This window comes from Arachis hypogaea, chromosome 12, assembly GCF_003086295.3.
Source record: "Arachis hypogaea cultivar Tifrunner chromosome 12, arahy.Tifrunner.gnm2.J5K5, whole genome shotgun sequence".
In the NCBI taxonomy this organism is placed as follows: domain Eukaryota; kingdom Viridiplantae; phylum Streptophyta; class Magnoliopsida; order Fabales; family Fabaceae; genus Arachis; species Arachis hypogaea.
The window spans coordinates 69354809-69426897 of record NC_092047.1 but is presented as its reverse complement, the minus strand read 5'-3'; the positions used below and the strand labels follow the sequence as shown (position 1 = coordinate 69426897).

Here is a 72089-nt window from a genome sequence, read left to right as displayed (position 1 = left end):
GGTCGGCTTTTCCCTTTTCACAATATACTCAAAGTGTGGCAATTTGGAGGAGTCTTATAAGGTTTTTCTGCAAGTTCCGGTAAAAGACAATGTCTCGTGGACCTCCATGATTGCTGGTTTGGCAGAGCATGGATATGCAGAGCAAGCTCTTCAGCTGTTTAGAGATATGATATATCAAAAAATTCTCCCCGATCATATGGTCTTAATACCAACTCTATCTGCTTGTTCCACGCTTCAGTCCTTGCAGATGGGTAAAGAAATTCATGGCTATGCTTTTCGTTTAGGAATAGGAAAAAACTCAGCCTTTTGCGGAGCATTGGTAAATATGTATTCAAAGTGTGGAAGCTTGAATTTGGCAAGGACAGTGTTTGATATGCTACCCGAAAAGGATGCATTTGCATGCTCTTCGATGGTTGCAGGATATGCCCAAAGGGGCCTAATTGAAAAGGCATTTTTGTTATTCCGTGAGATGCTCTTCGCTGATGTATCAGTGGACTCTTCCGTAATTTCATCCATTCTCGGAGCTGCTGCAATTTCGTATCAATCAGAAATCGGAACTCAATTGCATGCCTACGTCCAAAAATTGGGTTTACAAGCAGATGTTTATATTGGAAGTTCGCTAATGACAATGTATTCAAAATGTGGAAGTATTTTAGAATCCAAAAGGCGTTTGATGATGCTGAGAAGCCAGATGTAATAGGTTGGACATCCATGATTGTGAGCTATGCTTATCATGGTAAAGGCGTAGAGGCCTTAGAAGCTTATGAACTAATGAGAAAAGATGGAGTAAAACCTGATGCAGTAACATTTGTTGGGATTTTATCAGCTTGTAGCCATAGTGGGCTGGTTGAGGAAGCCTTCTTCTATCTTAATTCAATGCTCATAGACTACGGCATTACACCTGATCATCGACATTACGCTTGTATTGTCGATGTGCGAGGCCGATCCGGCAGAGTCCGAGAGGCTGAAAGTTTCATAAATGAGATGCCTATTGAAGCTGATGCTTTAATATGGGAAACTCTGCTTGCTGCTTGCAAAGTCCATGGTGATTTCGAGCTTGGAAAGGTAGCAGCCAAAAAGTTTATGGAGTTCATATCAAGTGATGCTGGAGCTTATGTTTGTCTCTCTAATATTTGCGCAGATGTAGGACAGTGGGAAGAAGTGGCCAAGATTAGGAGCTCGTTGAATTGGACTGGGATGAAGAAAGAGCCTGTTTGGAGCCTCATGTGAAGTGTAATAGTGACATAATTTTGTTCCAGTATCTCTAGAAAAGGATAAAGAAGTCATTGACTTTTTGTCCCGTAAATATTTTCGTCCTGATGATTTAAAAATACTTTTAAATCCCTGATCTCTTTAAAAGTTGAACATATGAGTCCCTCCGTTCATGAGTCCGTCAGACCCAACAAAAAAATCTGATGTGGCTCCCGTTGTGCTGACCTAGCCGTTACGGATGCACACGTAAAGAGAACCTTTTCAAAACGGGACAAATAAGTCCACCTTGGTAGCTTTGCAACTCACTTCAAACTTCTTATGTTTGTTGTCACCTATCAACTATGCACACCACTCGCAATATTTTCTTTACTGAAAGAACTAAAATAGCAAATGAGAAAGAAAAAAATGAGCAAATTGATACAAAATTATAAATGAGCTTTTCAACTTAGACAAAATCAACAGAACTCAATTTTTTGATATCATTTTATTTAGATTCAAAAGTAGTTTTCTTTTTTTTTTTATATCAAACCATCTGTGGACAAAATAATTATATAACGTGTCTTCCAAGTATCTCTTAGAGTTTGATTCTTACGAATCAAGTGTTGTTCATACCATACTGATCTTAAAAAATGCTTTATTTTTTCTTTCATCACTTTTGTAGCTTGCATTATTTGTGTGTCATGTTCTTGATGCTTATATCGTGAAGATCTACGTAATATTTTGTTATTAATGTTATTTTATCTTTGCAAGGAAGACTCTGGATTCGTTCCCTATTAGTGTATGGGTTATTTGGTTCTTCTCGACAGCTTGCGATTGGTCTAGTCGCATTGGTTTCTCTCTTACGTTCCAACGTGCTAAATAGCATAGCTGATCCATCCAGTAAATTATACACAGCTGGCAATACTATTGGCTCTTATGGTTAGGATAATGGAGTGCATAATGAGAATCTTGAGGTATTTTTTTTATTCTCATTTTGTGAATATAGGTTTAGTATTTTATCAAGGCTCTGAATGCATGTATGGGCATTCCCTCCACGGATGCATCAGTAACGGCTAAGTCAGCACAACAGAAGTCACATCAGATGTTAGTGTTGGGTCTGACAAACCCATATGCCATATTAATAGAGCGACTCATATGTCCAACTTTTAAAGAGATTAAGAATTTAAAAGTATTTTCAAATCGTAAAAACAAAAATATCCGCAGAACAAAAAATTAGGAACTTATTTATCTTTTTCTTTTTTGTTTATTAGATTCCTTGCACAAAGTATTTACAATTCATTGTATAGAACCAACATCTAATCAATAATTTAAGATTTATTTTAAAGTTTTTTAAATTTTAAAAATTATCTAAAAAAATTTTTTTTGGTTAATGAAATACGAGGCATTTTTCAGCCACATACCTAAAAGGTACTCACACCAGTACTTGTATGATTGTAATTCTCAAAAAAATGATTCCCAATAATCATTTCTGCAATCCTAAACAACAAAAGTAAACTACCATTTACAAATCTATCTAAAAAAATAAAAGAATTTGTACCTATAAAAAATATGCTTCAATCAATAAAATTACTCAAGTCTAGAATTATCTAAATTTATTAAATTAATACTCCTAACCAAAATTCTAAAAATCAAGCTAATAAAATTAAAGATTCAATGATTTAATCAAGGTTTAACTAGAATTGAATCGAATATAATAAAATATGGGCCTACTACACATCCATGTAACAATTTAACCAAGTTGGCTCAAACCCAAAACAATTAACGCGCTTCCAATCTCATTAAAAAAACGTGACTTCCACACGCCCCATACAAACGAAACGACTACTTCATTCGCGCTTCATTATGAAAAAACGTTCATTCTTCTTCAACACACACGAAACCACTTCGTTTTTTCGAATCTCTCTCAACATCACTCAAATTTCAATCACATTCACTGCGAAAATCACTACTAGTAAGGAAACGGAAGAAGATTTCGCAAGCAACAACCAGAAACGAACAAAAACAGCAACAAAGACTACAAAAGGTATGAGAAAACTACTGTTCATTTGAAATCAAGCAATGTCACGTTTCTCCTAGTTGCATTTTAGTTTTACTGGATTGATTTGTTTCGTTTAGTAGATGGAACTATTGTGCATGCATTTTTACAGTATAACTAGGGCTTGGAATGAAATTTGTTGTTATTTTCGTTCAATTCAGTGAATAGTGTAACTAGGGTTTTAAGATATACGTGCTTGTTCTTACTGGTGTGGATAGTTTAACTAGAGTTTTGAAATTGATTGTTACTATCTTCAGTACTTCTTTTGCATGGAGGAATACTATTCTTGTTGATTAAAAGTTGATCATTCTTACTGGTTCTGTGCATGAATGAGTTTCGGTTCAGTGACCTTTGTGATTTTGGTTATGTGCATGAATGAGTTTCGGTTCGGTGGCTTGTGGTATTTTAATTGACTTGATTAAGATATACATGTTTGTGCTTATTGGCGTATTAAGTGAAGTATTGACCAAACTTTTTTCTTACAGCAAAACAGAACAAGACAATGGCAACAATGAAGGAGAAGTCGCACTATAACGTAAGCACATTAAATATATTTATCCGCTTTCATTCGAATAATATCTATTTTCTATTATAAATATATCCTCACATTCAGTTTCATAACTTGTAGAAAACTCATTATTGCATGTGCCAAACAAAGGCAATGGCAACAGTGTACATGGATATGACTCAAGAAAAAAAAGATATAGTGGAAGAAATGGGATTTGGTGCCCTGGCACATGTCCCAGAAATGAATGTCTCTCATGCCCTGTTGAGAGAATTGATTGATCACTTTGATGAAGAGAAAGGATGTCTGAAAACTCTCTAGGGCAGAATATACATAACTCCTCGGAAAGTAGCAGTTGCCCTCGGCATAACTAATGGAGGTAATACACTTTTCACTTACTGCTTATTTTCAGTTCATTGGTTTACAAAAAATTAAACTGAGCCTTTTTTACTGATTTGTGCTACTAAAATATTGAAGGGAATTATTTTGATGATAAGGTTGATTACAACAATCTGAATCCAGAAGACAAGGAAATATTTGACAGTCTCAAAAATATTTCCTTGGCGACTTTGACAAGGAATGTGCTGGATATGAGCGTAGAAGGGGAGGAGAACCGGAAAAAATTCAAGAGGACTTTTGTTGTCTTCATCCAAAAGTGCTTCTTGCTTCCCACAACGGTAAGTGTGGCCTCCCCAATCCATAAGCCACCGATCTTTCATGTCGACAACATTTGGAAATGGGATTGGGCAAAGCATGTGCTCAACTTCTTGATGAAAGGAGTTGAAAAAAGAGAAAGGGGAGGAAACAGTCTGTTGATGGCTGTGTTTTTGTGTTGATATTGATATACTTTCACGAAACCAAGTTCCTTCGCCCGTTCGCACCTGATGCTCCCCCAGCACCTTGAGTGGCTCATTGGACAAAGCAAATGATGCTTGAACGGATTTCTAAAGAAGCAACAGAACCATTGGTAAACACTCTACTAAAATTTCCCTTACAATTTGTTTTCAAATGCTTTTAAAATACTCTACTAACTAAATAAACTTCTGTTTTAGGTTATAACTAATTTATTTGTCATACTGGTAATTGTTCACCATATGAACCTTTTTCGGTTCGGTGAGCTCGCATTTTGCTTTAGCTGATTGTTACTGTATTCAATTGAGTCCTTGTGCATGCAAAAATGTTTCTTTGATCATTAAATAATTATCATGTTTTATGGATTTTTATTCATCACATTAGTATCATTCGGTAAACTGGGTTACTCATGTTGATTAAATAGTTGTTATTGTATTTCTCATTAAATAATTGAGTCCTTGTTTCTGTTTTAGGAACTTCTGTACAAAAAAAAAGAATGAAAAAACAGAAACAAGGAAGTTGGATAAAAAAGAAAAAAGAAAGAAAATAAAAAAGAAAATTGTCGATCTGGATTCTTCTTCGAAAGAAGAAAGATTTTCCGAATCTGAATCTCAATCTGAATCCGACAAACGACCACCGGCAAAGAGAGCAAGACAAAAGAAGGTGCTTGTTGAGAAGGATTCACAATCAACAAGTGAAACTGAAAGCATTTCCATGGATTCAAAAAGCAAAAGTGAATCCAAAAACCAGTAAGTTTAATGTTCATATTGATTTCATTTAACTTGTATCTTAAATTTGTTCTTATACACTTGTTCTTATGTATTGCAGAGAAGACGAAAAAACTAGAACAAAGAAAAGAAAACAACCACCGAAGGTGGTTAAAAAGCAAACCAAAAAAAGGAAGCCTGTGCCAACAGATTCAGAGAGCACAAGCAAATCTGAAGGCCAGTAAGTATTGTTCAGCAAATGAATTCCTTTCGGTTCGGTGGTCTTCTAATTTTCGATTCTTCCTTTTAATTGTTTTCGGTTCGGTGATGTCTGTTAATTTGGTTGAATTGATTGTTATTTTCTTGTTCTTGCTTATATTTTTCTCAGTTATAAATTCGATGTATTTGTCTGTCTTACAGAGAAAAAGAAATTGAGAAAACACCCATAATAAAAAGAAAACAACCTCAAAGGGTGGCTGGTGCGCAGAAATTGTGATTACACTTTGATTATGTAAAATTCATTGCTCTTTCTTTCCCTGGCAATGGCACCAAAAACGCGATGCCAATACCATGGTTCACAACTTCGCACAACTAACCAGCAAGTGCACTGGGTCGTCCATGTAATACCTTACGTGAGTAAGGGTCGAATCCCACGGAGATTGTTGGTATGAAGCAAGCTATGGTCACCTTGTAAATCTCAGTCAGGCGGATATAAAATAGTAATGGGGTTTTCGAAAATAATTAATAAAATAGGGATAGAAATACTTATGTAAATCATTGGTGAGAATTTCAGATAAGCGAATAGAGATGCTTTCGTTCCTCTGAACCTCTGCTTTCCTGCTATCTTCATCCAATCAGTCTTACTCCTTTCCATGGCTGGCTTTATGTAATGCATCACCATTGTCAATGGCTACTTTCGGTCTTCTCTCGGGAAAATGATCCAAATGCCCTGTCACGGCACGGCTAATCGTTTGGAGGCATCACCCTTGTCAATGGTTACATCCTATCCTCTCAGTGAAAATGGTCAACGCACCCTGTCACGGCACGGCTATTCATCTGTCGGTTCTCGATCATGCTGGAATAGGATTTACTATCCTTTTGCGTCTGTCACTACGCCCAGCAATCGCGAGTTTGAAGCTCGTCACAGTCATTCAATCATTGAATCCTACTCGAAATACCACAAACAAGGTTTAGACTTTCCGGATTCTCTTGAATGCCGCCATCATTCTAGCTTACACCACGAAGATTCCGATTAAGAGATCTAAGAGATACTCATTCAATCTAATGTAGAACGGAAGTGGTTGTCAGGCACGCGTTCGTAGGGAATAATGATGATTGTCACGTTCATCACATTCAGATTGAAGTGCAAATGAATATCTTGGAAGCGAAATAAGATGAATTGAATAGAAAACAGTAGTACTTTGCATTAATTTTTGAGGAACAGCAGAGCTCCACACCTTAATCTATGGAGTGCAGAAACTCTACCGTTGAAAATACATAAGTGAAAGGTCCAGGCATGGCCGAATGGCCAGCCCCTCTGATCTAACAACCAGGCGTCCAAAGATGATTCCAAAGATTCTAAGATGTCTAGTACAATAGTAAAAAGTCCTATTTATAATAAACTAGCTACTAGGGTTTACAGAAGTAAGTAATTGATGCATAAATCCACTTCCGGGGCCCACTTGGTGTGTGCTTGGGCTGAGCTTGAGTGTTACACGTGTAGAGGTCATTCCCGGAGTTGAACGCCAGTTTTGGTGCCATTTTGGGCGTTGAACTCCACTTTGCAACTTGTTTCTGGCGCTGGACGCCAGAATTGGGCAGAGAGCTGGCGTTGAACGCCAGTTTGCGTCATCTAAACTTGGGCAAAGTATGAACTTTTATACATTGCTGGAAAGCCCTGGATATCTACTTTCCAACGCAATTGGAAGCGCGCCATTTCGAGTTCTGTAGCTCCAGAAAATCCACTTTGAGTGCAGGGAGGTCAGAATCCAACAGCATCAGTAGTCCTTCTTCAACCTCTGAATCTGATTTTTGCTCAAGTCCCTCAATTTCAGCCAAAAAATACCTGAAATCACAGAAAAATACACAAACTCATAGTAAAGTCCAGAAATATGAATTTAACATAAAAACTAATGAAAACATCCCTAAAAGTAACTAGATCCTACTAAAAACATACTAAAAACAATGTCAAAAAGCGTATAAATTATCCGCTCATCAGTGGCAAAAAAACGAACCCAATCTGACAAGGAGTAAGTTTCTCGAATCAGATTTTCTTTTATTGATACTTTCATTTTAGGTGTATTGATACTTATTTTATGAACTTTCAGAACAGAACAAGCAAAAGACAACACTGTAGAAAGAAGAAGGCAAGCGTTGGAGACGATAAGAGAAAAGAGATAAAAAAAAAAAAAGAAATGATGGAGCTCAGTCAACACACATTGCTCCGGATCAGTTTGCCTCAATAGAGGCACGAAATGAATCCTCTGAGACGTAAGATTCAATTTTTTATACCAAGTTCTTTTCCTTTCTTTGCTTACTTTTGCTAGAACCTTTTGTAATTCCTCTTGATTCAATTAATAATAATTTATTTATCTTGGTTAGACTGCCAACTATAAATCTAGGAAGTGAACCACTCTTGCAGACTCAGGGAAGCTGCGCACCATCTGTAAATGCCCAAGACAATACCAGGTTTGTTGCACTCTTTACTTTCGGTTCGGTGCTTTCCAAAAATGAATTTTATGTGTTTCTAGACCTCTGCTTTTAATCTTAGTTTCTAATTTTAATTTGTATCTTTTTTTTAGGAAAAATACCCCAGAATCCACGGTAAAATATTTTAGAAAAAAGAAAATCCATCCAAGAAAGGTTTTTAAAAGTCCACCAGTGTAAGTTAAAAAATATTTATGTTACTCTATCAGATTTAGGTAATTAAATTTTGTTTAATTAATCTCACAGAAAATTTATTTAAACGTCAATAGCGCTATACCCAATTCTGATCTACAAATCATTCAGGTTCAACAAGAAACTCATTCTGAACCTTTGAAGATGTGAGCTTTTCAATGTCCAGATTCCCGTTTTTTAGAACAAATTCTAATTATTCAATATTAACTTCTTCCTTGTTTACATTCCTTAGAAATCCTCTTGCATTATCTCTTCCAAGTTCTCTTCAGGAAGAGTTGATCAATGATGACTTTATCTGTGTCCCTTCAGAGAGTCAAACACAACAAACCTCTGATAAAGAGTAAGTTTATAAATATTTGTTTAGCACATAAATCTTGTTCAGTTCTGTGGGTGATGAGAGAAGAATCGTTTTTGGTCTAGATTTTCTTCCTAAAGAAAGGGATTACTTCGTTGCAAGCATAGCTCCAAACCAACAAACAACTCTCCCATCAAATTAAAATATCGGTTTTGTCACAAGTACAAACCCCAAATGAAAATTTACCGAAGTATTTGGACTCCGGGTCGTCTCCCTAGGAAACAATGGAATGCTCAATTACTGGCTATAAAGGGGTAAGGGGGTTTTTTTAGCTTATAAGAGGGCAAGAAAAGTAAATTCGGCAAGTGATTAAAGAAAACAAGTTAAAGGACTCTTGGCTAAGACTTAGGCAATTGAGATCATCATCCTTGTCAACAAATCGAATATTGATAATCATGAGAGGCCAACCTATTAAGTCTACTTCCCAAAAGCTTTAAGTACGTCAAATAGGTTTTATCACATCAACCCGTAAGTCCCAACCTACCTACTAATTAACTTAGTAGTGGGTTAGCGTCAATGGGTGTCAAATTGATCACCAAGGGTTCTCAAATCACCAAATCCATTATACCCAATGACTCAAATTTACCCAATTTCCTTAGCTTAGACCAAGAGTTGACAAAACTACTCAAAAACTAAGGAGAATATTTCATCAAACACATAGAGTGCAATAGAAATAAACATCATAAATTGCAAGAATAATAAAGTCTACCAACTACTAGTTGCAAGAAATGTAATATCACAACTCAATTCATCAATGAAAGAAACATCAACATCAAATTACATTAAATGTAAACCAAATCCAACATGAGTTCATCATCACAAAAGAGACATAAAAGAGAAATTAACGTTACAACTAAGAGAATCAAGGTGTAGAAATGAGAAATTATAAAGGAAACAAGATGAGATCAAGAAATTAAACATGGATATAAAATAATCTAACCTAATTCTAGAGAGAAGAGGGAGCTTCTCTCTCTAGAAAACTAACTAAATGCTCATGTTGGCTAAACTAATTGCTCTCCCTTTTCTTGGACTTCAATTCTGCATGAAATACACTCAGAAACAAGTTGGATTTGGGCCTGGGCAGCTCAGAAATCGCCCCCAGTATTTTGCCTTTAAGTGGGCCATGTGAGAGTATCAGCGCGTGCGCGCCATGTGTGCGTGCGCGTCGATTGGCAAAATCGTCACCCGTGCGGACGCGGCATGTACGCGTGCGCGTATCTATGTAAGACCACTTTTGCGCGTGCGCGCTTTGTACACGTGCGCGTTGATTGATGCATTCACAATCTTTGTTTCTTCATGCATTCTCCTCTTTGCATGCTTTTCTCCTCATTCTTTCCATCCAATACTTGCCTTATGGACCTGAAATCACTCAACAAACATATCAAGGCATCGAATGGAATTAAAGTGAATCAAAATCACCAATTTAAGGGCCTAAAAATCATGTTTTTACACTTAATCATAATTCAAGGGAGAATTACAAAACCATGCTATTTCATTGAATAAATGTGGGAAAAGGCGGTAAAATCCCCTAAAATAAGCACAAGATAAATCACGAAATCGGGGTTTATCAAATCTCCCCACACTTAAACTAAGCATGTCCTCATGCTAAAATCAAGAAAGAAGCAAATGGTATTAACATTTATTCAATGCAACTAACTAAATGCAATCTATTTACATGATGCAATAGCTTAGTCAAAATAAATCAATCTCCAAGAATACACATACAAGCACAAGGGCTAAGGTATTAGCAATCAAAGCAAACCACAATTGGGTTGAATCATTGAAAAAGTGCACAAACTTGCAAGAAAAAAATGATCATGGGTGGAAACATGTAATTGAGCGATCGAACCCTCGCCGGATGTGTATCCGCTCTATGCACTCAAGTGTATGGGGTTGATTCACTCAATTATCCCCTAATCATGCTTTTCAAGATTTATTTTTCATCTAATAATCAACAATTATTTTATGCATGCATACAAATATCATGAGGACTTCCCATAGGTTGTAATGGAGCTAGGGTCAAGGTAGGGTGCATATGGTCAAGTGAGCTTTAAATTCGAATCTTTGATTAACTTAAACTTCCCACCTAACCTATGACAAGCTAAACAATTCTAAACAATCCTAGCTATCCAATCTTCACTTTTTTACACACTCGTGTATTTTCTTTTTATATTCTCACACATATGCATTGAATTTATGAAACCTTAAATTTTGGGACATTTTGTTCCCTTTTTGTTGAAAAAAAAAATTTTTAGATAAAGCATATATACAAGAGCATCAATGCATATGGTTTGCACATGATTAATACATGAGTATGTACCCAATTCTTGAAAATTTCTCAACAAAAACACAAATACACTTTTATCTCTACCTAATGTACCCAACTTTTCCAAAATCAAATGATAAACACTCTCACTAGCCTAAGCTAATCAAAGATCCAAACAAGGGATATTTATTGTTTTTCACTTAAGCTTGTAATGTGCTACAATTATGAACAAATGGGTTAAGCATAGGCTCAAGATTGGTTAACAATGGGAGATAAAAGGTTGGTTATTTGGGTAAGTGAGCTATTTGAACAATGGCCTCAATCATATAAATGCATGTATATACAAAATAATAGACATAAAGAATCAAACAAATCAAAGATTACACTCATAGGAAGAGAATAATGCACGCAAGAATGAAAGTAAGTGGTCATGTATGATGTAACCACACAATTAGACTCAAATCTCACATGCTTGTGTTCTTTGCTCAAACATGATCCACAAGTGTATAATTTCAAGCAAGTTCTAAAAAAAATTTTCAACCAATTGGGGTGGTGCCCTAAAAATGAATTTCTTAAAAATTTTCATCATATTGACTAGGCTTATTCTAATGCAATGTTGTGATTTAGAAAATTTTAAAAATTTTTCCTTTTTCAATCAAAACACAATTCTTATATAAAAAGGGTTAACTAGATTTTTTTAACAATCCAAAACATTTTCCTAATCACAATCAAAAACTAAGATGCAATATATATATATATATATATATATATATATATATAATAAAAGTGTGCAAATACCAAAATAAGGGTATCCACAATAGCAAATATGTACAGTAATTCCAAAATGATCTAAAACATAAAATGCAAAATAAAATAGAGTAGCAGAAAATAGAAATAGATGTCTGAAAGTTCACCACATAAATGTAAACACCGGTCACGAACGGTGACCTCCCCACACTTTAGAATCAAGCATCGTCCTCGATGCTACGGTTGAAGCTCGGGATGGGGGTCAACAATTGTACCAGGTTGTGGCTCAGGCTCAGGCTGTGGGACTGGGATCGGCTGTGGCTCTGGCTGTGGCTATGGAGTGTCCTGCTGAACTTCAGGAGGGTGCTGAACCTCAGTGGTGACCTGTGTCTCTGGAGGTGCATCCTGATGAGTCGGCTCCTCAGCCAGCTCCTCCTCATAATCCTGCTCGTCGGAAGCGGGAGAGTCTGGGAGCGGCGGTAGCTCGATGCCCTGTGATACAAACACCTGCTCGATGCGGTCGAGGCGTCGCATGACACGACGCTCGAGGCACTCCATGAAGCGAAGCAGGTGCTGCACCAACAGATAAGTCGGCTCAGGTGCTGGTGGTGATGGTAAAGATGCTGCGGCTGCTGAAGTAGAGGGGGGTCCTGCTGCTGCTGCTGATGACGAGGGCTGAGCTGCCTCCTTACTGCTCTAGCTCGGGAATGGCGTTTGGGTGGGGGCTTCTCGTGTACCCACCCACCCCATGGAATGGTAACCTCTTTCTCGTCGTCATCTAGGGGTGGTGGTGTCACGTCATCATCCTCCCACGGAACATCAGCCATCTCGATCATGCTGGTGACCAGTGTAGGAAAGGGCAATAGGCCGCGGATATGCGTGCGCCACATACTCTGTCTGATCAGTCGGGGAAAGTTTACCTCCTTCCCCTCCATCACACACCCAAACAGAACCATCATATCCATCGGAATCTCTGAGAAGTGAGTGGTGGGAAAGACATAGTGGGCGAAGATATGCTGCCAGGTCCTAGCCTCCCTCGATAGATAAGTAAAACACATCCCCTTGGGCTTCTTGTTCCCAGAATCCATCACCCAGGGAGCGTCAGGTGTAGCAATCACGCGCTTAAGTGCCTCATAATCAAATGTCATGCAGTGGATGGCTATCTCTGCCTGTTTATAGGCGCAGGTGCCATCAGGGCGATGGTAGCCCTAATAGCAGCCTCAGTGATCATAATCTCTCTACCCCGCAGCTGAACTGAATCAAGAGTGGTTCGGAAGAAGTTGCAATAGAATTCTCTCACCCATGAAGTGTTCACCCTCCCCAAATCTCTATCAACAAAATCCAATCCTAACTCCAGAATACAGGTGTTAATGGCACGCCTCATGTCATTGGGAAGGAGAATTTTCTTCTCAATGTTAAGATTCTTCTAGAAGTCGGAGAAGCGGAGCTCACAGTAGAGGTTTGAGAATTTGATTGGGTCAGTGGGTGGCAGCAGCTGATTTTCCTTATCCTCTTCATTCAGGGGATTCTTAGCATAGTTTGCATAAGGAGAGGGGGTAGAGGTCTTAGAGCACTTTCTCTTTTTGGAAGTAGTGGCTATAGACTTTCCTTTGTCTGACATTCTGAAAAATAGAGATGATACAATATAAGCAGATAGCCAAACAGATATAAAGCACTCAAAGCAAAGCATATTCATGAAGTGAAGAAAGAAAAGAAATTTCTTGGAATGCAAGCAACAGAATTCAGAATTTAAATCAGACTTCAAACCAAGAATTCAAATCACATTTGCACATTACTTGTTTATCAAGCCTAAGAAACACCATATCCAAAGGAATGATCAGAAGAGTTAAGTTGAAAACCAAAAGAAAAGTTAGTTGGTCAAACAAGTTAGAGTTAGAAATCAGTTTGAAAATCAGTGATATGGTGGTTACCGGCTCAATTCAAAAGGGAATGTATAAAGTAGGAATGTAAGCACATTGACAATCATGAAATGTATCAAGTCATTGATGATGAAATATAGTATTGCTAGAGAGCAACTAATGTGAAACAAACCATCAATCAATGTAAAGATCACTAGTGGTGTTGGTGAAATCAAAACCTTGAGAATCAAACAAGTCAAACAACAATTAACACAAATCCAACAATGCATACAGGTCACAAGTTGAGAAAAGAGTGGAAAGCTTTATGGTCTATATGGCTTAATGTAAATTATGTATGAATAAAGTGAAGCACATCAGCCACATAGATTAAAAACTTTCAAACTTGTGTGTTTATGTAAAAGAGGAATGAAATCTTAAAAGAGTTACAAGTGATGGCCAGTCTAAAAATTCATTCAAATTATTCAATGCCTATAAGCAATTCATCATGAATAACAAGCAAAGAATATAATAAGCATGACCAAAAACCTGTAAACATGCCTTTGAGGAGTTTCCAAAATCATTTAGCTAACAAAGTTCTAACGACACAGAAATTGTCGAATAGAAGTTCGTTGCATCAATCAAAACATTGTTATTTCACGAAACATGGTTAGGAAAAATCCGGCAGCATTTCAGCAGCAAATTGGCTATTTCCAAGTTTAAACAGCAAATCAGGTTCCATATGAATTCATTGAAAAGCAAAAGCACAAAAACTAGGTATGAGTTCATATGAATTGAACAAATGAGCCAATATTTCAGCAGCAGATCATCAGAAACAATTTAAACCAACCAGCATGCCACAAAAGTATTCTTTTCCTTACACAATGCACAGAGAAACTGGCTTTCAGCACAGCACTAGAACAGCATCAAGAACAAGGTAAAATAGGAATTCAGCAACAACAGGGTCTTGAAAAAGAATAAAATGAAAAATTGAAGTGGAGCAGTCAATAATTCAATTCGAATTTGAGAAAAATAGAATCACTTCCATCAACAATGAACCATTCAATAAGCAAGTAATCTGAATTCCAACAATTTTAACACAAAGTAGCATTAAAACAGTCAGTAGCATTAGGCAAGGCAAACATGCAGCATAAGCAAAGCAATGAAACAGAGCAAATCCACATGGCAGCAGAAAATCAAATAAGCCTAAATCCACTACTCAGCCCAGGTTCTCTAACCACCTAATCAAACTACCTCTAATTAAACTAATCTAACTAAACTAAAATTAACAATAAACAGTAAGAGAAAGACAGATTAGAGGTTCAGGTTGTGAAACCTGTAAGCAGAGTGACGCGACAGAAATTTGCAGATTAAGAATTATTAAGAAAAATGGTGTTGCAAGTACAGCTCTTAACCAGCAAAAATTAACTTGTCAATTTAGAAAAGAGTTTTCACAAATTTTAGAAATAAAATACTGGGAGTATGAGTCCCAGGTCGTCTCCCAGCGAGTTGCAGGAAGATGTGCTATTTTACTAATCAGAGGTTTTCCGAAATGGTTTTTTAGTTTGATAAACAGGAAATTAAATTAGAGAATTTATGTAATTTAAATAAAATCTCGACCGGGAGAAGATTAATCGAAAGTTCTATTCTTGTTGGAATTTTCTCAAGATCAATCAATAATTAGTAGTTGTTTCCACTTAGTTAACCCTCAACGAATGAGGGAAAGTCAAGTTAAAAGTCAACTTCTATTCACAAGTCCTAATCCTCTCCCTTAGGAAGGATTAGAGTTAGTGACTAACAAGCCAACCAACAACGAACCAATTATAATTGAACTTCTTGAGTATTCCAACTCAAGGTTCTTCTTTTAATCAACTCCCAATCAAGTTGGGAAACTACTCCATTATCATAAATGTAGACTTTACAAAATAAAAAGGGGAAATAAAAAGAGACATGATAAACAATAATCAAAGAGATCAATTAAAATAAAAATAGTCTTGCATTAATGAACTCTAAAAGTAATCCAATGTTAACTCTGGACAGATTAAGGATATGAAAGAGTAAGTAAAAAGTAAGTAAACAAACTAGAATGACCAAGTCCGGAGGTAGACTCTTCTCAATAACCGAAGCCAAAATTTTCAAATCCTCAATTATGAGTATCTAGAAAAAAAACCTAGGGGAAGAGTGAAAATCAGATTTAAAAACTAAAAATTATGCGGAATGAATGTCGTCATTTGTCTCTGCATGTTTCCTGGCTCTAATCTGCGTTTCTGGGCCGAAAAATGGGTTAGAACGCGGCCCAGAATTCACGCCAGCGACTTCTGTAAATTCTACAAATCGCGCACGCCACGCGACCGCGTCGTCCACGCGTTCGCGTCATCCGGCATTTTTTCGTGCCACGCGTGCGCGTTGTCCACGCATTCGCGTCACTTGTGCAGCTTCCAATCCACGCGATCGCGTCAAGAACGCAAGCGCGTCACTGCGATTTTCTCCAATTCGTGCGGTCGTGTGAGCCATGCGCCCGCGTCACTTCTCGCTGGTCATCTCCTCAACTTCTTGTGTTTATTCCATCTTTGCAAGCTTCCTCTTCATTCTCTAAGCCATTCCTGCTCTATGAAACCTGAAACACTTAACACACGGATCACGGCATCGAATGGTATAAAGGAGGATAAAATAAAAAATATACAATTAAAAGATCTTTAGGAAGCAAGTTTTCAATCATAGAACATTTTTAGGAAGGATTTGTAAATACATGCAAATCATATGAATAAGTGGGTGAAGACTTGATAAAACCACACAATTAAACACAATATAAATCATAAAATAGTGGTTTATCAACCTCCCCACACTTAAACATTAGCATGTCCTCATGCTTAGTTGAAGGAGATAAATATGAATGAATAGGGACATGTAAGACTCATGCAATGCAATGCAACCTATATATATGAATGCAACTATATGATTTTGTCTATCTGATTAAAAATAAATAAGTTCTCTAAGACAGAGCATAGAACAGATTTCACTAATTCAAATCATACAGTAAAAGCAAGTAAATTTGTAAGAAGACAGCTCGTGAAAGCAGGGGACATAGAATCAAGCATTGAACCTTCACTGATGATGTGTGTGTACTCTAATCTCTCTAGTGTATAGGGTAATCACTCTATCCTTCTCTAATCATGCTTTCTAATTTTTGTTCTTTTCCTAACCAATCAACAACATTTAATGTACCAATGCAAACATCATGAGGTCTTTTCAGGGTTGTAATGGGGCTAAGGTAAGGGTGAAGGTATATATAGCTAAGTGAGCTTATAAATTGAATCTTTAATTAACCCAAGCTTTCACCTAATTATATATGTGTATTCTATATAATTTCAAATTTCATACCTAGCTACCCAGAATTTTCTTTTCACATTTCATACTCATGTATTAACTTTTTCTCTTACTTGTATCACATATGCATTGATTTTTTTTATTTTTTATTTTTTTGAACATGAAAATAAATATAGCTTATCAATGCACATGGATTTTTAATTTTTATAGTTTCACATGAGTAGGTACCTAAATTCCCATTATATTATCATGACACATTCCTTTATTAACCTTTGTTCCCACAATCTTCCCAAACTCAATTAACACACAATTTCTATCTTAAGCTAACCAAAGATTCAATAGGAATATTTAATTGTTTTTCTGCTTAAGGCTAGTAATGTGGTAAAATGTAGAACAAATGGGGTTAAAACGGCTCAAAGTGGCTAACAAAGGTAATTAAAAGGGTAGGCTTATTTGGGATAAGTGAGCTAAACAAATAATGGCCTCAATTATATGCAAGCATATAATACATTAACATTGGACATATAGGATAAAACAAATTTCAAATTACAATCATAGAGAAGTAAACACACAAGAAAAAATATTTATGGTTAAATAATGTAACCATGTACTTAGGCTCAAAATCTCACGGGTTGTGTGTTCTTAGCTTTTTAAACTATGTTCCAAATACAACTTCAAACAAATTTAACATAAAAATTTTGATTTAAATTAGTGAAATTTTTCAAAATTAGGGAAAACTTATTATTTTTTCAATCGAGTAGAACATGCATGTAATTAACCTATTATTATGTAATCTATCCTATTTTACAAAAGAAAAACTAACTAAATATCCTATTTTATTGGTGTTAAGGAAGAGAAATTACCTCCGAAAGTCAGGTACTGACCGACCTCCCCACACTTAAGGCTTTGCACCGTCCTCGGTGCCATCTGTCAGGAACAAAGGGGGGCTGGTAGCAGTATCTCCACAGCCGGGACCGTCATGGCTCCCTGTGCTGGTAAAGGAAGTGGAGTCTGGAGTGTCAGGGTCTTTGTCAGGTCTGTGGTTACCTGTGAGTAGCTCCTTGAGGTAATTGAATCGGCGCTGATTGCGGCGCTCTCGTAGCTTCGCTTTCTGGTCTTGCCGGTCCAACCTCTCCAGTATTTGATGCAGCAGCTGACTTGTTGAAGGTGCTTGTGGTGTTGAAGGAGGAATGTCTACAGCTTATTCTGCGGACTGGCTGGTAGTGGCCGTTGGAGGCCTGAGATATTTCCCGTTAGGGACGTACTGATCATCCCGTGGAAGCATGGCTTTGGTGTCCCCAGCTCTGTAGGAGACTCCAGCTGCTGAGACGAGATCTGAAACCAAGGCGGGAAAAGGTAAGTTGTCCGCAATCTGTACGTGTTCCATAGCATTCCAGATATGTCTTGGTAGAGTCAGAGGCTGGTCTGTGAGGATGCACCATAGTAGAACGGCCATGTCTGCAATGAAGGAGGACTCATGAGTGCTCGGAAAGACGTAATGGGACATGATCTGTGCCCATACTCGAGCCTCCAAGGTAAGTGCTGAAGCCGATATTCCCTTAGGGCGGGAACGATGGTATCTAAAAATCCATCTGCTGCCAGGTTGTGCAATAACTCTGAGAACAGCGTCCCAGTCAAATTTGTACATCTAGCGCTTGAGTGCGGCCTCTTGAAATGCGTCTATTCCTTCTGGAGCAAGGGAAAGATCTAGAGCTCATTGAATGGCCTCTTCTGTAATGGGGACTTGCTTCTGACGAACATAGACAGACTGCAAGGTTGGCAGGTGGAAATTAGAGTAGAACTCGACTACCCAGGAAAGATTAACCTGCTGTGGCTGTCTCTGTAGGAATCCCATTGTCGTCGCTCAATTCGCGGCTCAACAAATTCAGCAATACAGGTCGGGAGGATAAGAAGGTATTCGTTGTTGTAACTCCTTTCTGCCAGGATGGGGAACATCTGCTCACAGTAGCGCGGAGTGTCCTTTGCTGGGAAGGCTTTCTCTTTTTCATTGACCTTTATAATCCTCTTAATTCTTTTTGTTGAAGGCTTAACTGCAGTTGAAGATGGCTCTGCCACTAATGCTCTTTTTTGTTCCTGTCCTTACTGTTGATTTGGGAGTAGCTTTCTCCTTGCCTTTTTTGGTGGCCATCCTAAAAAAAAAGAGAAAGTACGTTAAAATGTCAAGGGTTAGAGCAAGGAAGAGAACGGGAAAGGTGGTAATCAATGCACAGCAAAGAAGAATGAAGTTAACACATGGTCATGACTACATGTGAAAAGTCATCAATGGAAATTTGCAAGTGCATGGGATGACAGTTAAATGCAAGGTGTTTATTGGCATGCCGGCAAAGGCATGAGTAGCATAGATAAAGCATTCAATGTCCGAGGGAGATTACCAAGTCTTCCAAACTAACAATCTATTTGTATTAACAATTATATATAATTAATAAAATAGAAAAAGGGTTTTGTGAAAACCAAGCATTCAGAGTAGTACATTAAAAGATATCTGAAAATAGTGCACAATGCCATACGGGCTTTTTCACAAACACTTAGCATGCATGGTAAATAAGGTATAGAAAGTATTAAATTGAACATGCAAGCAACCCTTTAAGAAATAATATTTAATTGTCAAATAATTTCTTAATAATTCACAAGCAAAATGTAGAAGAAAACAAATACTCAATTAAATTTCCAACACCAATTAAAGGAACAAAGAAAAAGAAAATATAGATAATGAAAGTAAAAAAGAAAACATGAATAAAAGAAAAAGAAAAATAATAATGAAAAAGTAAAGAAGGAAGAAGAAATAAACCTTGATAATGGATGTGAAAAAGAAAAAGAGAGATAGTGAGAAAGAAGGAAGAAAGAAGAAGGGGGGAAGAAAGAAGAAGTGAAAAGAAAAAGTAGGATTTGGGGAAGAAAAAAGATAAGATATTTGGCAGATTTAGATGAGTTGTGTGGCGCATGCGACGCAGACGCGTAGGTCACGCGTGGGCGCGAATAGCGCTTAGGTAAAGTGACGCGGAAGCGTCGGTCACGCGGACGCGTGACATGGATTGTAATGGTGGCGCGAGGGCAGCCTCGCGTTCGCACAACTCTCTGTGTGAACCTCATTTTGCCAAATTCTAGGGTGACGCGGTCGCGTGGTTGACGCGATCGCGTGAATGGCCATACGTAGAAAAGCGACGCGGACGCGTGGGGCCGCGGATGCGTGGGGCCGCGGACGCGTGGGGCTGCGAACGTGTGGGGCACGCGGACACGTGGGGCATGCGTTCGCGTGGTAGGGCTTGTTCTTCTAGCATGAGTCCAGCCCAACTCCAGCTCAACTCTCAGCCATACACCCTTTTTACGTCGATTTTTAGGGCACGCGTTCGCGTGTGTGACGCAGACGCGTGGGAGGCCTTTTTCCCACATGGCGCGGACGCGCGGGCGACGCGATCGCGTGGATCAAATTGTGCTAAAGGCACGCCTCTAGCCACGCTCTCGCATGACTCTCTGTAAAGTCTCTTTTTTTCCTCGAGGCACATATGACGCGGACGCGTCGACGACGCTGTCGCTTCACGTGCTCCTCTTTTTTTTATGCAATATGCAAATGCAGATGCAAACTATAGGCACTGGTACTGAGAAGAGTTATTGAAAAAGGAAATTAAGGAGAGGGGGAAGAACGATCATACCATGGTGGGTTGTCTCCCACCCAGCACTTTGCTTTAACGTCCTTAAGTTGGACGCTCCACTAGCTCAGTCTTCTACTGTGGGTGGATCTTCCAAGAGGAAGATCTCTAGCTCCTGGTTTTTCGCCATCTTTTCGCCATGAAATAACTTCAGGCGATGTCCATTTACCTTTATAAGTTCGGAACTTGAAGGATGGCTCAAGTGAAAGACTCCGTATGGCTCCGCCCTCTCTACTCGATAAGGACCGTCCCATCTGGATCTCAGCTTGCCTGGCATGAGCCGCAATCTGGAGTTGTAAAGGAGGACTAAGTCCCCAGGTTGAAACTCTCTTCTCTTGATGTTCTTATCATGCACAGCTTTCACCTTCTCTTTATACAGCCTGGAGTTTTCATAAGCTTCTAGGCGAAGGTTTTCTAATTCTTGCTGTTGCAACTTCCGTTCAGCTCCGGCTTTCTCATAGTCCATGTTGATCTCTCTCACCGCCCAGAATCCTTTGTGTTCTATCTCTACTGAGAGGTGACAAGCTTTTCCATAAACCAAGCGGAAGGGACTCATTCCTATAAGTGTCTTGTATGCAGTCCGATATGCCCAAAGCGCGTCTTGTAGCCTGGTGCTCCAGTCCTTCCTATGAGGCTTGACTATTTTCTTCAGGATACGCTTTATTTCTCTATTTGACACTTTTGCTTGTCCATTAATCTGCGGGTGGTATGCTGTGGCTACTTTGTGAATAACGCCATGCTTCTTCAATAGGGTGCTCAGTCTCCTGTTACAGAAATGGGTACCATGATCGCTCACGATTGCTCGTGGTGATCCAAAGCGACAGATAATATGGTTTCTAACAAAAAAGACAACAGTGTTAGCATCATCGGCATGGGTAGGAATTGCTTCCACCCATTTAGAAACATAATCCACAGCTAACAATATGTATGTAAAACCGCTTGAGTTTGGAAACGGTCCCATGAAGTCAATGCCCCAAACATCAAAAATCTCACAGAACAACATAATTTGTTGGGGCATCTCATCCATCTTGGATATGTTACCAAACCTTTGGCATGGGGAACAAGATTTACAAAAAATAGTAGCATCTTTAAAAAGAGTGGGCCACCAGAATCCACAGTCTAGGATTTTTCTAGCTGTCCTTTGAGGACCAAAATGTCTACCACTCTCAGATGAGTGGCAGGCCTCTAAAATGGACTGGAATTCTGATTGAGGAACACATCTCCTAATTATCTGGTCAGCACCATACCTCCACAGATAGGGGTCATCCCATATATAATATTTGGACTCACTTTTCAGCTTGTCCCTCTCGTGCTTAGTAAAATTTGGAGGGAAAGTATGGCTAACTAGATAATTAGCTACAGGTGCATACCAAGGAACTACTTCAGATATTGCATGCAAGCTGTCAAAAGGAAAAGCATCATTGATAAGAGTGGAGTCATCCTTAATGTGCTCAAGGCGACTCAAGTGGTCTGCTACTAAATTCTGAGAACCACTCCTATCCTTAATTTCTAAATCAAATTCTTGTAGCAGCAATATCCATCGTATTAGCCTTGGTTTGGACTCCTTTTTGGCTAATAAATACTTTAGAGCTGCATGGTTTGAGTACACTACCACCTTAGTACCAAGTAAATAGGCTCGGAATTTATCCAAAGCAAAAACAATAGTCAAAAGCTCTTTCTCGGTAGTAGTGTAATTAGACTGAGCAGCATCTAATGTCTTGGAAGCATAAGCAATTACGAAAGGATCCTTACCTGCGTGCTGGGCTAGCGCTGCTCCCACCGCATGGTTGGAAGCATCACACATAATCTCAAAGGGCTGGCTCCAGTCTGGTCCTCTCACAATTGGAGCTTGAGTTAAGGCGATCTTCAGCTTGTCGAACGCCTCTATACAATCCTCACTGAACTCGAACTCAATATCTTTCTGCAGAAGTCTGGATAAAGGCAGTGCTACCTTACTGAAGTACTTGATGAACCACCGGTAGAAACCTGCATGGCTAAGGAACGAACGAACTTCCCTCACGGTGGAGGGGTAAGGCAGACTAGAAATGACATTTACCTTTACCGGATCTATAGAAATACCAGTGTTAGAGACAACATGCCCTAGTACAATACCTTGTTTGACCATAAAATGGCACTTTTCAAAATTTAAAACAAGGTTTGAACTAACACACATGTCTAACACTCTAGATAGACTATCAAAGCAAAGATTAAAGGAATCACCGTATACACTAAAATCATCCATAAAAACCTCCATACAGTTCTCAATAAAATCAGAGAAAAGACTCATCATACACCTTTGGAAAGTAGCTGGTGCATTGCACAAGCCAAAGGGCATTCTCTTATAATCATAAGTCCCAAAAGGACATGTAAAAGTAGTCTTTTCCTGATCTTCAGGAGCTATATGAATCTGGAAATAGCCTGTGTAACCATCTAAAAAGCAATAATGTGATTTACCTGACAGGCGATCCAGTATTTGATCAATGAATGGCAGGGGGTAGTGATCCTTACGAGTGGCCTGGTTGAGGCGCCTGTAATCAATGCAGACCCTCCAAGCATTCTGTACTCTGGTTGCTATGAGCTCTCCATGCTCATTCTTCACTGTAGTGACTCCAGACTTCTTGGGCACCACTTGTACTGGGCTTACCCATTCACTGTCTGAGATGGGGTAGATGATATCTGCCTCAAGTAGTCTGGTCACTTCCTTTTTGACAACCTCTAAGATAGTGGGATTCAGTCTTCTCTGGGGTTGACGAACAGGCCTTTCTCCCTCTTCTAAAAATATTCTGTGCTCACAAACTTGAGGGTTGATGCCTACTATGTCTGCCAAGCTCCACCCAATTGCCTTCTTGTGTCTCCTTAGCACACTAAGTAACTGCTCTTCTTGTTGGAAAGTGAGTTCCCTTGCAATGATTACTGGGAGCTTCTGATCATCCTCAAGGTAAGCATACTTGAGGTGGGGTGGTAGAGGCTTTAATTCCAATTTCTGCTTCTGACCGGCCATTGGGTCTTCTGGAGCTGGTGAAAATGACAAGGTGTCCTCATTGTGTTCAGTGGGTTTCCCCACACTTGGACCTTGCTCCATGTGCATCTCTTCTATCTCTTCCTGATGAACTGCAGCTACAGTCTCATCAATGATGTCGCATTGGAAGACGGAATGATCTTCCGGAGGGTGCTTCATGGCTTCATTCAGATTGAAGCTTACTGCTCGGCCGTCTATTTCAAAAGAGTAAGTTCCTGAAAAGGCATCCAGCTTGAACTTTGAAGTCTTCAAGAATGGTCTTCCAAGCAGGATTCATGACGGCTTCCCTGAGTCATTTTGGGGCATCTCCAGGATATAAAAGTCAATGGAAAATGTGAGCCCCTTAATGCCCACCAGCACATCCTCAGCAATTCCAACCACTGTAATAATGCTCTTATCTGCTAACACAAAACGAGCTGCCGAACTTTTTAAAGGAGGGAGCCTCAAAGCATCATATATGGACAAAGGCATTATACTAACACACGCGCCTAAATCACACATACAGTCAAAAAATATTACACCCCCAATGGTTAAGTTAACTATGCATGGTCCTGGGTCACTACATTTTTCAGGTATATCCCCCATTAAAGCAGATATGGAACTACCTAAAGGAATAGTTTCTAATTCATTAATCTTATCCTTATGTATGCACAGATCCTTTAGAAATTTTGCATATTTAGGTACTTGCTGAATAACATCAAAAAGGGGAACAGTTACCTCAACCTTTTTGAAGATTTCTACCATTTTAGGGTCAAGTTCCATCTGTTTCCTGGATTTCCTTGCAAGGTGTGGAAATGGGATAGGAATAGCGTCTCTTACAACTTCTGCTTCTTTTGGTTCTCCATTCCTCGGTTGAACTGCTTCTTCAACCATGTCTTGTATTTCATCTTCCTCTTCTACATCCTCCACTTCAACCATGTCTGCATCTGGTGCGTATTTCTGTGGGCTTGGCTCCTCCTGATTTCTCTCTTGCAGTGTCGTTCTGGACCTTAGGGTGATGGCATTGATGCCACCCTTTGGATTGGGTAATGGTTGAGAAGAAATTCCACTGAAGCTTGTAGGTTGAGTGTTAGAAGTGCTGGATGATCCCATCTGAGAGACGAGAGCTTGTATAGCGGATATTAGACCGTTGAGTATACCTTCCATGTTCTTTTGTCCTTATGCAATGGACTGAAGCAACTCATCATTGGAAGAGGAGGGGTAAGTGATTTGAGGGACCTGCTATTGGTTGTTCTGAGGTGCTTGGGCTTGCCTCAGGTGAGGTGCTCTGTAAGGCTGGTTTTGGTTCTGCTGTCTGTTATTGTTATTATTCTACCTCTGATTTCTCTGGTTATCTCTGCCTCCTCTGTTATAGTTGTCCCTCCATCCATGGTTGGAATTATCTCTCCAGCTATGGTTGAAGTTGTCTTGCCAACTCTGGTTATAGTTTCCACTTTGGTTGTAGTTGCCGCCTTGTTGGTAGGAACTTTGATTTGGGCGGTCATAGAAATTGTGAGTGGCTGCCAAGGTGTTGTCCTCTTGTTGGAGTTGTGGACACTCATCAGTATAATGACTATAATCAGCGCATATCCCGAATACCCTCTGAGGAACCAGTTGTTGACTATGTTGGGGTGGGGGAGGTTGAGACTGTTGTTAATTCAGGTTTATCTGCTTCAGTAGATTGGTCACCTCTCCCAGAGCTTTAGTGAAAGCAGCAGTCTCACCACTAGAGGACACCTCCGTAATAGTCTTAGGATGGTTGGTCCTGTGTCTAGTGTTCCGGGTAGATTCAGCCAGATCAGCGATCAGCTGCCACGCTTCTGTCGCCGTCTTGTACTTCTTCAGAGAACCATTACTTGCAGCATCTAATGTAGTTTTATCTTAAGGCTTTATACCTCGTGTAAAGTAACTAATCAACACCATCTCATCGATCTTGTGGTGGGGACATGAGTCCAAGAGGTTTCTGAAACGTTCCTAATATTCGTAGAGGGTCTCTAATTCTCCTTGGATAATGCAGGAGATCTCTTTCCTTAGTCTATCTGTAACTTCAGCTGGAAAGTATTTGTCCATAAACTCCCTCCTGAGCGCGTCCCAGTCGGTAACTACTGCCTCCGGTTGAGTGTAGTACCACTCCCTCGCCTTTCCCTCAAGAGAAAACGGGAAGGCCATAAGCAAAATAGTAGTTTCATCTGCACCATGACGCCTAACAGTAGAACAGGCTATCTAGAAATCCCTGAGGTGCTTTATGGGCTCCTGAGCAGGTAAGCCATGAAACTTGGGTATCAAGTTGATTAGCGACGTCTTCAGTTTAAAATCTGCAGCCAGATCTGGGTGACGCGCTTGATACGCTTGCAGGGTAAAATCTGGGGCTCCTGCCTCCTGGAGGGTAATCCTCTTAGGTGCTGCCATGTCACCTGCACATGAATCAACTGAATCAGTAGTAGAGGAGCTTGTTTCCTTCTCAAATGGCGGTTCAGATTCGCTCTCAGATAAGACTGGTGAATTGGCAACAACCACTTCACCACCCTCAGAGGCTAACCGACGCCGAGCTCGCCTAATACGGGAAAGAGTTCTTTCAATTTCAGGATCAAAAGCGGCTGAGCTCGGATCAGGCAGTGAACGCGTCATTCAATGAAAGAAACATACAGCTCATGGTAACAAAATAAAATAACATAAAATGCAAATAAATAAATTCCAACTAATAAATTAGCACTCTATTGCAACTCCCCGGCAACGGCGCCAAAAATTGACACGTCAGAAATTTGTAGATTAAGAATTATTAAGAAAAATGGCATTGCAAGTACAGCTCTTAACCAGCAAAAATCAACTTGTCAATTTAGAAAAGAGTTGTCACAAATTTTAGAAATAAAATACTGGGAGTATGAGTCCCAGGTCGTCTCCCAACGAGCTGCAGGAAGATGTGCTATTTTATTAATCAGAGGTTTTCCAAAATGGTTTTTTAGTTTGATAAACAGGAAATTAAATTAGAGAATTTATGTAATTTAAATAAAATCTCGACCAGGAGAAGATTAATCGGAAGTTCTATCCTTGTTGGAATTTTCTCAAGATCAATCAATAATTAGTAGTTGTTTCCACTTAGTTAACCCTCAACGAATGAGGGAAAGTCAAGTTAAAAGTTAACTTCTATTCACAAGTCCTAATCCTCTCCCTTGGAAAGGATTAGAGTTAGTGACTAACAAGCCAACCAACAACGAACCAATTATAATTGAACTTCTTGAGTATTCCAACTCAAGGTTCTCCTTTTAATCAACTCCCAATCAAGTTGGAAAACTACTCCAATATCATAAATGTAGACTTTTCAAAATAAAAAGGGGAAATAAAAAGAGACATGATAAACAATAATCAAAGAGATCAATTAAAATAAAAATAGTCTTGCATTAATGAACTCTAAAAGTAATCCAATGTTAACTCTGGACAGATTAAGGATATGAAAGAGTAAGTAAAAAGTAAGTAAACAAACTAGAATGACCAAGTCCGGAGGTAGACTCTTCTTAATAACCGAAGCCAAAATCTTCAAATCCTCAATTATGAGTATCTAGAAAAAAAACCTAGGGGAAGAGTGAAAATCAGATCTAAAAACTAAAAATTATGCGGAATGAATGTCGTCATTTGTCTCTGCATGTTTCCTGGCTCTAATCTACGTTTCTGGGCCGAAAACTGGGTTAGAACGCGACCCAGAATTCACGCCAGCAACTTTTGTAAATTCTGCAGATCGCGCACGCCACGCGACCGCGTTGTCCACGCGTTCGCGTCATCCGGCATTTTTTCGTGCCACGCGTGCACGTTGTCCACGCATTTGCGTCACTTGTGCAGCTTCCAATCCACGCGGTCGCGTCAGGCACGCGAGCACGTCATTGCAATTTTCTCCAATTCGCGCGGTCGCGTGAGCCATGCACCCGCGTCACTTCTCGCTGGTCATCTCCTCAACTTCTTGTGTTCCTTCCATCTTTGCAAGCTTCCTCTTCATTCTCTAAGCCATTCCTGCCCTATGAAACCTGAAACACTTAACACACGGATCACAACATCGAATGGTATAAAGGAGGATAAAATAAAAAATATACAATTAAAAGATCTTTAGGAAGCAAGTTTTCAATCATAGAACATTTTTAGGAAGGATTTGTAAATACATGCAAATCATATGAATAAGTGGATGAAGACTTGATAAAACCACACAATTAAACACAATATAAATCATAAAATAGTGGTTTATCACAGAGCGGAAGCAGAAATGGGAGAAAAGGGCAGAGGAGGCTGTAAGGTGGTGCTGCCAGCGGCGATGCCCACTCCGGCGACAATGGCGCCGCGGTTGCTTGATGGCGGTGGAGCAGAGATTAAGAACGGAGGTAGAGCAGGGAGGGCGGTTGATATAGAGAGAGGGCCGAGGAATGAAAAAGAGAGGGAGAGCGAGGAAGAGGTGGTTGTGGCGACGGTGTGGTGTCGCCGGAGGTCACTGGTTGTGGAGGGAGAAAGGAGAAGGGTGTTTGTGGTGAGTGAGGGAGAAGGAAAAGAGACGTTGGGGTGAGGGACGAAAGGGGGTTGCGCAAATGCGCTAGGGCTTCGCGTCCCTGGGGTAAGTAAAAATTTGAATCCACGCGTGCGCGCACCGTGCGCGTCCACATGGGTGAGAAAATAAGGAAGTGGCACGGAAGGGCCATATGCGCCTACGCGTAGATGGGAGAATTGGGGATTGGCGCGTACGTGTACAGTGCACGTCTGCGCGGGTGTGCTTGGCCAGAGGCACAAAAGAGGCCCAAAGTTGGCACAGCTCTCGGGTCCCTTGGCATGGTTGATGCTATAACGCATCGACGCGCGCGCGCACTGTGCGCGTTCGCGTGGATGGCTTGAGGTTATTGAATGGGCACGGAGGCGCCAGGTGTGCCAACGCGTGGGTAAGGAAACAGGAAGTGGCACAAACGCGTACAGAGTGCATCCGCGTGGGTTGAGGCACAGAGTTGGCCCAAAATTGGCACAAATCTCTGGTCCTTGGCCCAGAAAACTTAAATACGCAGCCGACGTGCGCACACACTATGCGCTTGCGCGTGGCTTGGATTTCTCCTTTTTTTTATAAGAGCCTCAAAAAGAGCTTATAACCTTTCCATCATTCTCTAAGATTCTAAAACTAGCTAAGATGCAAAATTAAACACACTTTTGAAACATTGGAGATTTTTCAAACAAATTGAGAAAACTTGCAATCCAAGCAAAAACTCAAATTCAAAGAATCATCCCTAATTAAAGCATAGAATGTATAAACACCTTAGCAAGCAAAGCAAAATATACTAAGAAGTAAAGAAATTATATACAATGGAACCCAATTCATTCATTCATTATATCTACAAGAGAATGGAAAGAGTTTACCATGGTGGGGTGTCTCCCACCAAGCACTTTTAGTTTAAGTCCTTAAGTTGGACAATTAGGAGGCTTCTTGTCAAGGTGGCTTATGCTTGTATCCATCCTTGAACCTCCAAGAGTGCTTGTCCTTCAATCTGTTGTCAGATGTTCCAACCTTCTTCACCAAGCTTTGGTGAGGTTCTCTCCAAAATATGAGCTCCCAAAATTGATTGCTATGATGTGATCCAGGATCCCATACTTTGTCTTTGCACCCATCTTCTAGTTGATCGACTTGATTCCATCCGGGTGACAAGAAAGCAGAATTCTCATGAAAGCACCAAACTATCCTCCTAGACCCATTCAATTGAGCATTGCACCAATTCATGCTCTTCAATTTTGAGCTTCCAACCATAATGAGTCTAGATTTAGAATGCCAACTACTAAACATCCTCCTCTTTCGCTTAATTCCACAAAGTGCCCTAAGTTGGCCATCCGTCTCAAGCAAACCATACTCAAGTGGGATAATAAAGCTGAGAGTTAGAAGTTTTACCCACTCAAGCGAAGGATTGGATGGCGAACTAGGTGGAGGAGTTTCCAAAGATCTTGATAAAGCATGCTCTACTCCCGTCCATCCTCTTCTAGAGGCTTCCACCACTTGGCAAGGTTTTTCAAGTTTCTCCTCTTACCAAGCTTCCTCAAGTTCACATTCTTCTTCACCAATTTTTTCTATCTCTTCCCCATCACTCTCATCATAAATAGGAGGTCTAGTGAAGTCTACCTCGTCATAAATTTTAAACATTGTGGGGAAGGGCTCTTCAAACTCGAAAGGATCATATGTTGATGCGGAATCATCATAGATAGGAGGGCTTGTTGCTTGGAACATTTCTTCCAGTTCCTCACTTACAATAGGTCTTGGAGGTTGCACGTCCTCCTCAACCTTGCTTTCTAGTCCACCGGGAGAAGGCTCAACAAGATTGTCAAGGAAATTGGTCAATGTGGGCAAAAAATCACTAGTGATGGAATCCACTTCCTGATCAATTTCCTTCAACTCTCCGTTTACTTTTGCAACTTTACTCTCCTCTTTAACATCTCTTCCATACTCTGTGGAGGAGGGTTCTTCAACTTGAGATTCCCTTATGTGCTCAACATATCCCAAACATCCACCCACTACTTTCTTTTGTTTGCTAATCTCTACCTTCTCCTCTTGTTGCACTTCTTACTTCAACTCTTCTTCCTCACCATGGAGCTTCAAGTTCATTCCTTCACTAAGCTCCTTGATTGTTTATCCACATTTAACAATGGGGGTACTTATGGTGCATGAGCTTAGGTGGGATGTTAGGTGATTCACGGCTTCTACCATGCTAGCTATCATTGCTCTTAGCTCCTTAAACTTAGTTTCATCCTCCTCTTATCGCCTTAAGATACGAGATTCAAGGTCTCTCAGTTCTAATATGAAGGTTTTGTCGGGAGGTGGTGGTGGAAGATAGGGTTCGGTGTTTGAGGGAAGATTGTTGATGTTGGAAGGTGGTTCATATTGGTGGAATTCTTGAGGTGGTGTATGTAAAATTTGTGGTTCTTGGGAGTATTGGTATTGGGATGGTGGTTGTTCTAGATATGGTTCATATGGTAGTTGATATGGTGTGTATGAGTTATGGTCATATGGAGTTGAATGGTGGTGTGAGGCTTGTGAGTATGGTTTATGGCTATATTGAGGAATGGGATCATATGCATATGACGATTGTGGTTGACAACCACAATGAGGATCATCACACACATTGGCTTGATACACATTAGGATCAGGATTATACCCATAATAGTTCGGAGGAGGTTGTTGCCATGAAGGTTGTTTATAAGTTTGGGGACCTTCCCATCCTTGATTTCCAAATCCTTGATATATATCCTCATTAGAGCTTTCATTTCCTACAACATAAGTTGAACTATACTCATAGCCAAAAGGATGAGAATTCATAGTGAAAGAGAAGATAAAAACAAAGATTAATAAGAAACAAAGAAAATAAAATCCTAAACTAGCAAAAACTAGCAAACAACTCAAAATTCAAGCTATTCACAATATATACAATAGCCAATAACATAGCACCATTGTGTTTCTCCGACAACGGCGACCATTAATTTGATGAGAGAAGAATCGTTTTCGGTCTAGATTTTCTTCCTAAAGAAAGGAATTACTTCGTTGCAAGCATAGCTCCAAACCAACAAACAACTCTCCCATCAAATTAAAATATCGGTTTTGTCACAAGTACAAACCCCAAATGAAAATTTACCGAAGTATTTGGACTCCGGGTCGTCTCTCTAGGAAACAATAGAATGCTCAATTACTGGCTATAAAGGGGTAGGGGTTTTTTTGGCTTATAAGAGGGCAAGAAAAGTAAATTCGGCAAGTGATTAAAGAAAACAAGTTAAAGAACTCTTGGCTAAGACTTAGGTAATTGAGATCATCATCCTTGTCAACAAATCGAATATTGATAATCATGAGAGGCCAACCTATTAAGTCTACTTCCCAAAAGCTTTAAGTACGTCAAATAGGTTTGATCACATCAACCCATAAGTCCCAACCTACCTACTAATTAACTTAGTAGTGGGTTAGCGTCAATGGGTGTCAAATTGATCACCAAGGGTTCTCAAATCACCAAATCCATTATACCCAATGACTCAAATTTACCCAATTCCCTTAGCTTAGACCAAGAGTTGACAAAACTACTCAAAAACTAAGGAGAACATTTCATCAAACACATAGAGTGCAATAGAAATAAGCATCATAAATTGCAAGAATAATAAAGTCTACCAACTACTAATTGTAAGAAATGTAATATCACAACTCAATTCTTTAATGAAAAAAACATCAACATCAAATTGCATTAAATGTAAACCAAATCCAACATGAGTTCATCGTCACAAAAGAGACATAAAAGAGAAATTAATATTACAACTAAGAGAATCAAGGTATAGAAATGAGAAATTATAAAGGAAACAAGATGAGATCAAGAAATTAAACATGGATATAAAATAATCTAACCTAATTCTAACCTAATTCTAGAGAGAAGAGGGAGCTTCTCTCTCTAGAAAACTAACTAAAGGCTCATGTTGGCTAAACTAATTGCTCCCCCTTTGCTTGGACTTCAATTCTGCATGAAATACACTCAGAAACAAGTTGGATTTGGGCCTGGGCAGCTCATAAATCGCCCCCAGCATTTTGCCTTTAAGTGGGCCATGTGAGAGTATCGGCGCGTGTGCGCTATGTGTGCGTGCGCGTCGATTGGCAAAATCTTCACCCGGACGGACGCGGCATGTACGCGTGCGCGTATTTATGTAAGACCACTTTTGCGCGTGCGCGCCTTGTACGCGTGCGCGTCGATTGATGCATTCCCAATCTTTGTTTCTTCATACATTCTCCTCTTTGCATGCTTTTCTCCTCATTCTTTCCATCCAATACTTGCCTTATGGACCTGAAATTACTCAACAAACATATCAAGGCATCGAATGGAATTAAAGTGAATCAAAATCACCAATTTAAGGGCCTAAAAAGCATGTTTTTACACTTAAGCACAATTCAAGGGAGAATTACAAAACCATGCTATTTCATTGAATAAATGTGGGAAAAGGCGGTAAAATCCCCTAAAATAAGCACAAGATAAATCACGAAATCAGAGTTTGTCAGTATATATAGCATTATTCTCAACCAAATCAAAGTTTAGCGGTATTAGGAACAAATATATATTGTGCCACTGGATATTGTGGTAAGCTAAATTTCTTATTCACTGCTGATTCCTGTTCAGTTCAGTCAGAATGTTAATATTGGTTCACCTGATTCTTATGTGTTCTGTTGAGTTCTTTTGCATGAAGAAAACTTTTTTCTTCATGAATGAATATTTTTCACGTCATATTCAGCATATGAATTGTGTTCGGTTGGGTGAAAATTTGATTTAACTGATCTTCGTTTTGCAGAATTTTATGTTGGGAACACATGGCGTGGAGTACATTGATAAAATGACAAACAAGGCATACCGGTTTGATGTTGAGCAGTATGCCCACCACCGCCAGTTTCTTGACAAAAGAAAACTTGTTTCGCATCCATTTGTAAGTTGTAATTTATAAACATTCTTCAATAATTCTCTCATTTGTTATTTGTTTCCACTAAAATATTCTATCATTTACCCACAATTCAGCTATTTGTGCCAATTTGTAACGGAGCTCATTGGTGGTTGTGGATTGCTGATGTCAAGAAAAAGAAATTCTATGTGCTTGATCCTATCAATAAACCGAAAAAACATATACTTGAATCAAGAGTGATGCTGAACAAATTTGTTGTAAGTTATTTTCTTGTAAATTATTCAAATAATTTAGTATATGAAATGAGTTCGATTCACTGTTTATGCTTCTTTTTTTTTTTGTGTCCCTTTCAGGGATTAATAATTTCTCAGATGAGGGTTTACGCTGGGGCGAAACTCTTAATGGAAGATGGGCTGGGAAAAGAAGCAGAGTATATCCAACTGAATGGTGAACGTACAGAGTAAGAATCTTTCTCTTCTATAGTCCTATATTTAATTTATTTTATTTTGTATACCATTAATCGTATTATATTCAATTCTTGCTTAGCTATGATTGTGGAATATACGTCATGAAATGGCTTGAAACAATCGATCCACGAAAGATCAAGAGCGGGAAGAGATATAAATATAGAGTTTGGACACAAGTAAGTACTTTCTAAATTAATAAACTTCTTTCTTTTCTTATTTTAGTTGAGTTCATTTGTTATGTAACTAATTCCTTTCAATTGAAATGTAGGAAGAGATTGATGACTTCAGGTACCAATATGGTCCAAATCTTCTGTTGCATGAAATGAACAAAATCAGAAAGCAAGTGATTAGGAAATCTAAAGCAATAAGACTGTCAAAGCCTTCTGCTGCCCTCTCCAGCCCTTATTGTAAATTCACATATGGAGATTTAGATAGTAAATAAGATATACTGTGATTCACTAGTTGTATTTGACAATATTTTGTTTAACTTATTTAAAAAAATAATGTATATATGTGAATATTAATGTAAATGCTAATCTATGTATCTAATCTTAATATCAATAACTTTTTCAATGTATTCAATGTACTCATCTGAGATGTTAATTTATAAATCTCTTGGAACTATCTGGCTGTTGTTTTATTTCAGGTTCTCAGTGATTGCAATCAGTGTATTTACAAATATATTAGAAACACCAAGAAACACAGTGAACCGAAATTAATACACTAGCCGAACCGAAAGTTTCAAATACACTGAACCCTAAACCTCTAAAACCCTAAAATCCTAAACCCATAAACCTCTAAAACCCTAAAACCCTAAAGCCTAACACTAAACCCTAAACCCTAAAATCCTAAACCCTAAACCCTAATCTATAATCCCCTAAACCCTAAACTCTAAATCCTAAAACCCTAAAGCCTAACACTAAACCTTAAACCCCTGAACCCTGAACCCTAAATCATAAACCCTAAATCCTGAATACTAAACCCTGATTCCCGTTTCTCAAAACAAATTCTAATTATTCAACTTAGAAATTAATACACCGAATCAAAAAACTGCAAATATCAATATAGAATTTCACAAAAAAAGTGACTATTCATTAAACAATAACAACAGTCAGAAATTACCCCTGCTATAACCATGGTGAACCGAAATTTGCTCATGGATGAACAAAAATTTACATTAATAAAAGCTAAAACTTGTACAATCCTCTCTTGGATAATTCATATCTGGTACATTGTAAAGAGTGGAGCTTGACTGAATCAATGATGCAGAGTCTAAAAGGTTTAACTACAAAAGACATAATTAATTATATATTAGCAAAATGAACAATTGAATTTTTAACTAATCAAAAGCAAGTCAATTTTCCCTCGCTTGGAGCTGTATCTTTCTTTTTCTTCATGGCATTTGAGATCTTTTTTTCCAGATTTTGATCCAAGTCTGTTCTAGGGCCGACCTCTTGTTTTGACACGTGGTGGGCTTTGAAGGTCATTCACATTGCTTAATGCCGCTTCTTTGTGTGTTAACAAACTTTTTTCTTTGCTTCTCTCTTGATATTCTTCCATCTCCACCATGACCTTATCAAATGCTCAGTGTAGAATGATAACGAGGATTCTTGTTAAGGTTTGGAATCGATCAAAACAAGCATCAATTCGTTGGTAGCATAGTCCAAACCAACAATGAATTCTCAAGATCAAATATTAAATCCAATACAAAATAATCGAGAGTATTTAGCTCCCGGGTCGTCTTCCCTAGGAGTTGCAATAAAATGTACAATTATTGGCTATTAGAGAGCATGGAGAATTGAGAATGAAAGCAAGAGAGCAAGAGATATAAATAGCAAGAAAGTAAATGAGCATGCAAGGAATGTAAATGGCAACTCTTGGCAAGAATTGGGGAATTTAGGATTCCTATCCTAGTTATGGACCACAAACATAGCAATTGTGTGGAATCAATCCAAATCAGTCAATCCTCCTTGAGAATTAGTCAAAAGGCGTAATTGATCTCAATCCATAAGTCCTAGTCAACTCACTAATTACCTAGTGAAAGACTAGCGTCAATGGAAACCAAACCAATTAACCATTCTCATACAATGCGAAATGGACATCCACAACTCAGTTCCACCCAAACACCCAGTTTCTCAACCAAGAGTGTGAAAATTAAACATGCAAGAAATTAAACATCAAAGCAATTAAAAGTCAAAGCAATTAACTGCAAGGAAAGGAAACTTAAAATGCAAGAAAACCTCTTGGCAAGTAATTGAGAGTTAAAGTTACCTATCCTAGCCATTGACCACAAACACATAATGATTATGAAGAATTAATCCTACTTAGTCAACCTTACATTGAAGATAAGTCAAATAGGCATAGTTAATTTCAATCCCTAAGTCCTATGTCAACACTAAGGGGTCACACAGAGTCAAGGGAGACCAAATCAACTAACTACTCTAATATATCAAACAAGAATGGACATCAATGACTCAAAGATCACCAATGTCACCAATTTCAAGCCAAGAGTTAAGAAAAACTAAGTGAAAACTAAGTCAAGCATTTTATCAAACACTTGGTGTGCATGAAACTAAAATAATATTAAAAATTCATTAAATAAATTCTAAAGCTACCAAAGCAAGAAAATGATAACAACAACTAAGAAAAGCAATAAATGAGCATAAAACATAAATTTGTATTAATTGTAAATTAAAATAACAAGAGTGTCATAAAACATAAAAATGACAAAATAAAGGAAATAATAAGAGAAATGAAGAAGAAGAACAAAGAAGCAATAACAATAAATGACAAGGAAAAGTAAATAGAAACAAGAAGTAAAAGTAGAAATTACAAGAAATTAAAATAAAGAACCCTAATTCTAGAGAGAGGGGGAGCTTCTCTCTCTAGAAAATGAACTACATGACTAAAATCTAACCCTAGTTGCTCCACCCTTTCACATAGAGTGAGGCCTTGTTTAATATGGGAAGAATCAGCTTCAGAAGGTCCAAAAACTGGGCTCTGGAGGCCCAGAAATCACCCCCAGCGATTTCCATTAAGTGAGTCACGTGCTGGGACGTGTGCGGACACACAGGTGTATGCGTACACACACATGCTGATTTTCTTCTTGTGCGTACGCACAGGCGGTTGTGCGTACGCACACATGGCTGTGTCTGTGTGGCTCTCATGCGTACGCACACTCCAATGTGTGCTTCTCCTTTGTTTTCTTCATGCTTTCTCCCTTTGTACATGCTTCCTTCCACTTTTGCCTTGTCAAACTTGCCTTTAGGACCTAAAATCACTCAACAAACACGTCATGGCATCGAATGGCATAAAAATGGGATAAAAGTGATTAAAATAAGTACAAAATAGCATATTTTTACATTTAGGCACAATCTAGCGAGAAAACACAAAAGCATGTTATTTTGATGAATAAATGTGGGTTTGTATGATGAAATCCACTTAAATCAAAGCAAAATATATCGTCAAATATGGATTCATCATAGAATTCCGGTCAACTCTTCAGACTCTGATGCAAATTCACATATATTGTGCGACCGAAACACCAATTCATCAAATCTCTTACTTCTCGGCTCCAATAGAGGTTCATCTTGGCTGTTTTTTATGTGTGTATGTCTCCTCTTTATCTTCTTGCTCCAGCGTTCCAATATGTATTTCGGTGCCACGTTATTCACTCGCTCAAAGTTTAGGACGCTTAGCGAATGGTGGCACAATATGCCCCTAGACTCAAACAGCAAGCAATGGCACTTCACATCTCATGATACTGCGTCGTAGGTGACGACAAACTTGTGGAATGTGGAGTTGGAAACCTGCTCTATGACTTCATATGTTGTGAAACCTAGGGTGGAATGCATTGATCTTGTGATACAGTTCACTTTACCTCTAAATTGAGCTTGAACTTCCCTGAACTTCTCATGGGTATATACATGCTGAAACTGTGCCTCTATCGCTGATTTTGTTACGCACGGTATCAGGGTGTGAAAATCTGCAGCATCAAATTCTCTCTCTGCTTCCTAGGCAATTGCCGTATTACTTCACAAATTGTCTCAAGGAGCTATTCTGTGTAATGAACTTGTTGAAAAATAAATGCATGCTCTCGCTCCTTTGTGTGCTTCTCATTCCGGCCCAGAAGTGGTGATCCAAGTAAACTGGAATCCATATATGCCGATCCTTATATAGCTCTGCAAAACAAACCGAACCCATAAGGTGTGGTGAACCGAAAACAGTGCATGCTTTTGGAAAAAAAGATATGAGCATTAATTCGAATTGAAACCTCAATTACCTGAAACCCACTTGTTGCCTCCGAGGCAATACTTTGTAAGGAAATCGTTCCAGTTTTTGTCAAATGCGTCTTTTGTGTACGAGTTTCAAACAACATGACTCGTCTCTTGTTCAATATCAATGTGTCCCTTGTAGCCGTTTAATTTGCTTGGGATCTTCTTCATAATTTGTCAGATGCACCAACGGTGAATTGTTGTTGGCCTGCACAGCTCAATTGCCCTTTGAATCGATGCGCATTGATCGGTAAGAATACCTTTTGGTGTCTTTCCTCCCATGCAACGTAGCCAACACTCAAATAGCCATTTGAATGATTGGATGTCCTCATTTTTTATCAGCGCGCATCCGAGAAGTGTCGACTGGTCGTGGTGATTCATGCCCACAAAAGAACCTAAAACCAAATTGTACCTGCATAAATAACAAGCAGACTGTAGTGAACCGAAATATATACATGCACTGAACATCAAAATATATTTGAATGAACCGATTACCTATTTGTGTTATAGGTGGTGTCAAATGAAACCATGTCTCTGAAATACTCAAATGCAGCCCTGCTTCTTGCATCGGCCCAGAATACATGTCTAATGCAGTGATCGCCTTCAAGGTTGAGCTCAAAGAAGAAATTTTGGTTCTTCTCTTTCATTCTTACTAGGTACTTCCCAAATTCGTTGGCATCATCTTCTTCGGAAATATTCCGTACTTCCCTTATGATGTAACTCCTCACATCTTTTTCAATAAAACCTAGTTCACGGTGGCTGCCAGCTGCTGCCACAAATGATTGGTAAGTTTTGCTCGGTCTGATTCTGGCTTCCTCGTGGGTTTCGATGGTGCGATGCACAAATATGCTAAGCTCCCTGTGTTGTTTGAGAATCTCAGCCTGGTTTTGGACAGCAAGGATGCGAGTGATTCAGAATAACTTTGGAAATTGTCCAAACACCAACGTCCTTCATTATGTGTACATAAATCCTAGCTGGATAGTTTAACCCAGCTGAGGGATTTGTCTTCAGAGTTGGAGATATCTTGGATTTCCACCTCCCCTCTCTGGTGCATACAATTAGATGATTCTTAATCTTGTCTCCGTCCCGAGTCGTATTCCTTATTTTCGTAGAAAAATTGGCAAGTTTGGAATAATGTTTGTAGAACTTTGCAGCTTCTTCTAATATCTAAAAAATCATCCCCACATTTGAGACAAATCTTTCATCCACAACACAGCTGGTCTGCACGGTGAACCGAAAACTTCATTAACGGTGAAACAATTCTATAATACTTACCGAACCGAAAGGTTACTAACAGTAAACGAAAGATAATCCATTATACAAAACCAAATTCAAAACAACTCTGTCTACAATTTAGATAGTATCAATTCAATTCAATTCAATTCAGATTCAGATCACCTTCGTACATTCAATTCAATTCAAATAAAATTAGCAATTGCATTCCATTGAATTCGATTCAAAATTCAATAATCCAAACCTCATCAAATTGATGCGTTTTCGAAGAATAATCGTACTCATTCAACTGATTTGAAGTTGATTCATTCATTGTTTCAATTCAAAACTCCAGATCAAAGAAAAAACAAAGAAGAAGAAGAAGAACGACGAAGCTAATTACGTCAAAGTCAATCCAGATCCATAATGCAAAGAACAAAGAATTTTATTAGGTTGAAGAAGAAGGAAAACGCGACAACAGAACAAAGTTTATGTTGAGAAAGGTTTACATTCAGAAAAGTTTATCACGAAGAAAAGGTTTACGTTATATACGTTATATGAGGCGCGTGTATAACAAACGACTGTGGGGTGAGGGACGGCGCGTGTGAAGGAAGTTACTTGGATAATATCCATGTATTTTTTACATGGATATAGAACTTTTTCAAATAAAATAATATATTTATGTATAAAATATATAATTTAAAAATATATTTTTTTTTTGTGATTTATTATTTAAATCGATTAACTACTAAAAAGTAGCAAAAGTTTGATTGGTTAACGAATTTGACAATTTTTTTCGTTTTTTGAGCAGTTCTTTCTTTCCCAAGCAAGTTTTACCTTGAACCAGACCCGTTTGGTGTCAATTCCTAATTAATTGGTTCGAATCAGTTGTTTTAATCTCGTTCTCAGAACCATGTTAGTGACTTAAATTATGCTACCTTAATTCTCAATTCTTCACCACCACTACCACCCCCACCCCAACCCCAATCCTTGCCACCACCATTCAAATCCTTTCTCATCCAAATCTCATCCCCAGCTTTCGCCACTGTCACCGCCTCCTTTTCACCCTCCTTCAAATCACATATCCCACTCTTCTCCTCTGCTTTTACCAAATTTCAATTACGAGATCTTCCTTCCATTTCCACACTCTAAATCTTCCAATTTCATTTTTTGATTTGCTTCGTCGCTTTGCATTCATATCAAGATTCGACAATTATTAGAGTTTTGGCTCTTAGGGTTGGCTTTGATAATATTGTACTTCATCTCGCGAGATCTTCTTGTCGACCATTTCTGTTTCTTACTCGTTTGATTTATTTGTCTTTGTGAAAATCATCATCGTTGTTGTTGTTTTGGTTGTGCTATTGCGGTTATCGTACGGTTTTGGTGTGGACACAGGTCTAGCAGATTACTATATGCTTCCAAGGATGAGATCTAGCGAAGGAGAGGTTGTGGAAGGGACTGAAAAAACTAATAGCAGCAGCAGCAACAACAACAACGACAATGGCGTATGTGGTGGTGTTGTTGCCACCTTTTTTCACAAGAGCTGAGTTGTTTGGGGGCTAACTGTCTGCTCGTTCTCTAGTGCTGCCAAGGATTCGACAGTTAACGACACTGACCAGAGCAGAAACAACGACGACAGCAGTAACATAAATGTTGAAGTGGACCTTAACTAGTTTTGTGGTAAAGGAAAGGAGGCTGCAATGGTAGTAGTGGTAGCAATGGTGGCGGTGGTGGGAGCCGCTAGAGATGAGAGTTGGATGAGGAAGATTTTGGATGATGGTGGCAAAGGATTCGGAATTAGAGTGGCGGTGATGGTGAAGAGTTAGAATTTGGTGGGGTAGGTTAGATTCAAAAGGTTAGTCTAAGAATTTTGAATAATTACAAATTCAGGTAATTTTGTTAACTGAAGGCTATCTTTCATAGGTACAAAATTAATTTCATTTTTTACGATATATTTATCAACATTTTAAATATTTATAAATAGAAATGATAGTTTACTTATTATATGATAAAACTAGGGACCAAAGTCCCGAGAAAAAAGGAAATTAGAATTCATATGATTTAACAAGGAAAAACAACTATTTGTACCCATGAACTTTACGAACGCTGACAAAAGTACCCATTAAAGAAGGAAACTAATGTATCCATTAAAGATGGATTCCGTACGACAAAAATACCCAAATCCTAAATTTATGTTGACTTTTTAATAAAATTCCAGAATTACCCCACCATTATCTTCAACCCCTCCTCTCTTCTTTCCCAAATCTCAAACACCTCCATTGCCACTACCTTAATCACCTTCTATTCTCTACTACTCTACTAACCACCACTACCGCCATCTTTCCACGCTGACGATGACAAAGACGACAACAAGACAACCAGGCAATCCATCCGTTCCCACGCAACGCTAGATGGAGAAGCTCCGGAAGTGAGGCTGAACCGAGATCCAGCGCGCAAGGTCCTGTGGTGCAATTCAACTCCTCCTAGGTTCACTTCAAGCTCATGGACTCCATGGAAAAAAGTCCTATATTTACAACAGTACAAATTACAAATTTATTATATAATTAACGAAGTTTAACTTTCTCACTCTCCCAAATCACCACCATCATGTGCAAGATTCCTGTGTTACTCACATGCGACCCCACCAAGGCGATCTTGCCAAAGTTTCAATTTTTAGCATCCAAAGGTGCTTCTCCTTCTGACATTGTATTGAAAGTGATGGAGGAAAGGTGGTGATGGTAATGGCGGTAATACAGTGTTGATAGGATTTAAGATTGGAGAAGTGATGATGAGAAGTAAAATTAAAAGTTAGAGTGAAGTTGTTGTTGCTGTGACAATGGAGAAGGAGGAAGATGAGGCTGACGGTTGGTGACGGTGGCGGTGATGATAGTGTTGGTGGAGGTGGTAAAATTGATGAAAAGAATAAAGAGAGATTTAAAATTTGCTAAAAAGGGTATTGAGATTAAGGTTAGAAAAATGGTAATTTGAAGTTTTTAGGTATTGAGATTAGGGTATTTAGGCAATGGAGGTGTTTGAAATTTGAAAAAAAAGAGAGGAGGGATTGAAGATAATGGTGGGGGTAATTCTAGAATTTTATTAAAAAGTCAACATAAATTTAAGATTTGGGTACTTTTGTCATACAAAATCCATCTTTGATGGACACAACATTAGTTTCCTTCTTTAATGGATACTTTTGTCATCATTCGTAAAATTCATGGGTACAAATGGTTGTTTTTTCATTTAACAAATCTGAACATTTCTAAGCCAAACACATGCATATTAACAACCAAATTAAATTACAAAAAATGCCACCGAGTTAGCAAAGGAAACTTAGTCAATGGAATCAGCAATCTCACCTAACTTGTATAAAGGACGACCCAAAAGATATTCATACCGTGACTTTGGCACAAGATTTACAATAGATAGGACCACCACCAAGCAACTGGTTCTTCGATCTTACCAACTTTTAAACTCTCTCAAGCTGTGTTTCTCTTCTGTTACCGACCTACAGTGAGTAAAATGGTTCTAGAGTCGGTCCATTCAAACACACTGATGCGATCGAAAAGTGCCATTTGAAAGCAATTTGACTATCGCTTTCTCAATTCGTTGAGAACCTGAGCCAGGTCTCAAAATATTAGCATCTCCCCATGTTAAGCATGTGCTGTTTCCAGACTCACCTAAGCACCATCCACCAGGAACAACTGATCCAGGACTCCGTCTCAGAAGTTTTTGGTCAATTAGATCAAGCACAGGATCATCTGGTTGAAATTTCCGAGCGAAGACAGCTCCGCTGCGAATCATGTCATCAAAATCACTGGAATTAAGAGGTCGAGGATCACTTATGTGACGGTTGTCATACATAGCATATAATAAGTTCTGATTTATGACTGTCCTGTTGAACTGACGTGAATTACAAAGAACAGAGGGGAAATAGTTGGACAGCGACCAGGGTGTGTTTGAAAAATACATCAGCAGTAGCCGTGGAAGGTTGTCTGCTCCCAAGATGCAGAACTCCAGAAAACTGCGAGTCAGGATAGAAAAAGAGGAACCTACACAAAAAGGAGTTAGTACAATTAACACAACTATCTCCGAAGAAAAAAGAATATTGCTAGATGAAATTATATATATGATAATAATTCTTTTTTAAAAGTGGTACAAAAAATATCAAGTAATTTAAGCAATTATGAGAAAACCACGGAAGAGAAGGCAAAAACAAAGGATTTGGCTCCTCTAAAGTGAGGGATTAACCTTGAGGATACAGCCCAAAAATAGCCCATAAATTGATAAGAAATTGAAGTAAAGTTTAGATAAGGACAAGAGCAACAAAAATGGATCAGTTAAAATGTCAAGTATTTATAAGTAGTAGCTAATTTATAGTTTAAAATCTATACTCTAATATAATTGGCCGAAGATAAAGTTTTTTTTATTGAAACATAGTTTCGACCCGCAATGTTGTATGGATCAGAATTCTAGGCAGTGAACTGCAATCACAGCCAAAAAGAAGAATATCACAGATGAGGATGCTGCAGTAGATAAGATTACTCATATAAAGAAGTTAAGAGAAGTAACTTATGATGGTTGGGGCAAGGAAGACTACCTAAACATGCCAGGATTATGTAAGATAAAACAGACAATCACCCTTCAAAGATAGTACATCAAACTGAAAAAGACATAAACAGACACTAGTTAATAGTAGGGTACACGGAGCACCAAGATAACTTCAGTATGTGACTTGCTTATGGTTTTCATTTCCAATTTTCATCTCTAACCAGATTCTACTGCTCATCTTGCTAAGCTCACATTCTCGGTACACTATTTCAGTTCATAAATGGAAACCATGTGATTCCAAAGCTTCCTTCAGAACTCTAATTTATCCTTTATTCCACCTCTACTGTATCTGAAAGCAAAATTCCATAATTTCATTGCACCAGATACACCTTACTGGAAATGAAATCACTATTTTAGCATAAGCTTTAGCTTTAGGTGCATTCAGAAAAACTGTGATGCTGCAGTTTGTGAAGATAGCAACATCAAGCACGATTTAAGTGAAAATTATGTCAATTGTTTAACAACAATCACAATCATATCTTTTTCTATTGATGTTGAAGTTTATAGCCTCTATTACCAATAACATGAAAAGCTAAAAGTACATGCAGACTCAGAGCAAAGGCATTCAACAAAATCATACCTGTAAAAACGCGGAAAGCACTAGGGAGATCTCTCTTCTGAGTGGCATAAAACATTTCAGTCCCTTCAGCAAGATACAGGCCTGGATCAACAATAATGGGTCTCAACCTCCTCGACCTACAGCATTAAAAGCTATGAAAAATAAGTATCACAACTATAGTTCATTCAGCATCAAACACTTGAGAATTGCAATTCCCTCTCCAAAACACTACAAACAATAAAAAAGACTTAATTTCCACACACTAGCAAATATAAAATAACTTCATAATGTAAGCTAGTTTTGGGATCATGGTGAGAAACTATTAACCATGATAAATACCTACCTTCTAAATTTCAATTAACAGAAGGAGAACTTTGAAACAACAATTGAGTTGTCTTTATATAATCTCGAAGACATGGATTGAAGCCAATTAGCCAAGTTAGATGGCCTGCATTATAATCCATTTGGCTATGGTCCTTTTCCGGACTCTCCATAATCCAGGATGCTTCGTACCAGGCTTCCCTTATACTTCTATTGAGTATCTATATCTATACTATATATAATGAGGATTTTGAAAGTGTTGATGTCTAACTTTTTTTCCTAAAATACCTTTCATTATATATAGTTTACAAAAAAAAGCATTACTTCCAAGATTTGAATTCCAGTAGTTAAATTATAAACTCAACTAATCCAACATTTATTATTTTTATACATATTTAATACATAAAAGAGTGAATCAATAGGCACTACACTAGTGAGTATAATGCAATTTTAAAACAATAAACGCATAAAACTGAACATTAGCTTACTCTTTCCAGCCAATATAGCTTGAATGATTCACAAAGTTCATATCTTTAGGCAGGAATGACATGATGTGAAGAAGATCTGACAATACACAAAAAATAAAAAAAAAATAAAAATCAATGCACCAATTCATATAACCGAACCCAAAAAAAGAGCCACAAATGCAGCAAAAAAAAAATACACCATACCATACCATCTTGGGTAACAAGCGGGTAAGCATCAGCACTAAGGCTAACAAACCAATCCCACTTCAAGTTCAACCGAATCAGTATCGACGCTGCGTGAAGCGCAAGCGAAACGGGCGAGGATCCTTTCTGGTACGCGAAATCGGGTTTCCCCATAACATGAACATTCTGTGCGGCTTTAAAAATAGGGTTCGACTGGACAGTGAGAGCCACGCGCTCGCGGTCCGCGTGGGAAGCGGAAGGGTCGAGATGGAGGAGGTACTGGTTGAGGGGATGGTAGGTGGCGTGGAGGAGTCGGATGATCCGACCCGAATCGGAACGTGACCCGGAAATGAGGTAGGCGATGGAGGGAGGGGGAGGGTTGGCCTTGGTAGAGTCGTAGATGATGCGGTGGTTGTGGGCCTGGTGGGCCGGGAAGAGGAAAGGGTCGGGCCCGGAATGTGGGCCCGTGGAGGATGAGGAAGTGCAGAGGGAGAAGATGAAGGTGATGGAGAGGAGTGAGATGGCTAGGAAAGTGTAGAGGAGGAGGGTGGGCTTGTTGTTGGGTTTAGGGTCTCTGAGTGAGAAGAGGGTGGAGAAAATGGGTTTTGAGGTGAGGATTGAAGACCACTGATGTTGTTGTGGTGGTGGTTGTGATTGTGGTGGCGTTGGTGCTGCTGCTGCTGTTGAACCCGAATTTTGCATTTCTTTGGGTCTCTTCTTTTTTCTTTCTTTGTGAAGTTTGAGGGGAAGCTGGAAAACGGTGGTTCGAAGTTTCCAAGTTTGGTTTTTCTCGTTTCTTAGAGACTGAGATCTCGATGTGTATGTGTCCGCTGCAGACTGTTTTCTCCGGTTGTAAATTTGTCATATATATATATATATCAATCTCGCTACGTTACCAACAGCGACAACTTCTACCAACTCTTATTTATAACTATGTTTAATGGAAGTGTCTTTGTGGATGTGTCTAATAAAAATGTCTTTTTTATGGCTGTGTTTAATAGAAGTGTCTTTATAGATATATTTTTTAGATGTGTCTCTTTATATATGTGTTTAAAATATAATAAGAGCAATGCTAGGGGTCAACAACTTTTGTGATTAGTAGCCATCAAATAGTCATCAATGATGATTTAATAGTGTGAGATTGGTATGAAATTTCATCCAATGGCTCATCTTTCTCTGCTGGTTACATGCTGGCTAAAATTCAATAAAATTACTGACCCCTAAACTTTTTCATATAATAATTAACTATTATTGATTATAAATTAGTAGATAATATGTTGGTACCTTATACTTTTCCTATATATATATATATATATATATATATATATATATATATATATATATATATATATATATATATATCTATTTTACCCTCTTAATTTTAAAGAATAAATGACCTCTTATCACATGTTATATTATTATTGGATAAAATAAATTAATTTGTTATAATTAATTTTAATTTTTATTTAACTTAAATTTTGATAATTTAATTAAATTAGTTATGATATAATTTTTTTTACAATTTATAAAAATAATTAGAAAAATTCCATTTTTTAAATCACATATCTATTAATTATTTAAAATAAAAATAAAACAAATAAGAGAACCAAAAAAATTCAAAATTCTCTTTCTTGATAATTCTCTTTCTTTCTTCATCTTTAAAAAAAAAATCTTTCATTTTAGAAAATCTCTGCTATCATTTTAGCTATCTTTTCTTTTTTTTTTTCCGATAGTTTATATGTTATACAAAGAAAAGCTATGAAATTTCATATGGCTGCCACTGAAAATATAAAATTTTCATTTACACGAAGATTATAACATTTTTTTTGTTTTTTTGTTTTTTTTTTTTTTTACTGACCATTAACATTCATATCATTATATAACACTACTATTTATTAGATCTTTTTTTAATTCAAATGCATAATTTCTCTTTTATTATTGCGATAATATACAGTTTTACCAAGTTATGATCTATATATTGATTTCTATTTAATTTATGTGTTATACCATATTATTCTTTAAATGCCAAAAGAATTATACCATGATTAATTAGTTAAGTTGTTAAAACTTAAATTAGATAAAAAAAATTAAAATTAATTATAATAAACTAATCTATTTCATCTAATAATAATGTGATATATTATGAGTAATTTATTCTCTAAAATTGAAAAGGTTGGATATAATTTATCATTTTTTTCATATTAGTTTCATGAATGTGAAATACATATAAATGATTCAATTTGGGTGGTGTATTCCATATATTCCATATATTCCTTTAGGTTACGTTTGTTTTTAGAGACAGGACAGAACATGACACTGAAACGGAGACAATAGGATAGAGACACTAAAAATTATCTTTTGTCTATTGTGTTTGGATACGATGGACAAGACACTAATGTAATGTCTAGTATTATGTTTGGATACACATGAACAAGACTAAAATATTATATGAAAGGACTAAAATAGCCCTATGATTCCAAATTTTCTACATCAATACAAATTAATTTAATAAAAAATGAGAGTACGTAGGAGTACAGACGGAACTTGAAAAAAATATTTAAAGAGGCAAAAAATTTTAATAAAAAAATATATTAGTATTTATATTAAAATAAAATTTATAAATATAATTATTTTATTTTAAAATTTATTATTAATATGTAGGAATACATATGGTTAAGATTAACAAAAAAAATAAATTTGAGTTTGATTAATAAAAAATTTTGTTTAAGTTAATAAGCCAAATTAATTTTAAATAAAAAATTCATTTTTACATGAAAAAATAATTAGTTTTTGCATATAAAAATCTATTTTTATTTAAAAAAAACTAATTTTTTTTTATCTAAAAACTGATTTTTCTTTATAAAAAATTAATTTTTCTTTAAATTATATAAAATCAATTACAATTTATAAATTATTTTTTAGCATTTTAAAAGATCAATTTTACTTTTGCTAATATTTATCTTTCAAAAGTTTTAAGATTAATTATTTTTGTTATTATTTTTATTACAAATCAAATAATATAATATAAGGTTAAAATAGTATTGAAGTAAAACGATAAAAAAAAAAAAGAATTATCTACCCCCAATAAAAAATTCTACAGAAAGGAGAGAGTACCTGGAAAAGAAAGAGATAGAGGAAGAAACAGGAAGAAAAAAAGTATATCTGAACAACGCAATAGGAAAAATAAGAAGGGGGTAATAGTGGAAAAAAAGGAAAATAAAATTTATAAAATTGTCCGTGTCTACTCTTCCAAATCCCGTGTCCATCATTGTCCTTCGTGAAAGAGTGGACACAAAAGTATAAAAAATTGTATCGGAGACAATATGTCCACTGTCCATGTCTCTGCTTCCAAACACTTTTTAAACAAGTGTTGTACATGTCTCTGTGTCCTGCCCCCGAAAACAAACACTACCTTAGATATTAACTAAACTTAAATGTAATACTCAATTATTGATAATATGTCTCTTGCGTATTGTATATTTAAGAGTAAAGTACTAACTCGCTCTCTATCCATTTGTCCTAATGACAACGTGATCTTTGATAAAAAAAAATTATCCACTTTGGTTGCATACTCTCAACCCTATGCTTCGTTTATTAATACAGTCTTTCTGTTACTTTCGCCGTTAAAGAATGACATAACCTACGAATGTATCTCGTTAAGTTGCTTAGGTGGAAGGTTAAGGTGGTGAGGAGGAGGTTAGAGACCTAGATAGCTTGTTAAAAATAATAGGGACCTATTTATTCTCCTTTATGTGAGCACAAACAATATCGTTTTGCTCCTCCAAAAAACTCTTATTGAATGAGTTTGGTCATCTCTCTCACTTTTCCTCATGTTTGGAACCCTAAACCACTATGAGCAGTAACAAAGAACGTGAAAGTGGAAGAGATGGAGTGAGCGATGAAGAGTACTATTATTCAATCACTCTTATTCAATCATTTTTTATGGAGACTATTAGATCAGCCTACTCAAAATGCATCAAACTAGTTGATAATAAAAAGTATTAGATGCCAAATAATTCACTTAAGTCATTACCTTCTCCAATTAAAAAAATCTGCTCATCGTCCTAAAATGAATAAAAGAATTGATCTTGTTGAGGGAGAGATGCATTTCAATAAGGCCAAGAAGATATTTGAAATGATCTGTAACAAATGTGGTCAAAAGGGTCATTACTACAAGATTTGGTCTAATCCCCTAAATATCTTAATTGGAAGGCTATGACCAAAAGAAAAAAAGAGCTAGCAAGAAAAATATTGCATCAGTGAACTCTACCAACACCACACAAGTATTGTCACTTCAAGGTTCGATTCATCCTATTCAAGAAACAGTTAGGAGTTTAAGTGTTATATTTTGTGTTGGTCAGGGTTTAATTGTCTGTAAATAAAATGGCTAGGTTTTTGACGTTAGGATTTTTGTTGGTAAAGAATTTTATAAAAATAGTCGCGTTGTAGATATAGTTTCTAAACTTACAGAAATCCCTTCGTACAAACGTTTAGTTGTCACAAGTAACAAACCCCTTTAAAATTGATAACCGAGTATTTAAACATCGGGTCGTCTTCTCAAGGAATTGCAGGGAAGTATGTTCTTATTATTGGTTATGAGTCTTGTAAATTGGGGATTTTGAAAGTAAGGAACCAGTATGTTAAATGATAAGAAAAATAAAATAGTGATAATAAAATAAACTCTTGGCAAGGTATTAGAATTGGAAGTCCTATTCTTATCAATTGTGATGAGAATTGGATTTTAATCCCACTTTGTTAACCTCTAACTATGAAGGTAAATCAAGTGGATTAATTAGCTTAATCCTCAGGTCCTAGTCAATTCCTATGGAAAGACTAGAGTTATTGGAGCAACTCCCAATTTCAACTACTGCTTTATTTGACAGCTCAAGCGTTACCAATTACTTAACCCAAGTCAAAAGGGAGAAAATATCTAAATTAAATCAAAAGCATCAATATAGATAAAGCAAAACAATCTTAAATCTGAAATACCTCAAATAATATTAATTAAGAAAATCATAACATGAATGTAACATAAGCCAAATTAAAAAGATAAATAATAATTAAAAGTATATAATAAAAGTAGAAAATAAATAAGAAGAACATTGAACCTGTGATGATGAAGAAGAAATAATCCTAAATCCTAAAACTAAATCCTAAGAGAGAGGAGAGAACCTCTCTCTCTCTAAAAACTACATCTAAATCCTAAAATTGTGTATTATGAGCTGATTCTGATGAATGGATGCATTCCCCCACTTTATAGCCTCTAATCTGTGTTTTCCGGGTCAAAAACAGCCCAGAAATTGCCCCCAGCGTATTCTGGTATGTTCAGGTCGCGGCAAAGTGACGCGGAGGCGTCGTCCACGCGTTTGCGTGGATTGCATTTTTGCCAGGTCACGCGTTCGTGTCACCTGGCGTCGGGGCAGCTATGGCAAATTATATATCGTTGCGAAGTCCCGGACGTTAGTTTTCTAACGCAACTAAAACCATCTCATTTGGACCTCTGTAGCTCAAGTTATGACCGTTTGAGTGCGAAGAGGTCAGGCTGGACAACTTAGCAATTTCTTTAATTTCTTGTATTCCTTCCACTTTTGCATGCTTCCTTTCCATCCTCTGAGGCATTCCTGCCCTATAAACTCTGAAGTCACTTAACACACATATCAAGGCATCTAATGGTAATGAGAGAGGATTAATATTAGTAAATATAAGGCCAAAGAAGCATGTTTTCAATCATAGCACAAAATCAGGAAGGAGAATGTAAAACCATGCAATTAGTATGAATAAGTGGGTAAAGAGTTGATAAAATCCACCCAATTGAGCACAAGATAAACCATAAAATAGTGGTTTATCAACCTCCCCACACTTAAACATTAGCATGTCCTCATGCTAAGCTCAAGAGAAGCTATAAAGGAGTGAAGAGGAATGGTAGAATGCATGAAATACAACCTATCTGTATGAATGCAACTACATGCAAAATGTTTCTACCTACTTGGTTAAAAGCAAACAAGTTCTCCAAGACAAATACAAACCAATTTTCACTAATTCAAATCGTACAATAAAAAGCAAGTAAACTTGTAAGAAGACAGCTCATGAAAGCAGGGAACATAGAATCAAGCCTTGAACCCTCATTGGTAGTGTATACCACTCTAGTCTCTCAAGTGTATAGGATAATTCACTCTACTCTTCTCGAATCATGCTTTCTAAACTTTGTTCTTCATCTAAACAATCAACAAATATTTAATGTACCAATGCAAACATCATGAGGTCTTTTTAAGGTTGTAATGGGGCTGAGGTAAAGGTAAGGATATATATATGGCCAAGTGAGCTTTATAAAGTGAATCCTTGATTAGTCTAAGATCTCACCTAACATATACATACTTTATATAATTTTAAAATACTTTACCTACTTACCCAAATTTTTCCACTTTTGTATTACATGCTCATGTATCAAACTTATTTTTGAATTTTGTCCCATGTGCATTGATTCTTTTTATTTTGCATTTGGGGTAATATTATTTTTTTTTCCTTTTTTTTTGTATCCCCTTATTTAATTACTTAATTTTTTGAATATTTTTTCAATGCACAAGGTAATTTAATTATTTTGATTTCACATGAGCATGCTTCCCAAATTTTCAAGACTTATTCAATTTAATTTTCCTTTTTTTTCTTTTTTTATTTTTTTTCTATCATCCCATGTTCCCATAAAATTTCCCACACTTAAATTATACAGAATATCTATCTTAAGTTAACCAAGGATTCAACTTGGGATTTTTATTTTGTTTTTCTGCTTAAGGCTAGTAATGTGGTTATGAAATAGAAGGGGGTTAAAAAGTTCAAAGTGGCTAACAAGGGTGATGTAAAAGGTAGGCTTATTTGGGATAAGTGAACTAATAACAAATAATGGCCTCAATCATATGCAAGCATGTAAATACACTAAATAATGGACATATAGAATGGAACAAAGCAAAGATTGCAATTATAGAGAAGAAAACACACAAGAATAAAAATTTATGGTTAAATAATGTAACCATGTAAATAAGCTCAAAATCTCACAGGTTGTGTATTCTTTGGCTCAAAAACCATGTTCCAAATACAACTTCAAACAAATTTAACACATAGAAAATTTTAAATTTTTTTTTAATTTAAATTAGTAAAATTTTTCAAAAATAGGGTCTTAAAAAGAAACTTATTATTTTTCAACTAAGTAGTACTTAAATGCAAACAATCAACTACACATGCAATCTATTATGCAATGCAACAATGAACTAATAAAGAAAATAAAACAATGGTGTTGGAAAGAGGAAAATAGCTAACCCATGGAGATCGGTATCGACCTCCCCACACTTAAAGATTGCACCGTCCTCGGTGTATGCTAAGATGTACAAGTGGACGGGTTGCTTCAACTGATACTTTCCAAAGATTGTGCCAGTGGACTTGTTTGTCTTTCCATTAAGAAGCTTTTCTCTCCCTTCGTGGTGGCCATCCTAAAAGAAGAGGAAAAAGAAGAAAAGTAACCCAAAAATAAAGATAAAAAATAAATAAAATATGGGTGTTAATGTCAGATAATAAGGGTCCCAATTACATAGTAGCTACAACATGCAAGTGAGAAAATAGTAAAAGTACATGGCAAATCAAGAGTGCAAAAAAATTACAACAATGGGGAAGAGGGTGCAAGACAATATAAATTAATGTCAATACAAAATTAATACAAATATCATAAAAGATTAGCATTGACTTAAATAATATTATCCAACAGTATAAAATAAGTCACTGAGCACCAAAATAATACCAGAAAAGACACAACAGTTGAATATGAACAAGTGACACCAATGGAAAAAATAATAAATTTAGAAAAGAAAAGAAAAATATGTACAAAATGCAATTTAATGAAATATGCAAATAAATTAAGTAAAATAGAATGAAGGTGAAAAAGAATGAGAAGTGAAAGAAATAAAGTAAGAAAGAAAGAAGAAAAAAGAAAAGATAGAAGAGATTAGGATTAGAAAAGAAAAGATAATTGGCGCTGATCTGGATAAGTTGTGCGCCGCAGGCGACGCGGACGCGTGAGTGACGCGGTAGCGTGGTGCGCGATAAGGTCAGGTGACACGGACGTGTGGCTCACGCGATCGCGTGGTCTGATTTGTGCGATTGGCGTGAGTGCAGCCTCGCGTTTGCGCAACTCTCTGTTCGAAACTCTTTTTGCCAAATTTTTGGGTGACGCGGTCGCATGGTTGACGCGGTTGCGTGAATGGCCTTTCTTTTAAAAATGACGCGGACGCGTGGGGCACGCGTTCGTGTGGTAGGACTTGTGCTTCTAGCATGGTTCCAGCCCCACTCCATCACAACTCTCTACCATACACCTGTTTACGTCGATTTCACAGGGCCACGCGTTCGCGTGGGTGATGCGGACGCGTGGGAGGCATTTTTCCCACATGACGTGGACGCGTCATCAACGCGGTCGCGTGGATCAATTTTGTGCAAAAGGCATGCCTCCAGCCACGCTTTCGCGTGACTCTCTGTTCACGTTTCTTTTCTTCCAAACGCACTGGCGACGCTGTCGCGTCGCGTGCGATTTTTTTTTATATGCAGTATGCAGAATGCAATGCTAATGTAGATGCAATAAATAATTCCAGGTTCAATGAAAATAAAATAAAAACAAACAAAACGAAATAAAATTGAAAAAAGAATGATCATACCATGGTGGGTTGTCTCCCACCTAGCACTTTTAGTTAAAGTCCTTAAGTTGGACATTTGATGAGCTTCCTGTTATGGTGGCTTATGCTTGAACTCATCCAGGAATCTCCACCGATGTTTGTGATTCCAATATCCTCTGGGATCCTAAATCTTGTTTCTACACCCGTCTTCAAGTTGATTATCATAATTCCATTCGGGTGGTTCAGCTTTAGAATTCTCAGTGAAGCGTCCAAACAACTTCCTAGACCCATTCAGTTGAGCTTTACACCAACCCTTGCATTTAAACTTTGAGCACACAACCATGTTGAACCTTGCATGACAACTCCAACTACTAACCATCTTCCTTTTACGCTTAATACCACAAAGAGCTCTAAGCTGACCATCTGTTTCAAGTAAAGTATATTCAAGTGAGCTAATTAAGCTTAGAGATGAAAGATTTACCCACTTGAATGAAGGAATGGATGGTGATGACTTTGGAGGAGAGGTCTCCAACAGCATTGGCAAGGTGATTTCCAGCTCCAGTCCCTTGAGTTCTTTCTTGTCAACTTCCACCTCCTTGTAAGTTTCTTCAATATCAACCTCTTCCTCTTGGTAGCTTTCTTCCAATTCAATCTCTTCTTCATTGCTCACCAAGGGCATGGGAGGCTGTGCTTCTTCTTCTGTAATCTCCATCTCTTGACCAACCTCTTCCAAGTCTTCAACTATGATATGCCTTGGAGGTTGTACACCCTCAACATCAAATGCAACCATCTTGGAAGGAGGTTCTATGTCTTGACTTTCCCATGGAGGTTCAGCATCTCCCAAGTCTTCAACCACTTCTTCTTCTTCAATAATTCTGGCTTCCTCCACTTGTTCCAGTACAAATTTATGCTCCTTACTGTCCACCGGAGTTTCTAATGTCTCCTTTATGTTACGTTCTTCATTAGATTGTCCACATGAAGCCATGGGGATTCCTTGAGTGTCCGAACATCGGGAAGCTAATTGATGTATCACTTGCTCCAATTGATGAAGGGTTGCATGAAATTGATCCACTGTTTCCTTGAGACGATCCGTTGATTCTTGTTCCGCTTGGGTATTATAAGTAGGACCATAAGGCTCTTGGATTGATGGATATGGATATGGTGCATATAAAGGTGGTGGTTCTTAGGAGTAATTGGGTTGGAATTTGGGTGGTTCTATATATGGTTCACATGGTTCATAAGGTGGTTGGTATGGTGGATGAGGGTTAGGATCATATGAGGATGTTTGGTGGTAAGGGGCTTGTGAGTATGGTGGTCCAAAATGATGTTGAGGAGGTGGGTCATAGGTATATGATGGGGGTCCACCATATCTATCATCTTGGTATGCACCTCGGAATGGCTCTTGACTATAGCAGTTAGGTGGGTGTTGGCTGTCACGGAAGGGTCCACCATAACTGTTGTTTTGACATGCATTGTGGAATGGTCGTGGTCTATGGTATCTTGGAGGGTGTTGTTGCCTAAAGGGTTGATCAGATCCTCGTGGCTCCTTCCATCTCTGATTGTTTTGACCTTGATGCATGTTCCTGTTATAATTTTCATTCCTTGCAACAGCATTGGAACCAAACTCAAAGCGAGAGGGGTGAGAACTCATAATAGTAAATAAAAATTAAAAACGAAAATAAAAACAAATTTTAAATTAAAAGGTTATTGAAATTTAAATTTTTGAATTTGAAAATTAAATTTTGAAATTTGAAATTTGAAATTTAAATATTGAATTTTGAAATTTGATTTTTGAAATAAGATAAGATAAGATTTTGAAAAAGATATGATTTTTTTGAAAAAGATTTGAATTTTGAAATTTGAATTTAAATTTTTTTTTAAATTTGAATTTTGAAATTTGAAATTTAAAATTTGAGTTTTAAATTTTGAATTTTTGAATTTAATGAGGAAAGAGAAAAACAATAAAATGACACCAAACTGAAAATTTTTAGATCAAAACGAAGAAAACAACTAAGAACAACTTGAAGGTCAAGATGAACACGAAGAACAACTTGAAGATCAAGATGAACACCGAGAACAATTTTTTTTTTGAAAAATTTTTAATAACTAAATAAAAACCAATAACCTCTTAATTTACGAAAAGGCAAAAATAAAAACAAAAATAAAAACAAATAAACAAGCAAAAAGCAAATATTTACAATAACCAATAATAAGGCACACGTTTGCAATTTCTCGGCAACAGCACCATTTTGAAGAACTGAAGATTGACGGTTTAGAATTCAGAATAAATTTCCGTTGCAAGTATAGTTTCTAAACCAAGTAATCATCCTTTCTTACAAACATTTTGGTTGTCACAAGTAACAAACCCCTTTAAAATTGATAACCGAGTATTTAAACATCGGGTCGTCTTCTCAAGGAATTGCAGGGAAGTATGTTCTTATTATTGGTTATAAGACTTGTAAATTGGGAGTTTTGAAAGTAAGGAACCAGTATGTTAAATGATAAGAAAAATAAAATAGTGATAATAAAATAAACTCTTGGCAAGGTATTAGAATTGGAAGTCCTATCTTTATCAATTGTGATGAGAATTGGATTTTAATCCCACTTTGTTAACCTCTAACTATGAAGGTAAATCAAGTGGATTAATTAGCTTAATCCTCAGGTCCTAATCAATTCCTATGGAAAGACTAGAGTTATTGGAGCAACTCCCAATTTCAACCACTGCTTTATTTGACAGCTCAAATGTTACCAATTACTTAACCCAAGCCAAAAGGGAGAAAATATCTAAATTAAATCAAAAGCATCAATATAGATAAAGCAAAGCAATCTTAAATCTGAAATACCTCAAATAATATTAATTAAGAAAATCATAACATGAATGTAGCATAAGCCAAATTGAAAAGATAAATAATAATTAAAAGTATATAATAAAATTAGAAAATAAATAAGAGGAACATTGAACCTGTGATGAAGAAGAAATAATCCTAAATCCTAAAACTAAATCCTAAGAGAGATGAGAGAACCTCTCTCTAAAAACTACATTTAAATCCTAAAATTGTGTATTATGAGCTGATTCTGATGAATGGATGCATTCTCCCACTTTATAGCCTCTAATATGTGTTTTTCGGGCTGAAAATTGGGTCAAAAACAGCCTAAAAATCGCCCCCAGTGTATTCTGGTACGTTCAGGTCGCGGCAAAGTGAGGCAGAGGCGTCGTCCACGCGTTTGCGTGGATTGCATTTTTGCCAGGTCACGCGTCTGCGTGATCCACGCATTCGTGTCACCCGGCGTCGGGGCAGCTATGGCAAATTATATATCGTTGTGAAGCCCCGGATGTTAGCTTTCCAACGCAACTAAAACCATCTCATTTGGATCTCTGTAGCTCAAGTTATGATTGTTTGAGTGCGAAGAGGTCAGGCTGGACAACTTAGCAATTTCTTCAATTTCTTGTATTCCTTCCACTTTTACATGCTTCCTTTCCATCCTCTGAGCCATTCCTACCCTATAAACTCTGAAGTCACTTAACACACATATCAAGACATCTAATGGTAATGAGAGAGGATTAATATTAGCAAATATAAGGCCAAAGAAGCATGTTTTCAATCATAGCATAAAATCAGGAAGGAGAATGTAAAACCATGCAATTAGTATGAATAAGTGGGTAAAGAGTTGATAAAATCCACCCAATTGAGCACAAGATAAACCATAAAATAGTGATTTATCAGTTTTTAATAGATTATTTTTGAATAATTGTTTATACAGGTTCAAAAAATAGAGGCAAGCAGTTAGAATGCCAACTCTACAAGAACTATCCAGTAGTGAGTAGTCTTCAAAAATTATATTTCACATATGTATTTATAATCTTTTTTAGATATATGAATTGTGTGTTCTTTGTAACTCTAGACAAAGACAAAAAAAATAGAAGAAGAAACTATCTAAATCAGCTCCAAAGAGAAGGATACTAGTCACATAGGAGTATGAAATTTCACTTTCACAATTTGCTCCCCCAAGTAGAGGTTGTAATCTTTCTCACAATTAGAATTATGTCCTTATAAGAGTGGTGTATCAAAATCTCTCACCGTTGGCTCTTGTTTAAGGCCTCCTACTCCACCCAACACGCAACTTCCCACCAACATTGTGTCTAATGCTCGTAGTGGATCTGCAGTGCCTAAACCAAGTGGACAAGGTGGAGTCATGGAGACACTCATACCTTCATCGTTCACTCCATCTCTTCCACTTCCACTCTCTCTGCTATTGCTCATGGTGGTTTAGGATTCCAAACATGAAGAAAAGTGAGAGAGATGACCAAACTCATTGAATAAGAGTCTTCTGGGAGAGTAAAATGGCATCATTTATACTTACATGAAAAAAGATAGATAGACCCATTTTCTTTTTAACAAGCCAAGGGGGTCTCTAACCTCCACCTTACCACCTTAACCCTCCACCTAAATAGCTTAACGAGACACATAAGCAAGTTTCGTCACTCCTTGATGAAGAAAGTCACAGAAGGACCGCGTTGGCAGATAGAGCACAAGGTCAGGGGCCAAAGCAGATCATTTTTTTGGTCAAGAGTCGTGTTGTCATTCGCAAAAATGGATAGATATCAGATTGGTACTTTACTCGTATATTTAATATTAAAATATACAATAGCCCCTTCGTATTGTATATTTAAATATTAAACGTATAATATGCTCCCTGCGAATTGTGCCACCCCAAAATTTTAAAAAACACAATAAAATTCAATAATTGAATGTTAGACCAAAATTTGATCAATGTCTAAAAAAATTAACTGGTGTATTCCTTGGTTATGAGGAAAAAAATTTTTCTAAAACAAAATCACCAGGCCCGTTTCATAAGTTCATTCGATTTGGGCAAATTGATGATTTTTCATTAAAAAAAGGGGGGCACAACTGAAAAATATGAGAGAAAGTTAAGAATATTTTTGTCAATTTAGGATAAAATAATGAGAGTTGCTTGTCATCGGTGATCTGTAGCTGGCTTAAGATGGGTGTCAAATATGCATATGATGGAAAAAAGGGTGCTTTTGATTCGTGAACATGTCTCTTTTTCTCACTACAACATCCCTTTTACTCTCACATTATGGAAATTATTTGTTCCGATGGATACCTGAAACGTTGATTTGGGTCTGAACATGAGGTCCAGATCCTTTGTGAGGCAGCGTCTGACTTGTTTGGTGTCGAGGTGCTATTGTCCGAGTTCTCCATGGGGAGGTGGGGGTGGTACCTGCAAAAGACTCTGATACTTAAGTCAGCAAGGGCTTTAGGTAGGTTTTTAGTAGATCAGAACGTAAATTATACCTGAGGGTGTCAGTGTACTTATAGTAGAGCCACTCGACCATGTGGGAGAGGGGTGAAGCTACTCGCCCCTATTTGATAAGTTAAGGAGAGGGGCCCTCAACTAAAAATAAGTTTCATTCTCGACATTGCAAACTCTTTTGTTACCTCTTTCACACCTTTGTTGGAGTAGTTCCACCTTTATTGATGGATAACAGTTTCCTTTATCTTGGGAGTTGTTGAGATCTATCTTTTAGGAAAGATAGAAATAATGGGGGAGATTCGCAGAGGTAGTTACTTGCTTGGGCAAGCAGAGCTGGGCTCCTTTCACGGTGTCCGACCTCTTTAAAGAGGTCGAGTATAGGTCAAAGGCCCATTTTTGGGTTGGACCTTTTCTCCTTATTGGACCTGGCTTTATCTGTTGGGTTAGGGTATGAACAGTGCCCCTGTTTGAATCCAAGCTTTATATTAGGTCGGGCTCGAGCATTTAGTGTCTTCAGTTTCTACGTCGGGTACGCTACCCTCAGGAGGTTGAGCACCCGACGGATTTTTGAAAATTTGAACGTTGCCTCCTTAAATGAGAGGGTGAACATTGCACGGCAGTTTTCCTGGGATTCGCGCATGTTTTTAAGAGGGGTTTAAAAAGGCCCTTTTGCCCCTTTTCTCTTATAAAAGCACTTTGGCGCATCCTCTTCTTCTTTTTCACATTTCTGAAAGTTTTTCATCTCTTTCTCTTCGCAGAGAACCTTCTATTTCTCCTTATTACTGTGAGGATTCTCTCTCTTCCCTTATCGCTTTTCAATTTCTCTTGCTTCCAGGATTTCTTCGTCTTGGATCTTCTGAAAGTTTTAGCTTGTTATTGTGGAGAGGAACGTTTATGGTTTTGCCATTTGACGTGCCTTTCCTTCTTCGAATTTTCAAGGTTGGTGATTTTGTTTCTCAGTAGCTTTGTGTGCTATTTGTCTTGCAACTGTCTTGAATGGCTTTCAAACAGTAATGCTAGCAATAGGCTTCTTTGTTTTGTTGATTCTTGGATTTTGGCGGCGGTCTTAGTTGTTTTCTTTGAAACTTTTCTTTTGAAACTACCGCCGTTTAGTCTGAAAACTTCTTTTGAAACCACTTTTGTTGATTGAACCATAATAATTTATGTTGATTGAATCACTGTTAGTTATCTGGAGGATTTTCTGAGTTTTTGTGGAATTATATTTGTAACCATTTTGCTGTTTGTTGTCGTATTGCCCCCAATGGTGTCACTACTATGTAATGATGTCATTACTGATAGCATAGGAGAGACACCATTTTTGACGCTTTTTGTATATATAAGGGATTTGAAACTATGTTGATGTGTTTTATTTGTTTTTGCCTGATTTGTTTTGGACGTCGTCCGAGCACTTTCAGTGATAATCTCTTTATTTTGCATTTGTAGGTATAGCTTTTATGTCGTGCTGTATTATTCTCAGTATGTCAACTAAAGTTCCTCCTAGTCTCCTAAATTGGGTAGATACCTCTGTTCTTTCTTATTTCCCCGTAGTTGATAAGCAATATTGTGAGGAGTTCCGTAGACACCATAAAATTTGTGAGAATAGAGAGGATGAGAGAAATTACGAGCTAGTAGTGCCCGATCCCGAAGAGAGAATATGTTTTCCTCTTCTAGATAACTCGGAATGTCCTTTCTTTTACGCCTATGATTGCTTTTTCTCAAAGTTAGGCGTTTCACTTCATTTTACCGATTTTGAATCAAACATTCTTTGGGCTTGTAACTTTGCTCCTTCTCAACTTCACCCGAATTCTTGGGCCTTCTTAAAGATATTACAGCTTCTCTGCCGAGAACTTGAAGTTCGACTTTCTACTAAGATCTTCTTTTATTTCTTTGTTTTGACCAAACCAGGGACATTGAAAGGGAAGGCTTCTTGTTTTTTCTTTCGCATTGTCCAGGGTAGAAAAGTTATTTCCATTTTTTATGAGTCTTTCCATGATTTTAAGAACTATTTCTTCAAAATCCATTTCTGTAGAGGGTGCCCGACCTATATATCTAGATGAGAATGATGAACCCTCCTTTTTATTGTACTGGCAAAAGGAGCCTATTATAGCTAAGTACGGTGTATATAACTTAGATGAGATCGAAAATTCTTTTGTGAATATGTTACAAGAGTGCTAGGGGTCGGGCTCCTTATTTGGACACAAATAGATTTCTAAGAGACCCCGGTCAGCTTTGGTCTGAACAAGATAGCTTTCCGTCCTTTAGCTCTCACGATTTACTAGTTGTACTTTGTTTTCTAATGAACTTTTATTCTTACTTTGTAGATACCATGGCTCCTAAGAATGCGGCAATGAAGAATTTGCGCCAGACCCGGAAAACAGTCGTGGCTCGAAGTCTTCAAGACAAATAAGTCGGGGGTACCTCCTCCGAATCTTCCCCTATGAAGTCTAACTTAGGCCCTTCATCTCAAAAGAAGGTCATTCCTACCCTAAGAATTTGGTTGATCCCGCTGGACCCTCTTTCGGAGAGTCCTGTTGCTCCGTCTCCTCCTTCATCTTTAGAACCTCCTCTCAAGAAAAGAATTATGGGGATGTGAGTATTTATGACAAAGGTTTTAACAGTTTCACCTGGAGTGAAAAGAATATCCTTCCTCATAGCCACATCAGTATGGATGACGTGGCTATTCAAAACCATCTGAATCTTATGGCTCGCAACGGTATCTGACTTGCGGGGATATGTACTTCTCTAACCAAGGAATTGAGAAAAGCTCCCCTTAATGCCACCCAAAGTTCTTTGGAGGCCGCCCAAGCTGAGGTGGAGAAACTGAAGGGGTTGAAAGAGGAGTTAGAGAAGGAGAGGGCCGGACTTAAATTTGATTTGAAAAAGGCTCGTGCCTGAGTAAAAATGGCTGAGGCTGCTGTAAACATGGCGGAGGGTATTAAGAAGAGGGGGGAGAAGATCTATACCCGAGTTTGTGGGAAAAAGCTTGACCTCCAAGAGGATTTAAAGAATGCCTGAGAGGAGTATGTGACTCTTCAAGAGTCCGTGGCTGTGGGAATGGACGAAATGTTTGACAATTTGAATTCTCGAGTTCAGGTCCTTGCCCCCGACCTCGACCTTTCTTTATTAAGTCAGGACAATGTCATTACAGATGGCAAGATCGTTCCTACTCTTGAAGACGAAGAGGCAGGGCCAGTGCCCGATCTGAAAACTCAAGGCGGTGGGGCTTTCCAGATTCCCGAGGTCTAGCCCGAGACTGTTAATATTGAAGCCCTTTCCTCACCTCCTGGTCCCATCCCTGCTGTCCCAGTCTCAATACATCGTCTGATCCCTTCTGTCTGAGGTAAAGATGTTGAGACCAGCGAAGATCTCAACCCATTGATTGGCACCACTTCTTAGCTTTTGTAGTTCTTTTTTAGTGATGTTTGGAAATGGCCCGACTTGTGGGTCTTTAAGCAATTTGTTTTTCATAATAGTTAGTAGTTTTTTTAACACTTTCTTTTAGTTGCAGCTTTTGACAACTTTTAGTATTCAAACAACTTTTTTTTATCTTTTAAGAAACCTTTCTACTTTTGAGCAAATGAAGTTAAATCTTAGAAGCTAGATATAGTTGCTTTGATTAGCAACTTTTTTATGATAAATAATGAATTCATTTACGAGTTTCCGTAACCGATAGTATGCATACCTCACTACAATTCCTTTGAGAGATGACCCGAGATCTAATTCTCTTGGTTTTTATTGGTTTGACTTCATGACAAACAAATTAAACTATGATTCGGGATATTTGTTGGTTTGGAACTATATTATCGACGAAGCAATACTTTTTGAGAAATTCTGAACCAGCGAATGGCTCTCATCAATAATCGAACAGGTACTGATATTCATGCAGAAACCGGCAGTGAAAGTTCCATTTGCATCCCAAATAACTCCTCTATAAGCCTCCTTGCTACCCGGTTCAGTAATGGACTTGTCAATATTAAGCTTTGCCTAGTTGATTCCTGAAGGAGTCCCATCCTATCTGGTCTTCTCTTACACATTCGAGGACTTTATTACTGCTTTTTGTCAGGGTGAGTATCGAGTTGTAGTTGTCTGCTAGGTTTAATATTATGCGAGCTACTTGGTCATTTTGAATGCAGTGGTTGTTGAAGATAAGTTTGTTTCTGCATCTCCAAATTGTATTGCAGGTCGTAACAAATTTGATGGCTCAAGAAATCCCATTTTGAGTGTGAAAGATTCTATACATGTTGCTCCTTAACCAATCCTGAAAATTGTGATTAAAGAAATAACCTAACTATCCCTGTTTACCATGCTAATCTATACAATTCAGAAATAAAGATCGTCCCAAAGATTATGGAGCAAGGTCACTTCCTCCTCATGACATTTGATGCAGTTTCTGTTCTAAGTAAGCCCCTTCTTTTCCTCTTTGAATTTGTAAGGAGAACTTCTTGGCATAAGAGCCAACTATGCCTTTGAGCCTTTAAGGTAATTTAAGTTTCCAAATCTATTTGCATATGTCATTTGCATCTTCATTGTTAAAGTAGGTATCATAGGCTGACTTGATAGACTAAAGGCCATTAACCATATGCATCCAGCTAACAAGGTCTTCCACTATGTTACTATCTGGAGCTTTTAGGATGTGCAAGTGCTCAATAATCTCCTCGGGTAACACTTTTTAGATGGCTTTCCGGTCTCAATTCCCCTTATCAGTCACATAGTCTGCAACTTTTTTCCTAGAATATCCTCCGAAAGATCACACAGGGCTAATTCGTTTAAACTATTAAACCCTGGAATCCTATGGTCATTCCAAAACAGAATCTTTTTGCCATTACCTATCCTCCAAATAAGATGTGTCTGGAAATTATTCCAAATAGATAGTCATTCTAAGCATTAGAGTTGTTGACTTTTTGCCGAGCCTTTGGAATAATATCTTCTCCACATCCATATTTTGCCCTTATCACCTTGACCCATAAAGCCTCCCTATTGTAGATAAGGCCCCAAGCTACTTCATACGAAACAACTGATTCATATCTCGAGCTTTTTGAATGCCTAATCCTCTTTTTTCTTTTGCTTTATAGATTTTATCCCAACTCAATCAGTGAATCTTTCATTAGTCATCACTGGTGTCCCATACAAAATCCATGCAAAGCTTGTCAATTTTGTTGCAAACTATTAAAGGAATTTTCATAGTTTGCATGCAGTAGATCGGAATAGTAGAGAGAACTGATTGCACAAGAGTACATTGGCCTGCTAGAGAGAGATAGATTTTCGGTTCCAACTGTGTGGTTGACATTCTTCGAGAAAAAGACACAAGATTTGTTAAAATTAATCTATTGTCCTGAGCTTTCACAAAAAAGTTGGAGAACCTCCTTAATCACTTGAACCTGCTTTCTGTCAGCTTTTGCAAATAAGACAAGGTCTTCTGGAAATCAGATATGAGAGATTTTAGGCCCATTTCTTGTGTGTGTGTGTGTGTGTGTGTGTGTGTGAGAGAGAGAGAGAGAGAGAGATGGTCCCATTTATTTTTCTCAACCAGCCTATTAATTAAGTGAGACAGTCTTTCAACACATAAAATAAATAGATAACGTGATAAGAGATCTTCTTATCTAATTCCTCTAGAAGGGCGAAAAGAATTGAGGAAATGCCATTCTAAATCAGGTTCAAAGTAGAGGATGTTATGCAGTGTTCAATAACTTTGCTAATGTTCTCAGGAACGCCTACTTCTCTGACTGTTTCCATTACAAAATCCAATTGTAGTTTGTTATATGTTTTCTTTAGGTTAATTTTAATTGCCATAAAGCCTTTTTGCTTGTGTAATGACCCAACTTCTAGCCCGTCATGACCAAGGCTAGCAACTAGGCGTTACTGTTCGGCTTTCTTTAGGAACTCTAGATCACATACTAAATATATACATATGAGCATGTATTGTTAGTCAAAATCGCATATTTAGTTGAATATGTCAGAATAATTATAAATTAGACATACAACACATGAAGCAGGTAAACATACAAAGGCATAGCAGAAAATAGTCATATCATACATATATGCCCGTAGGCTTAATTTCTTATGTAACTATGGTTCATCCATCACTGCTTATTTTTAAATATTTATAGACTTTATTATTTATATTAGCAAACCCCGCATAACAAGGGCCACCCTAGTCTGGGACTTGTTTTAACTTACATGTATTAAATATTTACAAAATAACTAGCCTTCTAAAAAGTCTATATAGTGCAAGGGCAAAGACCACTACTGTTGATCATGGATAACTAGAAGTTGATGAAATGTTGTACTGAAGCAAGGAGAGAATCATTCTGACATGCCTGTAATGTTGTTGTTGCTTGCCTCCCCAACGGAATCCTCTTCCTCTCTTATCTCGAAAGAGCTGGTGTACAAGTCTACCATCATCTAGTCAACCCATGCCTACGAACTATCCTCTGATGAAAATGAAGATCCAAAGCCCATGGGAATCCCTAGTTTGTCAATCTCTACCCAAGGGTCGTTAACTAGCTTGGCTGTAGGGGATAGTGGTGGAGCAGCGGGCATAGGTACATTGGGAACTACTGGCTCCTGCTTAAGGTCAAACCATAGTGGGTACTCAAGCACATCAATTATCAGGGATTCCAATATGGGCTCCGCCATGTTTAGAAAGTAAGACGGGAAAGAAAACTAGCCTCCGCCAGGGTAAAACTCTAATAGCAGCATATCATATGGCGCATCAGGGGTCAAATTTCGGGCTGAGCAAAGGGTGAGAGAAAGGATGATCGGGAAGATAGTAACTATGGGAATGTGGACTTTCCCAAAACATTGCACCTCCCGTCGTAGGATTTATGTATCTGCCATATGCTGGGTACTCAAAGAATATCATGTCGGTCCCCCTTTGCGGATGTGAAAAATAAGGGAGTGAGAACCTAAGGTTCCTAGCAGGGTACGACACAATAAACCTAAGGGGTCCGTAGTCTAACTCTAAATGTCCGCAAGGTTATAACAGTTATTCACACATAAGCAAGCACAAGCACAGGAATACAATAGAATAACAATTACATATACAAATAAGCAATCACAAACAGAGAAATGCAGCAACCAAGTATGATACATGCCTGGTCCAATGCAGGCCATAAGCTCATGCGTGGGTTAGCTATCCAACCTGCAACCCGATGTTACCTGACCCAACATCCGGGTATGACTACTCCACTGTCTACAATCACGCACAGGTGCCTCATGATAATCATGTACAGTCATGGTACTAATAAAAGAATGGCCCAAAATATAATGTGCTCACGGTGAGTAACTGTCCATATGGTGGGCGTCTCCACTCCTATATAGTCTCTAGCTAGGCAAAATGGAAGACCACTCTACCAAGCAACCTCTAAGGGAATTTACAGTTTTCTTTTCCGTGCACATCTCAATAAACTTTATCTCCAAGGGACTTCTCTGCCCATCTCATTTGAATAAGACTTTTGCCCTTTTTGTACTTATTTCTCTTTTTCTCGTTTTCTTTAGGCTTTTAGTGATGTTTTCACCTCTAATGTTACTATTTTACCATTTTACCCTCAAGTTTTTGTTAAAATACTTTTTTACCCTTTATTAAGTTAATAACCATTTTTATATTTTATTTTATGTCCAAAATTATCATTTACCATTAAGTATTCTAAGGTTTTACTTTAGCCTTATTTAATGTCGAAACTTTACTAAATTAATCCTAGGATTTATTTTGTGACCAAATTACCTGTAATACTTTTAATTAATACCAATTTACCCCTAGAGACCTAGAAGACTATTTTACCCTTGATTAATTTTCTTACTTGTTTAGTTACTATATTTTATAATTTTACTCCTAACTTTTACTCCTAACTTTTACTAATACTTTTATTTAGGTCTAAAATTTTATTCTAATTATAATTTTGACCCAACTAATTTATATAATTATAATTTTACTTCTAAAACCTCTAAGATCATAATTTTAACCATAACACCCTTTTTACTTTACCACACTGGTTTCATAGGATTAAAATTATTTTTCTAACCTCTTTTTAAATCTTTTACACATTACTTTTCATGCTTTTAGTGACTAAAATTTTGAGAGGTGCAGTTTTGTAATTTTATCAACTTTTAGTGATATTTAAGGCTCGAAACTTTAACTCCCAAGTGTTCTAAAATTTTTTGTTGTTTCATACAAAATTCAAAGGCAAATAAACTTTATATTTTACTTAAACAACAAGCCAAATAGAGTTACATGATAGAGTTTCTAGAATTACAAAACAAGCACAAATTCACCAAAAAGTGGCTCATATGAATACCAAATCAAGCACAAACATATTCTAACTAAGCCTAACCCTTACCTCTTGTTTAATTCAACCCTTAAACACTTTAAACTTCATAAATTACTCAAACAAATGGAGGAGGACAATTAATGAATTTTTAGTGCTTCTTGGCCGAAATAGTGTCACAAAAAATTATGAACTTCAATCACTTTGAGCTTGAATTTTCTTGGCTCCTTAGGTGTTCTCTATATGTGCTTCAAGAGGAATTTTCTAGACATGAAGAGAGCAATAATTCACCTTAAAATCAGTTGAAAAAATCAAAAAGAAGAGGTGAGGAACAAGGGCTTACCTTGCTAGAATTTTGGTGAAAGTACCAGAATTAGCAAAGAATGAGCAAGGAATTGTGTTTAAATGGCTTGGATTCTTGAAGAACACTTGAAGAACAAGTGAAGAACAACTTGAATGTGGGCTGGAAGTGCAGAGAAAAAGTGCAGAAAATTCTCTCTTTCCCTCTCTAAAACACAGTTATCTCTCTCTCTTTTTGCCTAATATTTTGTCAAATTTTTACTTAATAATCTATAAATAAAATGCTGAAGTTTGGCTTAATTTAATGTGGTAAAAGGCTGGAAAATAAGATGAAAATAGGCTGGAAAAAGAGAGAAAGGGAGTGATTCCAATGAAGCACACCCAGTCTCATAATGACGTGTTTATCTGTAGTTTACCACGGTTAGTTACTTGGGGTTAAAACACTGAAAAGAGGGGTAAATAGCAGAGATAATCTCGGCTATATGAGTGAGAGAGAGGGGCGTGTTGCTTGGGAAATAAGCAAAAGGATTCGGGGTCTCTAGGAGGTATTTGTGGAATACTAGTCAGAAGTTCGCTTCGGATTAACTTTTTTACTGCATGATAAAATAATGAGTGGCTGAGATTTATTTTTAAAGGAATAAATCAAGAATGAATGGCCAATATTATTTTTTTATTACAATTACCTAGGTGGAAATTACTTTTACCACACACAGGTTCTAAGGTTTTCGGGTGCTAACTTTTTCCCAGCGCGCACAATACCGTCGCTAAAAGTAAATTCCGACTCAAAAAGCACGATTCTGAAAAACCAGACCGGATCGACCAGTTTGACCAGTCTATCTGTGAACCGCAACAATTACGGTCTGGTTAGCCTCCTGAAACATTGTTTCAAAAACCAATGGGGAACTTTCCGGTAGGTTTGAAGAAAACGTTGTCGTTTTGGGCAAATTTGGCTTACTGAGCCTAATGTCTCTCACTCTTACTCTCACTCTCATTCCTCTCAGCCTCCACCAGAAGTGCAGGACTCTAAATCCCCCTTCTCCAACCCTAGCCTCTCTTCGAGCCACTGCCGCTGCCTGTCCATCGAGCGACTGCCACCGTCCGTCTGTGTAACCACTGCTCTCTCAAGCTATAGAACTTTGAACCATATCATTCCCCCTTCTCTAACCGTAGCTGCTGCCACCACCGGTCCGTCGATCCACTGTCACCATCCATCTGTCGAGCTCGGTCACCGTTTGTCCATGTAGCCACTGCCCTTAAGCCTCCAACCCCTGCTCTCTTCTTCCGCGAGCTTTCGGTGCATCCCCTGCTCTCTTCATCTTCTCGCCGTCATCTTCATCTTCTCGCTATCGTCAGATCGGCATCTTCCGTCATTCAAGGGTCTGTCGGCGTCATCTTCGAAGGTCAGTGAATGTCTTGATCACTTGTTCTTCACTTGTTCAGTTCTTCTTCATTTTTTTTTACTTTTTTGTGTTCTGTTTCTGTGATTAGTTATGGTTTTGTGTGTTGTGATTTTATTGATTAATGAATGTCTTGTGATTAGCTCTAGTACTTTACTGATTAGTGATTAGCTCTGGTTCTTTACTGATTTTGTGTGTTATATTTTACTGTTTTGTTTTGTAATTTAATTGTACCTAGATTGTGACTATGTTGATTATTTGATGGCAATTGTTGCACTTTTTTTTACTGAGTACTTGTTTGATTTTAGATTTAGTGAAACACCTTTTAGGAGAAGCCTTAAATCACCTTTAGTGAGGCTCATTTTATCTGTGATTCATGCGTACCTGTCAAGCCCTACAAGAAGAAGGGAAAAATCCCTGACAAGTAAGTTGATATCATCTCTTTTGTTGACCTATATCTAGCTATTCCTCAATTAATATTATTCATATTGATGTATCTAGGAGACAGCAGCAACAACAATCAGAGAGGGGTGGGGGACTTTTCACCATGTTTAAGTCCAAGATTTGACTCCAAAGAACATTATGATTTCATCTTGGTAATTAAGTTTCCCTACTTGGCATTTCTATTCCACTATGTTTAGCGGAAGGATCATTTTTTCTTTGAAATCTAATGTGTATGCATTTGCTTGTGTTAAGAGCCTCATCATGTTGTTTCTATTTTCTTTTCCACTACATCTATTCTATGCAAGAGCAAGAATGTTATATAATCTGCATGATATCTTGTCGAGAAGAAAACTTGAGGAGCAGGCTGAATTGCAGTAGGTCATTGACCTTCAAGAACGAAGGCTGAAGAACCTACAGCTTCCAGACTTCAAGAATATTCGCATTCATCATCATGGTCAAGTTAGCATTGCTGGTCTTTCTTCTCAAAACAACATTAAAAGAGATCTTACAAGTTAGTCAATCGATGATACTCTATGGAATGATTCCAGTTAGGAAGGGTTAGACTCTTCGCAATATTGAAATGCTTTAGTTCATTAAAATATTTAAGTTTGTACTTTATCTAAAGATCTTAAGACTTTGGTTGATGACATTTCATGTAGTGCTTTAAATTTAGAAGAAATTTTAATGTTTATATTAGACTATAATTATGTTTTAGAGTGTTTATTTATTATTTTAATATGAAATAATTTTTTTGGTTAGACCATAGTTGAACCGGTTAGACCACTAAACTAGTTAACCAGTAATTAGAACGGTTCGATGACCAGTTCGACTTTCAGAACCTTGTCAAAAAGTCTCTAATGAGAAATAATGGACCAATGAGAAGTGAATATTTATTTTTAATAGTCAAATTTGACTTAAAAGGGAGTAACTACTCTCATAAAGTCAAGTTTGACCTATTAAATACCATTTTCTTATTTATTTTCGTTTTTTTCATTAGGTCTGCCTCTCTAATTTGTAATGGGCCATGGTCACAGATTTTGCGGAATAAAGTACAAAATAGTAAAAAAAAAATCAGTTTACCGAAAATCGGATACTTACAATTTAATTATTGGTTCTCATGGTATGAATAACTTTTTGAGCAACTAAAATATTATCTGTACTAATCCCGCCAAGCATAAAACTAGTGTGAGTATTTGAGATAAGAGTAGGCATATAATTCTTAAGCCGATTAGCAATAATTTCAATAACAAATTTATAACGAACATTGTATAAACTAATAAGTCTAAAATGACCAAAATTTTCTGGTGATAGAATCTTAGGAATAATGGCAATGAATGTCTTGTTGACCTCAGCAATATTCTTAGGATCATCAAAAACCATTTTAATCCAATTAGCTAAAGAATCAGCCACAATCCTCCAAGAATGCTGAAAAAATTTAACTGCTAAATCATTACTCTTTGGTGCTTTTCAACTTTTCATACTAAAATTTGCTTCCTTGATCTATTCCAAAGTGACTCCCTTTGCAATAGCATCATAGTCACTCTCTGTATCCTCGGAAAGCATCCTTTTAAAAGAAAAGGAGAATAGTCCGAATCTGCGGAGTATAGGAATCTAAAAAAGTGAACTCTTCAAGATTTGAAAATGTTGACATCTTTAATCCACACCCTTTACTCATTCTTCAGTTAATAGTCAAATTCGTCTCTAAAATATCGCTTATTCTTTAAATTAATCCTCAAATGAATTTTTTATTCGTATTAGTCTTTGAAAGATAAAACATAAGTTAAATTGGTCCTTCCTTTAGTTAGATGATGGCGTGTCACGTTAAGTGTCACGTGGCATGATGATGTGGTAGGTTAATGCCACGTGTCACAAGATAATTTGGTTGACGTGTTAAGTCAGTGACACCTAACACGCCACGTGTCACTTGACATGTAAAAAAGTTATTTATAATCAAAATAGTCTCTAAAAATCCAGACGTAAGTCATTTTCATCTCTAAAATTTAAAAATTAATCAAATTAGTCCTTATATAATTTTTTTATAATATTAAATTTAAAGTTTTTTGGATAGTACTTATTTTAATATTATTTTTTAGACTTTAATAAACAAAATTCTCTTTACATAAAATAATAAAAATAATTAAATTATTATAAAATTATTTTGTCATTTGTATTTCAAAATTTTACATTTTTAAATTGTAATTTTTTATAGTCAAATTTTTTGATTTAAACGAGTTTATCAAATTATTGTTGATTATATATTTAAAATTTTAATCTTTTAAATTTCACTAAATAATATAGTAATTATTTTAAAATTTAAATTTTTTAATTTTTTAAAATTATAATTTTTATTATTATTTAATTTATATGATAGTACTCAATAATTGAAAAATCGATTTGTGGGATCACTTATTGAATCTTAATATTTTAATATAATTTTTTAAAATAACTACTATATTTAATAAGTAAGATCTAAAAGATTAAAATATTTAAAATAACTACTATATTTATTTAGTCAAATCCAAAATATTAAAACTTTTGATCTCGGTAAATAAATATAGTAGTTATTTTCAAAAACTATATTAAAATATTAAGATTCAACAAGTAATCCCACAAATCAATTTTTTAGTTATTAAGTTCTACCATATAAATTAAACAATAATAAAAATTATAATTTAAAAAATTTAAAAAATTTAAAAAATTTAAATTTTAAAATAACTATTATATTATTTAGTAAGATTTAAAATATTAAAATTTTTAAATATATAATCAATAATAATTTGATAAATTCGTTTAAATAAAAAAATTTTACTATAAAAAAATTA

At 37.2% G+C, this 72089-nt stretch overlaps 3 protein-coding genes and 1 long non-coding RNA gene across 4 annotated transcripts in view; 2 read left to right on the top strand and 2 right to left on the bottom strand.

The window, feature by feature from the left end:
• Positions 1 to 697, top strand: part of LOC112727500 (pentatricopeptide repeat-containing protein At1g74600, chloroplastic) — a 1224-nt gene extending 527 nt beyond the window's left edge. Inside the window, exon 1 of the mRNA XM_029291070.1 lies at positions 1 to 697. This exon is cut by the window's left edge and continues 527 nt beyond it. Coding sequence (XP_029146903.1) covers positions 1 to 697 — 697 coding nt within the window.
• A 35457-nt stretch (positions 698 to 36154) lies between these two features.
• Positions 36155 to 38494, bottom strand: LOC140177047 (protein FAR1-RELATED SEQUENCE 4-like). Its single transcript, XM_072209341.1, has 2 exons — positions 38080 to 38494; positions 36155 to 37996 (listed from the first exon to the last, which is right to left on the bottom strand). The coding sequence occupies exons 1-2, from the start codon at positions 38229 to 38231 to the stop codon at positions 37762 to 37764; spliced, it is 387 nt and encodes a 128-aa protein (XP_072065442.1). The 5' UTR covers positions 38232 to 38494; the 3' UTR covers positions 36155 to 37761.
• Positions 38495 to 41967: 3473 nt separating this feature from the next.
• On the bottom strand, positions 41968 to 45778 carry LOC112727498 (beta-glucuronosyltransferase GlcAT14B). The gene is made up of 4 exons (XM_025777262.3): positions 44961 to 45778; positions 44773 to 44848; positions 43985 to 44100; positions 41968 to 42845 (listed from the first exon to the last, which is right to left on the bottom strand). Exons 1-4 carry the CDS (start codon positions 45634 to 45636, stop codon positions 42337 to 42339), a joined length of 1377 nt encoding a protein of 458 aa, XP_025633047.1. The 5' UTR covers positions 45637 to 45778; the 3' UTR covers positions 41968 to 42336.
• A 22621-nt stretch (positions 45779 to 68399) lies between these two features.
• Positions 68400 to 69391, top strand: LOC140177046 (uncharacterized). Its single transcript, XR_011868616.1, has 3 exons — positions 68400 to 68826; positions 69132 to 69247; positions 69328 to 69391. It is a non-coding gene; the product is annotated as an uncharacterized lncRNA (long non-coding RNA).
• The last annotated feature ends 2698 nt before the right edge of the window (positions 69392 to 72089 follow it).

What these genes read in the sequence shown, in the direction of transcription:
- LOC140177047 (XM_072209341.1), bottom strand. Translation starts at nt 38,231, where the DNA reads ATGAAAGAGAAGAACCAAAATTTCTTCTTTGAGCTCAACCTTGAAGGC. An exon ending in ACCACCTATAACACAAATAG is followed by an intron (nt 37,997 to 38,079) that starts GTAATCGGTTCA and finishes TTATTTATGCAG; the next exon opens with GTACAATTTGGTTTTAGGTT.
- LOC112727498 (XM_025777262.3), bottom strand. Translation starts at nt 45,636, where the DNA reads ATGCAAAATTCGGGTTCAACAGCAGCAGCAGCACCAACGCCACCACAA. An exon ending in CCCGCTTGTTACCCAAGATG is followed by an intron (nt 44,849 to 44,960) that starts GTATGGTATGGT and finishes GTGTATTGTCAG; the next exon opens with ATCTTCTTCACATCATGTCA. An exon ending in TGCTTTCCGCGTTTTTACAG is followed by an intron (nt 42,846 to 43,984) that starts GTATGATTTTGT and finishes CTTTTTGTGTAG; the next exon opens with GTTCCTCTTTTTCTATCCTG.